Source organism: Phodopus roborovskii, unplaced genomic scaffold (assembly GCF_943737965.1).
Source record: "Phodopus roborovskii unplaced genomic scaffold, PHOROB, whole genome shotgun sequence".
Classification (NCBI taxonomy): Eukaryota; Metazoa; Chordata; class Mammalia; order Rodentia; family Cricetidae; genus Phodopus; species Phodopus roborovskii.
Genome location: NW_026125424.1, coordinates 49,030 through 120,731, shown reverse-complemented (window position 1 = coordinate 120,731; position 71,702 = coordinate 49,030). Strand labels below are relative to the sequence as shown.

Genomic DNA, 71,702 nt, shown 5'->3' with positions numbered 1-71,702 from the left:
TGCAGTAATGATAGCAAACAAGGCCTGTTTGACTTACTAAGCTCTTTGAGTGCCTGATTCTGTAATGAGAAACAAAATCAATAGGGCATCTATAATCACTGGACATCCAGAGTGGGAAGGATCAAGTCTGACAGTCGATGTCACTGAAGTGCCTGGGATAGAAATACTGATGAAATGATGAAATGGTATCGATGCATCCGTGTGGCTGTTTGGACACCCCTGGGGACTGCATCCCTCCCATCCCTCTTCATCTTCACCGATGGATCGGTAGATTAGCAGGGAAAGGAAACTTGTCATCCATTGTCGTCCTGGGGACAGGTAATCTATCCTGGAATGTCAAGAACCTTATAGGTGGCCTTCATGTAGCAGAGGCCCATGGGAGCTTTGAGCGAGGACAGACATCGGCTGGACAGAGTGACCTTGTTGTTTTAGAGGCTGCCATTCTACATTAATGGTTCTCAGGTGGCCAAAAACCATGGGTCCTCAGGAACACCTGGTCCCACTAGATCCATTACTGTTTCTGCAACTGTGTCCTCTCCCCAGATGGGACCTCCAAGCATGGGGACATCTTGCCATTGTTGTAGGAATATTAACCCCAGGTTGAAGTGAGGCTGTAAATAAGCACATTTTCTAGACTCCTGTTAAGTGAGGATCCCCAGTAGGCATGCTTCTGGCCTTGGGGACTGTGCCCAGGTTGTCTTCAGGTTTTCTTGGGAGTAATGTGGAAATCCATGTCTCTGTTTCCCTTAAGGAAGAGTTGCGTCAGTTCAGCTGGTTGTGTTCATTTCCCCCAAGGTTGGGCTGCATACAGAGCTGCAAGCTTGCTGTGTATAGCTGGTTCTGCAGGCTTAGTCCTGACCCTCTCTGTGGCTATTCTCACTCAATTCAAACTCCATTTCTGCAGCTGTGGGGACTGTCATCATGTCAGAACTCATTCTCAGTAAGTTTTGTCGTTTGCTTTCCCATCTGATAGAATATTACAGAATGTTTTCCCTAAGATGGAGAACATTGTCTTCTAGAAAAAGGCCATACAAGGGATCTGGGGTGTTGTTGTTATTCTCTATTGTTACCTTTCCATTTTGTAAACTTGTCTGGACTTGGAGTCTCCTCAGACAGGCCCCAAGGGTAGAAGGATTGGAGCAGCCATGGTGTTCCTTGAGTGTAGACTAGCCAGACGGGATTCAACAGGGAAGGAGCCGAGGAGTATTAGAAAGAGACCTCTGCTGAGCTCCTGTGCTAGAACAGCTCAACTCCATCCTTGGTCAATCCTGTCTAGGCATGTATTGACCTCTTCACCTTCCTCATGGAGAGTCAAGGATTTCAAATAAGATAGCAGGTCCCTCTGAATCTGTGTGTTAGGACAGATGTTCTCTGGGATTGGCTGTAAGGGAAGGCAGAGGGCTTCTGAGAGTGTGGTTGAAGATGTTGAGCCCTGGATTTATAAGTTTGCGCCTGGGTAAATTGACACCAGGATACCAAGGCCTCTGTTACCAGCTGGAGGACTTTGTGATGAGAGGCACATTGCTTTCTCTGAGTATGACTTCTTCAGTGTGTCTACAGGTGAAACACAAATAGCAAGCACCCAATCAGTGTTTGGAAAAAGAACCCAGGGAACCTGTAGCAATGGATATGCTTGTATTCACTTGGTAGACATTGAGTGTAGGAAATTGGCCTCAAGTCCTGAATTAGTGAGTTGTTGGGGAAACTGTTTATATCATTCTTGAACCTCAACATTTTATCTGTTGAGTGAAGACAACTGATGTAAATGTTCACTATGAATGAGACAATACAAGATGGAATGAGATGTGAGAAAATACTAAGGATCATTCTAGCGTGGCATGAGATGATAAGTAGTGTTCTTGGTTAGAAATTGGGTACATAGGTGTTACAAGCGAGCAGTGTCAATAATATGGAGTGTTACACTCATTTATTGATTATCACCAAGTTTACAAGTCACACCAGTCTCCTCAGGCTCACTTCACTGAGCCCTTGAGGTCTCACTTGGAGTCGTAACCATGGGCAACTGCAACTTCTTTGTTCCTTATTACCAATATGCATGTAGGCCAAATCGTAGATCACATGCTACACGTGGTGTATTGATTATGAAAAGGCTACAAACCAGTAAAGGACAATGGAAAGAGTCAATGCTGGTAATGTCCTAAAGAAATTAAAATGATCATAGAGGTGTGGGGGAAAGGGTGTCTAGGCAGCACCAAAGTGGGTGGCACTGATAACAAGAAGGATTGCATTGAGATGAGCCGTGCCTGTCAGTCTGTTTAGCAGAGACTGTGATAAGCACATGAAGTAGTTACTGACAGAGCACTAGGCAGGTGTGTCTGCTTTGACAATCTGCAGGGTTAGAGTTAGGTGTGCCCAGACTCTGCAGGCTTAAGATATGTGCATAGATAAATGGTCACACATCCCACCTTAGAGGTTAGTCTGCAGATGGAGTAACTTCCATGGAGCTGTTCCATATGGGGTGGATGGGACCAGCCTCTGGTCTATGCAGAATGTGGCAGCTGGCTCTCTGCTTCATCAATGGCAGGGGCTGTCTGTGCAGAGGATCCGCCCTCCTCACCTAAGCAGCAGGTGTTGTTCAAAGGAGCCCAGTCCTGTTCTATAGCTACATCTCTTAACAAAGGAGAGGCAGAATGCAGCAGGGTGTTTCTCTTCCCTTTGAGAAGTTTCTTCTTTTGTTTTGTTTTTTGATTTTTGTTGTTTGTTTGTTTTAAATAGACAATACCAGCTTCCCAAGGGGCCTTTCCTCTTTGTGGGGGCTAACATCAGCCACTAAATAGATATCTGGGGTGTCAGAGAGTGTCTCTGGGTGAGATACAGAAGGAAGGGGGCAGAGAGTGATGGGGTACTGACTGTTTTTCAGCAAAGAGCAAAGAAACAGGTATTTAAAGAAATGGCAGTTTGGAAATGTGAGGATTTCTGACCTTGCAGACTGGGGTTCTTCAAGCTCACTGCACTTGTTTGTATTCTAAAAAGATAAAGACTTAAGAGTTGAGGCCCCATGGAAAAGAATTCCCAAAGCAGGGGTCAGATGCCTTCCCTGTGTGCATGTGTGAGGACTTGAATTTGGATTTCTAGAACCAAGTACAGCCAGACCTGGAAGGAAGTGTGTGTCTGCAACCCCTATGCACAGAATTCATGGGAGCTGGGGGGGAGGGACCAGCTAGTCTGGTCTTGGCTCCCCACTTCCTTTCCTTGGCTCTGACCTCTCACCCACTGCCCTGGAGAATTTGAGGCTGGAATTTCCCCAACATGTGCAAGTCTCATTCAGGAAATCTTCCCTGTTCCTTCCCAGCCATTCTGCATCAAAACCAGGGAGGGCAGGTCCCAGACGCAGGGGTTAGCAGATTGTTTTGTACAGGGCCATGGGATTAACTATTTTGAGCTTTTGCAGACTTGTTTCCTTTGTTTGCCTATGCTTTGTTTACTTTGTAATCTTTAAAACTGTTGTGTGTATGCTTGTCAGTGTGTGTGTATGTGTGTGTGTGTGTGTGTGTGTGTGTGTGAGAGAGAGAGAGAGAGAGGGAGAGAGAGAGAAAGAGAAAGAGGGAGAGAGAAGAGAGAAAGGGGGTAGCATTTGATAGTGGGTGTCTTTCTATATTGCTTTCCATCATTTTTTATTGTCTTCACCATCATCATTACATGTGTACATGCATGTGCACACATGTGATCGTATACCCGTGGATGTCACCACTCCCTTCTCATGAGTACTAGGATCAAGGTCAGGTTGTCAGGCTTGCACAGTAAGTGCCTGTAGCTGCTGGGTCCCCTTTCCACCCCAGGCTACGTCATTCTCTTACTCTTTTGTGTTCGTCGGTGTTTGCCTGCCACTTTGTCTGTGTACCATGTGTGTGCAGTGCCCTCAAAGGCCAGAGATCCCCTGGGACTAGAGATGCCATGTGGGTGCTAGGGATGGAACCTGGTTCCTCTGGAAAACAGCCTGCTCTTGGCTGCTGAGCCGTTGTGTTGCCAGCCTAAGTGCGCCATCTGGGGTGCATAACCCCAAGTCTTTAGTAAGAGAGGAGCAACTTCTAGAAGAGGACACAGATGTTCCCAAACCTCTGAAAATAGTAGTGATGCTCCTGAACCCATCCTAGCCAGCTGGGGATGGAAGCAGAGTTCTTCCTGGGGCTTCTGTGTTGCTCTGGGACTCAGACTTTCTCACACACCATCCCTTGCTGTCAACTATTCTTTCAGAGTATATGTAAAACAGTTCTACTTGCCATGGGCTCTGGTTATAATTGTACCTGTGGGGATATCCTGCCCACTTCCCTTACCTGGACTGTCCCCAGTCAGCCACTGGGCAAGGCAGACATCTTCAGGGACAGACTCCTGTATGAAGGTACTTTTCATGTATCTGTTCTTTTATCTTAAGCTAAAGCTTTCAAGAGCAAGCCAAACATGCCCAGAGGCATTCCTGTCTATCACTTGTGTCTTTGAAACAAGTCTATGGTCAATTGGCCATACCCAGGAATGAACTACAGTGAACACACTCAGGAATGTGCTCACCCCTTTATGAATATGTGCAGGTCCCTTGAATAACATCAGCATCCTTCCTTCATTGCCGAGGACATTGCTGTAGAGAAGACTTCCTTCCCCTTGCCCATTGTGTCTGGTTACAGCTTCATCTCCCATCGAAGACAACCTTCCCTGGTGTCGCCTTGTCTTTCTCCCTGGTGGACTCACAGCCTGTGTGTAGTCTACCCAGAATCCCATCCCTTTCTGCTTCTCCAGCAGATGAGCTGCATGATTTTCAAATGTTTATTATTGTTGTCTTCCATATTCCTGGAGTAGTGCCTAGAAGGCTTTAGTCGTTGTCTGCACCCATCCAAGAACACACACCTGTGTAGACATCACTCTAGTGAGACAGTTCCTCCTGACCTAGAACAGTCAACTCGGGGCCAGAAACATCCCTCATCTCCGTGTCCCACATTAAGTAGTTTCTCACTGCTGTGACAAAATACCTACCAGAAGTAACTTAGGTGTTTATTTTGCTTCACAGTAGCATGAGACAGCCAAGTGGTTCTCAACCTGTGGGTCAAGACCCTTGCTCGAGTGGGGTTCAAACAACCCTTTCATGGGAATCACCTCAGGCTATCAGGCGGTTCATAACAGTAGCAAAATTACAGTTATGAAGCAACAACAAAAATAATTTTGTGGTTGGGGGTCACCACAACCTGAGAAACTGTATTGAAGAGTTAGTGTTAGGAAGGTTGAGAACCACTGGTATGGTCCATTGTGGCGAGTAAGCAGGCATGTGAGGGTCTCAGAATTTCTGACAGAGTTCTATCAGGTAGGCAGACCCTGCTCTGTAGCAAAATAACGGCAAGCTTAGCAGCTCTCAGGGCCCTCCCTTGACATATCGTCTCCCTGCCCTTGGCTTCATAATGAGACTTGCCAGGGCAGGTGCTCTGACTAGAGACTGCCAAGAGTTCCCTTCCACTGTGTGGCTCCTGGCCTAGTTGGCTTTGGTAATTCTTCATTCACAATGCTCCAAGCTTCCTAGATGCCTAATGGCCGTTGCTTAATGCCTGGTGATGAGTAACTGAAAGAACTGCATGCATGTGAACATAGCAGGGCTGCTGGGCATAGCGGTGCATACCTGTTGTCCCCGGAGAGATGAGAGGTGAAGAGAAGATCAGGGGTTCAGTGAGTCCCAAGCCGAGATGGGCTGCATGAGAGCCTGTCTCAAACTCCCTCCCTCCCTCTCTTCCTCCCCCTCTCTCCCCCTCCCCAGCTTTGTCTCCCCCCTTCCCTCTGTCTCTATACCTCTTTCTCTCCCTCTCTCTCCCCCCTCTCCATTTCTCTCTCTTCCTCCCTCTCTCTCCTCCCTCTCTCTCCTTTCCCTGCTCTTTCTCTCTGGGGAGGAATTGTGAACTTGTACTTGGAAGACTCGAAGTGTGGAATGTGCAGTTGACTGTGTGACTAGAACACAGATCAGACCATAAGAATAGATCTACTTGACCCTGGCCTGCTAGCTGAGTTTGTCTTCATTTCCTCTCTCTTTGAAAGCCATCCCCCTTTCTATGAGCAGCATAGTCACAGGATCCCGGGCAGGCCTGAGGCTGAGTATTTCACAGCTCTGAGAAAATTTTGGCCTTCCTAGTGACACTTGTTCATGAAGATACAGGCACAGCTCCAGGGTCTCATGGTCACCTGTTCCCAAAGCTGAGGCTAAACTTGAGTTTTTCTGAGTCTTCTTGGAGTCCTCTCTCACCCTGATTACCTCTTCCCTACTCGGCTGCCTCCATTCAGTTCTCTTCACTCATAGGACTGAGGAGCTCCAAATCCTGGAGTTTCCCAGGCTTGTTGCCCTGGCAGCAGGGCTTCTGTTTGTACCCTGAAGGAAACAAGGATTGTGCTTCAGGCCAAGCTGGCCCCAGTCCTGTTGTAGAGCACGCTCACAAACACCAAGTTAAAGGAGCCACAGAAGCTGCAAATGACAGAACATGTCCCTCTGCACCCCACATACGGCTCTTTGTGCAGCCGAGGGTGCCTCAAGTCCCATTACCCAGGCTTTACTGCCATCTGTGTGGTGGAAGTGACAGTGCCCCTTGCCACGTCTGAGGTAACACATCCAGGGCAATTTATCCCCAAACACGTGGAATTGATGCTGAGGTCTTAGTGTGGCTGCTTAGGGAATCTGCAAGCATTTGAAGTTGGGAGAGTCCCTTTGGAAGCAGAGGTGATCCAGGGAACCCCTCCAACATTAAAAATATAATGAGTTTGAAGTGCTGCTCGTTGGTAGCCAAGTTCAATTTTTATCTGAGTACCATAAACGCTGTTTAAGTCTTCCTTAGCGTTTTGTTCCTAGACATGGGTCAGAGAGCTCAGCTACCTTTGGCCTTTTGTGGGAAATAAGCCATGAGATAACAATACCAACCATTAAATTTTTTTTGTTTTATTTTTGAGATTATAATATAATTATGTCATTTCTCTCTTCACCTTTCTTCCTCCAAACCCTCCCATATACCCCCTCCTTGTTCTCTTCAAATTCATGGCCTCTTTTTTCATTGTTTTTAGATGCTTATGTGTTTTATGTATATACATTTTCTTAAATATAACCTGTTCAGTTTATATTATGTTATTTGCATGTATCCCTTCAGAGTCGATCATTGGTGTTGGGGAACCAAGTAGTGTGTTCTTCCTAGGGGAAGATGATTTCTCATGTGCTCAGAATTCCTTGGTTACCCATAGTTCTTCATGTAGGGTTAAGGCCTTGTTGTCATTCCTCTCTCTACTTTGACATGTCTGGTAGTGTTGTCCTTTTCTTGTTGGTGAGAATTTATGGGTATAGGTTCTAACATCACTGGGAGACACAGTCTCACACAAACTCCCTGACCTCTGATCTCTGGCTTTTACAATCCTTTTACCTCCTCTTCTGCAATGATTTTTTGAGCCTTAGGTTCAGGAGTTGATTTATAGATGTATCTGTTGGGACTAGAATCCACAACTCTGAATTTTGATTGGCTGTTTTTTCTTTTTGGTTTTGTTTTGTTTGTAATGATATCTGTTAAAAGAGAAGTTTTTCTTGATGAGGCATGAGGACTACACCCACCCATTAATATATGAACAAATATTTAGAATAAATATGTTGGGAGTTATGTTGATTTAGTAAAGTAGTGGTTATAGGTTCTCCTCCAAGATTCATGACTCCACTAGCCCTGGGTTGTTGGCTAGGATTCCTGTATCAGGCAAGATTTCCCTCTTGAGTGGATCTTAAATCCAGTTAAAGAGTTGTTGGTTACTGCCATGGTATCTGAGCCAGGACTGGACCCTTAAGATTTATGTGTCATACATGCTAGTAGTTGTTGAGGTTTGTAGATGTCACAGCTGAGGAGGAAAGTTGGTTGTTTACCTCCTTTGCAAGCTTGCATGGCACCTTCTGGTACCTTAAAAGCTAGTGCTTAAGGAAGGTGGAGCCTCTGGCCCATTTCTGAAGTGCATGACAACCAAGGACAATAGCAATAGTCTAATGTTTTGGAAGTTTCTTGTATAACCCTGACCAACAACTCAAGAGGGCTTCTGATGCCTGGCATTAGATTGTTGGAGGTAGCATTGTCATTTAAGTTCAGAAAATTACATTTAAACCATCTTGTATATTTATATACAAATTTAAATATATTATAGGGGGTTTCCAGGTAAATAGTTAAGTTAGGATTCATTATGACTTTTCAGACATCCTTACTTGTGTTTTCCATGTTTATCATCATCATTTTTTTCTTCTTTCTTCTCTCTTCTTTCTCCTCCTCCTCCTCCTTCTGTATTTCTTTCTCTCTCTCCTCTCTATTGCTTCATGTATTTTCTTTAGCTTTGATTTGTTGGATATAATTTTTTTAGGCTGTTTATATCATTGAGAAATCAGATGATGGTTTTCCTTCATATGGTACTTGTATTTTTTTTCTCTTGCAGCTTTTAAGAAGAAAAAAGTACTTTCAATACTGTGCTGGCTAGATTTATGTCAAGTTGACGTAGCTAGAGTCATCAGAGAAGAGGGAGCCTCAGTTAAGAACATGCCTCCATAAGATCAGGTTTACGCAAGCCTGTAGAGCATTTTCTTAATTGGTGATTGGTAGGGGAAGGCCCAGCCCATGACAGGTGGTACCATCCCTGGACTGGTGGTCCTGGGTTCTATTGGAAAGTGACTTGAGCAAGCCAGGAGCAAAACAATAAACAGCTCCCTTCTATGGCCTCTGCATCAGCTCCTGACTCCAGGTTCCTGCCCTGCTTTTGTTCCTGTCTTGATTTCCTTTGATGATGAACAGTGCTGTGGAAGTATCAGCCAAATACACTTGCTTTTGGTCTTGGTGTTATATGCAACCCAAACTAGGGAAAATACACTTTCCTTGTGATGTATATGAAGTGTTTTAACATGGAGATGTTCTTTTCTGGTCTTGCCTATTTGATGTTTTTGTGTCCTTCTTGTATCTGTATAGGTGTGTCTTCCCTGTGTTTGGGGAAGTTTTCATCTATGATTCTATTGAAGATCTGTTCTGTATCATTGACTTGGGATTCTTCTCCCTCATCTATACCTAAAATTTGAAGGCTTGGTTTTTTTTTTTTTTTTTTTTTTTTTTTTATGGTGTCCCACATTTCCTGTATATTCCTTCCCCGTGTCTTCTTTTGTTGTTGTTTTAATTCATACCCCTTTCTTATTTGGTCTAGAGTCTCTATTTTATCTTTGAATATACACCCATTTTCTACTTGATTCATTCTACTTTGAAGGCTTCCCTTTGAAATTCCCGATGGGCTATTGGGGTTTCAACTCTACCTTCATTTCAGCTTGAGTCCTCTCCAGTGTTTCAGTCTTTTGATTGAATTCCATTCCCAAGGCTTAGATTGTCTTTGTTATTTTCATCAGCCTTATGGGTTTTTGTTTTGCTTTGTTTTGTTTTTTTCAGGGGGTGGGGGGGCATCACTCAGGCATTAACTTATTTTAAGTTCTTCTTAATTTAATTGAGTTGTTTCTCTCCTCAACCTATAGGGATGCCCTCCCTCTAGCTATGCACCACCTCTGTCTCCAATTAGTCTCTTTCTATTTTGAATATACTAACCCTCACACTTCCTTTACTTTGACCTGGTATCCTTCCTGGAAGGCCTGGCTGTTTTGCAGATGGTTGACAAGATTGGTGAGGATTTGCCAGGATATTTCTGAACCACTATTTGCACGGTGTTCTTCCTACTACAAGACTGGAGTTGTAGGTTTAAGGAGAGGGCCATGAAGCGAAGTGTTACTCTCATCCAACCCAGTCAGGGGTGCACACTGTCACCTTGCCTGACCACTGTGACACCCACAGTGTATCTCTAGCAGACACAGTGTGACATCACCCTGCCATCCCTGCTCTTTGTGCACTTGGGTAGGCAGTTGCTGTGTGCAGCCCACCCCAGAGCCTGAACTGTGCTCCATCTACCCAGGGGAAGTAGCTACAGAGGCCAGCAGAACTTTCTCACATAAGATATGTGTCTTTTCTCTCCCTCTTTTTTATTTTTATTTTATTATTATTTTTTATTTTATTTTAAGACAGGTCTCCCTGTGTAGCCTGGCCTGATCTGGAAGTCACTGGCCTCCTGACTGTCTCCCGAGCAGTGGTGTTGCCAGCATGGGCTACCATGCCTAGTTTGAGCTTTTTGTCAGGTTTCCTTTAGATACTTATATGTTTAGTTATTTGGGGGTGTAGGTGCGAGGGTGTTAGTTACATATTTGGGGGTCAGAGTTCATTCAGCTGTCAGAGCACTCAGAAGTTGACACACTCTCAGCTCTTGGGTGGCTTTGCACATCGCCAGTGAAAGTGGATTGTGTTGAACATGACCTTGCTTTGTGGCAGAGGGGTCTTCCACACTTCTCAGGGTCCCTCTTTGCCTCTGCTAGAATCAGTCATTTATGCTATACGTTCTGGTGTCTTAAACTGGACTTTGTTGGACTGAGGATCTGGGTGTGGCATGCACTTTGGAGTCCCATTCCCTCTGTGTCCTCTCAGCCAGCACACAGGGAGGCAGATGTACACACACCAACCAGTGGGCATACACCAGCAAGCTGCCTGGAAATACTCTCTGTCTCTTCTATAGGAAGCTGAAGACTGGTTCCCACTTAAAGTCCCAGTTCTGTTCTATTACCCTGGGATTTGTAGTCTCTTTGCCTTGCTTATCTTTAGCCTCCTACCAACAGGGGTGCCTTAAAGTCAGTGCAGATGAACAAGTGATGAATGAGACAGATTAGCATGGTTTCTTAAGTGGTCACCTGCTTGTATGCACACATGCAGTGGCCACAGGAGGATACTGGGTGTCCTGATCCATCATTTCCCACCCCATTCCCTCGAGATGGGGTCTTTCACCAAACCCAGAGTTCCTTGTTTTATGACTAGGCTTGTTAGCAGGGAAGCTGAGGTTTCCTTTGGGGGCTGTTAATCTCAGTAATAAGATGATTTAGAAATGGACTCAAGAAGCAAAGGACAGTTTTATTAGAGTTTAAGAGAGGCTGCTGGGGAAAGAGACTGAGAGAAAGCCATGTTAGGCATGGAAAAGAAACAGCTTATTTAAAAAAAAAAAAAAAGGCACCCCCAATAGTGGGCTTTCCTGCTGAACTGAGAAAAGTACCCCCAAAGTATCCAGCCAGGTGGCAGTGTATTGTCTTTTATAGCCGCCCGCCCTTCGTAGGTCACAGGCTTTATGTCGCACATTCTCTATTCACTAGACAATGCCCCTGGAAAACCTATCCCAGGCTGCCTGGGCAGCAAGCCCCAGGAATCTCGTTCTAGTGCTGTAGTAACTGGTCTGTGGGCACAAGCTTTTATGTAGGTGTTGGGGACTCCAGGCTCAGGTCCTTGTCCCTATGCACTGACCCACTGAGCCATCTCCCAGCTCCCATTGTCTCTTATATCTTTGATTATTATAATTATGGACTACATGCCTATGGAAAGCCCAGTCTAGAAGGATGGATCACAACGCTGACCATTGCATAATCTTACTTGAAGGTAAGGATAAAAACTCACAGGTGTCATTGACTTCAAATGCCACACCTAACTCAAAAGAACTGTAGTGAACAACGGTTGGAAATTACTTTGTGTAACTCAGCTCAGTGCCTGGAAGCTTGAGCCACGTGGATGTGAGTGGGGACTCTCACATGAAATGATGCAGACTGGTGATGTACAGACTATATGGTGAGTCCTGGTCACCTAAAAGCTTCTGACAGCACAGCCTACTGGGGCTGCACTCTCGAGGGTCTGACTTAGTAGGTCTGGCTTGGAAATTGCAAACTAACAGGTTGTGTAGTTACCTGTCTTGTTTTAACAAAATACCCGACAAAAGCAACTCAAGGAAGAAAGAGTATATTTTGGCCCACAGTTCAAGGGTATAGCCTATGATGGTGTGGAGGGTATGGCAGCGTCCCATCCAGCCAGGAAGCAGATAGCAAATACTTGTGTGCTAAACTCACTTTCCCCTTTTATCTAGTCAAGATCCTGAGGTCATGGAGTGGTTCTGCCCACAGATAGGATCTTGCTGCCTCCATTAACCCAATTTAGATAGTCATTCACAGGCTTCTTGGGAGCTTGGCCACTAGGATGGTAGGTCCTGTCAAATTGATCTCTCAGGCTCTCGGGTCTGTTTCTGCTACCACTGTTCCAGAGAATGGGAAAGCACCATGGGCCACACTTCTGAGAAGGGAAAGAGATAACTGAGGATTCAGAGATCTCATAATGACTTCTTAGAGCACTGGCCACAGAAGCCGAGCCCGGGGGAAGCTACAGTTTAGAAAAGCATGAGTGGGGATGGCAAGGGGGGCTTGATTGAGAAGAAACAGGGCCAGGCAGGACTCTGCCTAGGGAATGTGACTTGTTTGAGAAGGTCATGAGATAAGGGGAAGATAAACGACACCCTTTTTCCCTCCCTCCCACAACTTTGCTGTGACGATGTTTGGGTGGTAGGGCCTGGGGACCAGTTGGTTCTGACAGGTATGCCCATCAACCATCTGTTAGAATGCTATCTTCCATGGTGGACAGTTTGTCTCTTTAACTCTTCCTTGTCCTTGAGTGCATTCCTCTCCCACAACAGTGCACAGATCTTTGTGTAACTTCAGTTGTGCCTAATAAATATCTTGTCCTATAAACATTTCAAATTTCTTGAATCATGCTTGTAATTGACCTGACACCCTTAAAATAGTTTGTTGTTTCCTAGGACTTGACATTCACATTAGGGAAACAAAGACTTTTTTTTTTTCTTTCTTTTATGGCCCATCCTTTAGCAAATTCCAATTATAAGCTTGCAGCTGTGTAGTGCTTACAAAGTCATATTCAGGGCATCTCGTGTGTGTGAGCAAAAGCTCTGACAGACTCACACAATATAGGCATTTTTTTCCTCCTTATGTCCCGTTGAAGTCGCTATTGGAAGCATGATTTTGTGTGCAGTTCAAGATCTTTATATCTAACAGGAAACAATATAGAAGTGGCACCTCAAATGGGAATCTGATTTGCTTTTGAAGTTGCTTATGGACCAGGGCCAGGGCCCAGGGCAGTGGCAGGCCCAGAGGTAAGAGCAGAGGCTGACCTGTCCCATACCCAGTACAGTGGAAAGACTCATTGTCTAGGGATCGAGTGGAAAGCATTGACAGGCGAGAGAGGAAGTCAAATATTCAGACCCTGCTAGCTGCTCCAAGGGAGACTGTAAACAGGAAGAGGAATGGTGCTGAGGCAGGGGAGGAGAGTCAAGTCTTGGGAACAACTAAGATGGGATAGGGTAGTGGCCTGAGACAGAGGCCTTGGAGGAAGCAGGAAACTGCTTTTTCCCAGGTCAGAGCCTATAGAGGGTATGGGTTTGGGAATTCAGGCCTCTGGGGATTCAGTTGAACTCTCATTGGCTGCATTCCGTAACCCACGTGGGCTGATATGCCATCTTGGGCCGTGTTGTACAGCTAATTGACCAAGCGGGGTTTTGGTGTTTGCTTCTTGCAAAGGCCCCAGCTGTTTGACAAAATGTTCTGCAAGGGCTACTTGTCCCATCCCTTCTCTGCTGTCATCTTTTCTTCCCCTTGCACTCTTAATGGGTTGTTCTTCATGACACATGCTAGTGACTCTTGCTTACCAAGCTGGCATTATCTGTCTTCTCCCTCAGCAGTTCAATATGTTCAGCGACTGTACATGGGTTTTACAAAGAGAAAAGATAGGAGGTTCCTCAGCCTTCCCAAATAGCCTAGTATGTGGCAGAGTATCGAACCCAGGCCCATTTAATTCCTCCTCCGTGAATGCCCTGCTGCAGTGTGTGCAAAATCTGGACCCTGTGTCTATATGGCAATGTCAGCCACAACCTTTCCGCACCTCCACAGTCTGGAACTAAGAAATCAGTTAGCAGAGGCTGCCCCCTGGGGACATTTCCAGGCTTGAGTATGAAACCTACCAGTCCTCAGCTAGAGGGAGTCTTGTCAAGGTTTGGGAACCCTTTAGGACTAGTGACCCTCCTTAATCAAAACACAGTCACTTTGTACAGGGTAAAGTGTAAACTTGGAAATCAAAATTAGAGATTTAAACAGGAAGAGACGCAGAGAGCTATAAAACAAGCAGGTAATCAGCAGACTATAGTTCGTGATCTCTAGACCTCAAGAAAAAAAAAGTTGGCATTTGAATAGTTATAATACATTCAGGGTACATGGATATACTCTACATGAGAGCTCCATAGTCACAGTGTCCTCTTGCACCCCCAAAGGCTGAGAACCCCCAAGACCCTCTTGTGCTGTCAGATTTGGCTGCATTAGCGCATATGTTTAAGTTATCTTAAAGGCTCTGCTTCTTCTGTCTGAAAGTCCTTTTATCTGTGTCTATGAGTCCTTTGTAACAAGTGCAGAGTAAGTTAATTGCAGCCATTGATTGCCCTGGGGAGCTGCTGACACCCATTTTCTGTCCTGAATGCAGGTTGGTGGCCCCTTTTCCTGAATGATTCCAGAGCACTGTGGCCACACCCTTGTCCTTGGGCTCTGCTCCAAAGGTCTGGGCTCCTCATGTGTCTACCATGTTGCCACACCACTGGCCATTGTATCTTACCTGTCTTGTATGTTTGCAACTTTTCTGGCTCCCTTTGAGTCTGAGATACTTTCTCTCTCAAGGGCACCTGGTATCTGATCCAACTAGCAGTTTGTCCTAACTGAATGCTTGCACACAGGCACCCAGTGAGCCTTGACTGAATGTGAAGAAAACCAACTGCAGTACATGGTGGCATCGTGGAATTCTTCTCTTAGAGCAGTGGTTCTCAACCTGTGGGTCATGACCCTTTGGGGGTTGCATGTCAGATATCCTGCATATCAGATATTTATTCAAAACAGTAGCAAATTTTAGTTATACAGTAGCAACCAAGTAATTTTATGGTTGGGGTCACCACAACACAAGAACTAGTATTAAATGGTTGTGGCATTAGGAAGGTTGAGAACCACTGCCTTAGGATAATGAAGCCATGTTGACATGAGATGTCACAGGGATTCCCTCCTTATCCCATCCTTCCATAAAGTGGGATTATCAACCCTTTTGCACCCATGTGCAGACTGAAGCCCACATGGGTTAAGGACCTGCATGCTACTGTTTATGGGTGATGGTTTGAATCCAAACTATACAGGGTTCTGCCCCAGGTAAGGGTTCTGCACCACTGTTAAGCTCTCTCTCTCCCCTGATTGAACTGTGTCAGTCTTTGTAACTGGTGCAGGACTTGGAACCAACCAGGGGATACACCTTTGGGCATGGCATTGATGGTGTTTCCAGGGAGGTTTTGATCAGACCAGAAGATCTGTGGTTAGAAATTCCCTCAGGGGTTGTAGGGGTAGCTCAGCTGTTCAAGGCTAGGCTCATACCCCCCAAAATGTAAATGATCAAAAATGTAAGAAATTCCCTCAGGTATCTTTGAGTCTTTCTGGGATTCTGGAACCATTGTTTGCTGAGAGTGGTGTCATATTTCTTTCCTTTTGCCTTCCTGTATATGTCTTTGTTGTTATGTGTACAGCCCTATTCTGTAAGGAAGATGCTAGTGGACACAGCCCTTGCTGTCTGCTCTCACTTGGGGGATGCAGGGGTTCCTGTCTGACTGCCTCATTCAGAATGGGATTTAGATGAGGAAGGATATGTGTCACACCTCTATATCAGTGTTGATCTTAAGGTGAGACATGACAGATGTTCTCAAGCTTGACAAGCATGATTTCGGAAAGCAGATTATTAGGATTGCAAAGCACATATTTAAGTACCACAGGTACCAGGTGAGTACATGATACTTAAAATTGAGTGGCAAAAGCTGGAAGTGAGAATTAAGATCTCCAAATGCAAGAGTTTGTTTATGCAAACATCAAGGAGTCTCTGGGGGAATCTTTAGACCAGTGTTGACCTGACAGCTTGAAAGGTCCACCTATTCCATCTCCCCACAGTCATCTTGGCTGCCTGACTCATCATGGATGATCAAACAGCCAGCATGGCTAATGCAGCATAGCCTCTATGCAACAGGAAAATACAGATGGGCAGAGGACACCAGCCATAGGTGGCTTGGGGTGACAAATTCCTGCGGTATGGGGAGTGAGTGTCATTGAAAGTCTATTGTACACATGGGACTCCCTCAAGTGAACCTGTCTCCCAAACATCTTTGCTGTCCAGAACTGAACATTCTAGAAAATGGACTTGCTTAAGAAGCACACAGGATTAAGGGTGTTGCTGCTAGCCCACTGGGGAAGCTGCATGACTTATGAGGGCAAGAAGGGCCTTAGAGATGGGCTTCATTGGGTCCCTTCCCTTGGGTGTTTCTCCACCACCAACTGGGCAAGAGTTAAACCCAAGCAGTTGACTACCTTAACCAAAGCCTCACTTTTGCGGTTGCTAAATTTTACCCTTCTAGCAGGAACCCTTATCAAATGCACCTCAGAAGGCTGATGGGAAGGACGGGGCTGTGTGGTCCTTTCTAATTTTGAGGATTAACAATGTAAAGTCACCACCCACAGACCTAAGTGGGGACCTCTGGATAAACCTCCCCAGAGGACATTGTCTCCATCCACAGTCACTTGTTGTCCCCTCCCCAACCTAGTCGCATCATAACCATGTGTGATTCTCACTGTGTTTCTGTGGAAGCCCCAGGAAGGAAGTCTTGAGTGTGTACATTTCTCTCATTTCAGACTGTTCTGCGATGACCACAGCCAGGTACCGGCCCACCTGGGACCTGGCCCTCGACCCGCTGGTGTCCTGCAAGCTGTGCCTTGGGGAGTACCCAGCAGAGCAGATGACAACCATCGCCCAGTGCCAGTGTGTCTTCTGTACCCTGGTTGGTCTCTCAGCTCAAGCACTTGTTCAATAATATTGCTACTCACTTCAGGCACACCAAGCCACACTTGGGCTAAGCATTGTGGGAGCCTACGTGTCTACTCAGACTCACACAAAGGCAGCCAGAGTAGAATCTTTATGTGATAATGACTTGTGGTGCACAAGCCATCACTTAACCAGAATTGTAGAAACCGGTGGCACAATTTAAAAATGCCCAATTAAAACACCCAGCATAGCACACATTCTTCTTGCTATACAAGGGGCTTTTCCATACCTCATTTTCAGCTTAATGATAAGCACACACTTGACATTGTGGCAGAGCTAACCCGAGGACTGTGTGCAGCTACAATATGCCACCACTAGTGCCGTCTTTCCCTGTTGAATGCTGAATGATAGTGTCTAAAACTTGAGGTCAGAGTGTCTTATGCAGTATCCAGAATGATCTGTTCCCAACATGAATATAGAGACTCCTAACTTAAGAGGTTTGGGTTTGGGTCTAACTCAGACTTGAATAATATTTTTTTTCCTGTGTGTGTGTGTGTGTGTGTGTGTGTGTGTGTGCGCGCGTGCGTGCGCGCACTACGTTGGCTGGAAGTGATCATCAGATCTCTGGATCTGGAGTTATGGGCAGTTTAAGTTGCTTGATGTAGGTGCTGAGAATCAAATTTGGGTCCTCTGGAAGAGCAGCGTGTACTCTTAACTGCTGAGCCATCTCCCCACAGCCCCAAACTTATAATGTTTATCTATCGCAAAAGAAAACAGCAACAAAACACTTAACACAAAAAAGAGTAGATTGGAAACTAAGAGAACATTATTTACATGGTTTTTCTGATTTTTTATTCTCAAAGAATAGGAGTGATGGAAACATTGATAGAGTAGGAAAGACTAGGCAATGTTGCTCAGTAGGTGCAAGGTGCAACTGTGACTTGACATTGATGTATGTATTGAGTGGGTTGGAGTGTTGTACTGAGTGTGCAGATGTACTATTTCAGCTTAAGCAAAACAAAGCAATGACAACTGCAAGAATAAACCCAAAGTCCAAAGGACACAATGCATGCTTAATTGATCACCACAATATTTAAGTGCAGGGCTGGGGAGAAGGTTTGGTATGAACAGGTGTTTGACTTGCAAGTGTGAAAACCTGAGTTCAGATCATCAGAGCTCACATAAAACCAAGAACATAACATGAATGTCTATCATCTAAGTGTTCCTACCAGGAGATGGGAGGTGGAGACAGGAAGGCCCCTGGAAACTTGTGGGTCACCTAGCTTGGCTTACACAAAGGAAAAGTGATAAAGACACCTTGTCTGAAGCAAGGTGGAAGATGAGGATCTACATCTGAGGTTGTCTTCTGCATGCACGCACACACACACACACACACATGAATGCACCCACTGCACACTGCACACACACACACATCTACACATACATGGCAACATCAAGTCAGAACCTTAAATATGCTGTTTGTGTTTGTCAGTTACATAATAGCTGGATGGCAAAATAAAACACTGGTTACTTTTAAAGGTATAGAAGTGGGGAGAGAGCTCCTAAGACTGCTCTTTGAAAAGCCCCATTGCTTCTGGATTTGACTGCCATTCTGGCTACAGAGCGTGGGCAACTGCTGTGGAGTTGAGATGAGAACACAGCAGAAAGTCTTTGCTACCTCCCTGCCTGGGTGTCTTCGCTCTCCTGCCCAGGACCTGCACCCTTTCAGATCTAGGAGCCTGAGCCTTAATTAAGCCCATATCTCATTCCCAGTGGTTCTAGGCTGCCTCTTGGAAGGAAGGAGATGTTGTGGTTCATTCTGTATACACTCAATACATAGCTTAGTGCAGGACTCATAATAGCTAATCGATAAAGGCTCAGGACATGCACCTAAGTGATTTGATCTCTCTGAGCTCACATTCAAAGACAAGTGCCTCATTAAAGCCCCGGAAAAAAACTAGCATCAACCCGCTGGAAAGGAAATTGCTTTTGATATTTTCAGGTGGTGGGGAGAGCAGTGTGGGCACCTGGAGACTAGAGGATGATGGAGTGGCTCTCCTCATCTGATTAATGCAGGGTTCAGATCTCAGCCAGTGGATGAGCTAGGACTGGAGCTTGTCAAGTTGTGCTGAAAAGTTAGCTTCCTGCAGAGTGCCTTTCTATTGCCTGAGGGGACATTCCTACAGCTCCCATCAGTCCCCCAACACCTCTCTACTGTGAGGAGTGCTTTTAGACCCACCTACTTCTCTCTAGCCACCTAGAGCTGTCAGAGTCAGAGCATGCACTTTCCTCTTGAAATACTGCTCTTCCTGCCTTCCTGCCTTAGTGCCAAGCCTTCCCTTTCATTGTTGTTTCTGTTTCCATGTCTAGAGAATTCTTGTAAAATAAATAAACAACTCTAACTCATGCCAAGGGCTTCATTTGAACTCAAGGAATATAAGAAACAGCCACTGTTTTCTCAAAGAAGCCAGGCCACAGGTACCAAAGACCAGTGTCATTTTGTGGCAGCTGTGATTTTTTTTCTCTCCTCCAAACTGTCTTCTAAAACTGAGAATGTTGAAGGTAGGTATCTTGTCTATAGCTCTGGGGTGTGAAGCAATAGGGGCACCTGTGTGTTTGCTGAGAAGGGGAGGCATTGTCAACATGCCATTTCAGTTAAACATCATCTCCTCTTCTGGGGTCATTGGGATCACAGCAGTGTGGATAAGCCATGGAGGAGTTAGGACCCCTAACGAGACAGACAGGAAAGCAATACATTTGTGTTACCCTGAAAGAAGGCACCCTGCTTCAAGCAGAGCTGCACAGGGAATAGAAATGTTGGATCCAGAAAAGGAAGATGTTTTCCCATGAGACCCTCTTGATTGCATGGGTCAGGCTGACATCTGTGGCTGGCCATTGTGTAGGGACTGTAAATCACTGCAGAAGGGGCACCCAGCTGTGGTGTCATGAGTTTGCACTCTACCACCAATTGGCTCTTTGTTGGTGATCAGGAGCCTGGCAAGGTTTCAGACTCCCTCCCCTTTCTGGTCTCTGGTCTTCATATCCCGGAATGTGGCTTTTCTTTGATCATCAAGATTCATGGGCTTTGTCTCTTTTCTGTCACTAACTGTTCCTTCTTGCCCCAACCTGTGTCTCTGTGGTGCATGTCAACTGCCCAAGTCCATGGCCTATACCAGGATTGGGCCCTTTTACATTCATCCCAATAGAGTCTCTGAACAGATAGAATGACTTAATGGTTGTTTCATAACCACATGTCCCTAGATGAAGAAGAGGAAGAGGAATGTCACCAGGAATTGATCCAAAAGAATTATTCTTTCCCAGGAGAGACCTAGTCTTAGGTACTGACCCCTGAGTTAGCTAAGGTTGACCCATTGATTGGTTCAGCCAGGGGCCTGGAACCTGTCTTCAATCTCTGGGCTAGTCTTGCTAAACCTCAAGATCAAGCAGGCAGGGAAAGGTTCTGACAGAATGTAGGCTGCAGTGCAGGGAGACAGTTGGAACATTCCTTTGGATATGGAGAATAAATACCCTCCATGTTAGAGACTTCAAAACTCAACCTTAACAGCTGCCTCCTCTCTCCTCAGTCACAAAGTACCTCCATTACTAAACTCTGCCACTGCCTTGGTTTCCCTCTTTGAAGCTTTGTGACTCCTCCATCATCTGGGGTTTAAACTTATTCTTGTTTTCCCCAGGCACTGTGAGTTTGTTTATTGATCTAGCTATCCGTATTGCTGTGAGGAGTCCATTAGTACAGCTGGATTGTGTACCCATTTACTTGTAGGTTTATCAGGGTTTGGAGGAACAAAATCTGTCTTACCATGTGAGGTCAGCCTGCCCTTGTCAGAGAAGATTCTAGCAAATAGTTTCCAAAACGTTATTGAGTGTAGGTACTGTAGTGGTTTGAAAGAAAATGGCCCACCCAAAGGAAGTGGCACCATCACTAGATGAGTTGTGGTCTTACTTGAGTAGGTGTGGTCTTGTTGGAGGACATGGGTCACTATGGAGGCAGGCTTTGAGGTCTCATATGTGCTCAAGCCACTCCCAGTGAGACAGACAACTTCCTGTTGCCTGCAAGCTAAGATATGGGGCACTCAGCTCCTCCTCCAACACTGACTGCCTGCACACCATATATACCACTATGTCCCACCATGATGATAATGGACTAAACCAGAAAATATAAGCCACACCAATTAAATGTTATCCTTTATAAGAGTTGATGTAGTCATGATGTCTCTTTACAGCAATTGGAAATCCTAAGACAGATAGCTTTGTATAGATGCACATCATAGGAAAAATCGATGAGTGTGAACAACCAGAACCAGGGTGTCTTGAGGAATGGAGATAGGGTCCAAGAGCATGCTGGTTAATTACTGTCACCCTCACACTACCTTGTGTGAGACTGAGATGTCCTCTGACCCTGGGCACTAGATGCTCCTCAGACACCAGGTTGTTCATGTCTTGACCAGGATAGTCACCTATTTTGAACTAGTGGGCTGAGTGAGGCTGGGGGGTGGGGTAAGAGTTTTTGTTTTAATAATTAAAGTCATTTTAAAAGGTAAAGTTGGAGGTAAGGAATTATAGGAGGCAAATAGGTCATTATGAAATGTCTCCATGGTGAGAGGCAACACCAGCTCTTTTAAATCTGGTTTGATTTTACCAATAAAGACTCAGGAGCCAGATGCTGGGGTGAAAACCTGCTAGCTCAGTCAGCCTAAGAAAGCAGCCAGCTGACCTCCTTCTGCTGTCATCTCAGAAGGAGACTTTTCTCCTATTCCATCTGAAACAACATCTCTAACTGGATGTCCCTCCCTGATACTTCCTGTGTCTCTCTATCCATCTTCCTGACTCCCTCTTACTCTTTCTGTGTGTGTGTGTGTCTCTGTGTGTGTGTGTGTGTGTGTGTGTGTGTGTGTGTGTGTGTGTGTGTTTTCCTGTCATCTGGTTGCTTGCTCTGCCACTAGACCTTTGGTTGACTTTAATCCTGTTTGCAGTAAACAAGCAGAAAGCTCTTGGATTAAAGAAGTGTGCTAGGGTTGAGTCACACCACGACTAGAAACAGGGTTTTCCATCAATCTTGGGGTACACCATGTGATCAAATCGAGCAACAAGAACCAGGTGCAGCTGATGGTGATGTGCGCTTGGCCAGTGGTAGAGCTTGGTGCCAGAGAGCACACACTGTATTTATGCTGGAGACACAGAGTCACTATTTTGGCAAGAGCACAGGCTAATAAAGAGGTGTAGTTTCCTTCTTATTTTTAAACAGGTAAAGTCTGGGTTATATTTTTATTTCATTAATGTATGGAGACTTTTCTATTTTGGAAGATTGTGAGTGACATCAGGGCCTATGGTCTTGGGGGCTGTGCTCTTTGCCAGAAGAGGTGTGTGGGCAGTTTGCACTAGGTTTCCAGGGCCATCCAAGGTTCTCATGAAACTGTCTGAATAAGGCTGTGCTGTTCAACCATCTCAACTGCAGGGTGCCTGTCTCAGGATCTGCAGCTCAGCTTTCTGCAAGCCTGTGTGGGTAGCTTGCTGCTGTCTCAGGTCAGCTGATACACAGCGTGCTGGTGGCTAGGTTCTGGCTCAACAGTATGCTGGCCTGCACAGCACCAACTCTCCACTGACTGGCACTGTTGGCCAGAAAGATGAATGCTAAGCCATCCTGGCCTTCAGAGAACCTGCCATCTGATGGAGGAGATTTGCTGTTAGCTCTGGAAATACTGGGAGAAGGCCAACTTCCAGCCATTACCTGGAGGAGCATGTCTCTGTAGTTCGCAAGCTGGAGGGTGACATTTCCCATGTCTACCAAGCTTACCCCACACCCTGGGGCAGAAAGCTCCCAGATGAAGGTTCTGGCCATTGTCACAAGAGTGGTTCGTGGTTGATCCAGGATCCAAACCAAACTCTGATTCCAGGGTCCTTGCTCCCAAAATGCTATTCTCAGGGTCCACTGCTTTTGTCCACATCTACTCCTGAGTGGTCTTTGTAAACCAGAGCTTGTGATTAACCTGGGCCACCAGGGTACAAGTGAGCCACAGTGTCTTCTGGGTTCTTGTCCCTGGGGTGCTAGCAGCAAAGCAGGTCTTCAGAGTCAAAGCATTCACAGTTGACTAACTGGAGTTCCAGGGCAGGTTCTGTGGCCCACTATTCCTTGGCAGGAAGCTTCTAGTGCAGTGGGTGTGTCCAGGCCAACCAGCAGAGCTGTCTTTTCAACTCTTTCGAAGAGTTGGAAGCCACAGTGGAAACTGTAATGACTGGAACATTCTGTGGCCACACTCCTGCTCTGCATGCCTGCTTTCCTCAGTCCCCGGAGCCCAACCTTTCACCTCCCAAACCTTCTCTGACACCAGGTGACACTGTACCCTGCTGTCTCAGTTTGTTTTCTGTTGCTGTGATTAAAGCATGGCCAGAAGAGGAAGGGATTTGTTTTGCAGACACAGCCATCTTTGAGGGAACTCTTACAGGACAAGAACTTGAAGCAGTCACTTTGGAGGAGGGACTGCTCACTGGCTTGCTCCTTGGCTCTTGCTGTCTTTCTCACACAGCTCAGGTTCACCTGTCCAGGGAGAGCAACACCCACAGTGGGTTAGGCCTTCCTACATCACTTGGCAATCAAGACAGTCCTTCATTGCCACAGGGCAATCCAATTGAAGCAATTTTCCAGTTGAGGTTGGCTCTTCCCAAGTGGCTCTAGTTTGTGTCAGGTTGACAATAGATGTAGCACACTTCTGTGTTGATTCAGATGTCAATTTAGTAGGTGTAGCCTTTGTTCTGTGAGCATTTTTTGATGTAACAGAGATGCTTCAAAAATGATTGCTTATGCTATAAGAGTGTGTGTGTGTGTGTGTGTGTGTGTGTGTGTGTGTGTGTATGTGTCTGTGGTATGTGAGGGGAATGTGTGTGTATGTAAGTATGTATATGTGTGTGTTGTATGTGGTATGTGGGGGGGGTGGTATATGTGGTTCATGTGTGTGGTGTGTGTTGGTTCTTTTTTGTCATAGTGTTTTGCTCTGGTGAGTGTGTGGATGAGTGTACGTGTGTGTGTGTGTGTGTGTGTGTGTGTGTTTGTGATATTGTTTTGCTCTGGTGTATGTGGGGAAGTATGTGTATGTCTGGTGTGTGTCTCTGTGTGTGTGGTGCATGTGTGCATGTGTGGGAGTATGTATGTGTATGCAAGTATGTATGGGTGTGTGTGGTATGTGGTGTGTATGTATGTGGGGGTGTGTCTGTGTGTGTGGTTATGTTTGTATATGGTATATGGGGTGTGTGTATGTGTGGTGTGTGTATTGGTTTTTTTCTATAGTGATTTGCTCTCTGGTTCAGAATGATCAGTATAAAGTAACAGGAAGTCACTGTGTAGCCAGGGTGGCATTGCACTCATTATCTTCTTGCCTCATCCACCAAAGTACTGGGATTACAGGCCTGAGTCACCAAACCCAGTTTAAGGAGTTAATTGAAGAAGAAAAAGAATGGGAAATCAGACAAAAACAAAACAAACAAACAAACAAATGAAAAACAGCCAACCTTGGAGCTCTGCCCTTGTGCTCTGGGGCTTAGTGCTTCCATTTGTAGAAAGTGGCCTTGGGTGGTGTTTAACTCCCGGGGACCTCACTTTCACTGTGGGGAATGGGAATGGTAACACCTCCTACAGTTATGGTTTTATTTATTGGGCTAACAGAGGCAAAGTGACTGACAACAGTCTGGTATTTGGGAGGCATCTGATTAAAGAAAGATGATAGATATATCAGCGAGTATGTCAATTCCTGTCTGGGAGAATGTTTATTTATTATAACAGAAGTTTCTCTTGTTGCCTGATTTGTGTGTGTGTGTTTGTGTGTGTGTATGTGTGTTCTCATTCTAAGACATCTTTTTGCCATTAGATTGGAAAACAAGGCTTATGAGTCATAGCCCACTTTACATCTGGAAGAGGGCCGTGGCTGGTTTTGATGGATGCAGGAGCAGCCGCTCTGTAGTAAACAAATCAATATTCCCATGACATAAGCACTGTGTGTGCTGCTCAGAAATGCGATCCGTCCGTCTGCTGAGCTTGCTCTTGGGGTTGCAGTCACCCAGCGTGACTCACTGCTCATGGACACAAGCAAGCTTTGAACAGTGTGGTTGTGAGAAGCCCTGAGGACATACATCTCACACCTACCTGGTTTGATTGTTCTGTTTCCCACTGAGAGAGAATGAGGTTGTGTCTTTATATTGGACCCTGGCCAGAGCTGTTGGTTTAAGACATTCTGAGACTTTCCAGACACCAAATTAGACAGATTTAATTATAGACAGTAAAGCAATAATCTTTTTGCTAAGGATTTGGGCTTTTTTATGCCTGTGACTGTAAAAGGCAAACCGCACAGGCAGACAAATGAGACAACAGCCCCTGCTTACTTAGCTGCTATACTAAGATTTGTGACAGGTGTTGATATTCTTTATTTCCTTCTGTCAAGAAAGCCTAGTAAAGCAGACATTCAGATCTTATTGTGTAGAGAACTAGGGGCCAAAAGCATCAAGGGTGTGTCTCCATGGCCTTGGGAGAGGATCCAAGATTGCCTGAGTCTGTCTGATTCCGAAAACTGCAGGGGTTATGCTCCCTTTCCACGTGGCCACCACAGACAAGGCATGCCACTTCCATGCCTGCCACACGTAGAATAGAGCTTCACCACCAAGCCAAGTGTCACCTCATAGCCGGTCAGCAGTGCTGTGTAGGTCGGGGGGTGGGGGTGGCATTGTAACCCTATTTTTCCCTGATTACCTGCCCTCTCTTGTCTTGGGAAAGCCTCCAAGGATGGCAATTGGTTTGTTTCTGATAACTCCACCATCCTGTGTCTCAAACAGAACTCCAAAGCATCTCTTATCTACAGGTAGATGTAGGTGCGCCATGTTCCCAGCCAGATTCCTCATCAGAGCCCCACAGACATATCAAACTAAGGGCCTGTGTTTACAGTGGTGGTTCTCAACCTTCTTGACATTTTAATATAGTACTGGGTTTTCAGGACGCAGTCACCATTGCTACTTCCTTAACTGTAGGTTTCTATTATTATGAATCATCATGTAAATATCTGATATGCAGGATATCTGACTTGCAACCCTTTGAAAGGGTTGTTTGACCTCCAAAGGAGTCATGTGACCCACAGGTTGATAAACACTGTTTTAGAGTCCAGGGCAATATTTTGCACATGATGTCAAGTCTGTGGAAAACAGCATTGGGAAGTTGGCCTTGGCCTCCCTCTCTTCTTCCTTCTTCCCTTTATCTTACCATTTCCCCTCCTTCCTTCCCTTTCCTTCCCCTTCCTTGCCCTGTCCTGTCTGCCAAAGGCTGTTTCTCTCCCTCTGACTCTTACCGTCTTTCTGCCTCTTCTTCTCCAATGATCCCTGGGCCTTGTGAGTAGGGTTGTGATATTGCTGTCCTATTTAGAGCTAAACGCTTTAAAATCCCTTCCTCTGTCCATGTTGTAGGACTTGTATCAGTCACTCTGTCCACTGACGACACCTCTCTGATAAAGGAGGAGAGATGTGCTCCTCTATGGGAATGACGATAAGAACTTAGGAAGTAGTTTAATGTGATGTCTGTTTAGCAGAAGAGTAGGTGTAGGTTCATCCCTAGGGCCTATGACTCATGCAGCTGACAGTACAGAGTATGAGTTTCATCTTAATGGCCACACTGTAAACCCAGTCAGAAAGTGCTTGGTCATCCCTGTAATATTCATACCAGGATCGCACCAATGGGCTTATGTTGCCAGGCCAGTAGTGAAGGTAGCTCTCAGAGTTAATAGCTAGCTGTTTGCTTAACACACCACTTTGTCTTTGGTATTCGGGACGTGCAGGTGTTTACACACTTTTCTTTCTTCCAGTGCCTGAAACAGTATGTTGAGCTCTTAATCAAAGAAGGCCTAGAAACTTCGATTAGCTGCCCAGATGCTGCATGCCCGAAACAGGGCCACCTTCAGGAGAATGAGGCACGTTGGGGTGGGAAGGGGGCGGAAGGACACAACACGAGGTTTGGTTGCCTGTTTGTGGTGGGCTTTGGTTGGTTTAGCAGGATCCTGTTGTGTTGTATGACATTCTAACCCTCTGTGTATCACAATCCTTATGTCTGCTTTTTTTCCCCTTTTTCTTTTTCTTTGCAGATTGAGTGTATGGTTGCAGCTGAAATTATGCAAAGATATAAAAAGCTACAATTTGAAAGAGGTAAGTGGCCTCTGTTGTGGCAGCCAGCTTTGAATCCAACAACAGAAGGTGGGCAACATTGATGGAGCTTTCTTTTGGGAGACATGAGTGTACATCATTTGCTGGGAATGAAAAAAGATGCAACAAGGATGGAAAGCATCAGCGTAAATTGTGCCTCTGAAATAATGTTGGCGGAGTACCCTCTGAGCTGCTTACAGCCTGGCAGCCTGGACTTGTGACCTATTTGGCAGCAGAAGGGACTCAGGAGACACTATTTATATACAGAGATCGGGGCTTCTTGCTGGTTTAAGAAGATTCTTAGTCCCTATTTTCTTTAGCCAGGTTTGGGTCTAAACTCTTAGACTGGCCCTACATTTAAAAGACCTAAAGTTTGGAACTCCTGCAGGTCCCACTGTTGAACGCTGCATCTAGATTCATCCTACCCTGACTCACTACCCCTTGAAGGCTTAGGTAACAGTGCTCATGAGTAACTGAGCCTTGGGCCTCAGTGAGTACCCCAGGCTTGTCATACCACAGTCCACTGTGCTCATACCCATGGCAACTGGGTGACTTGTGTGCTTTCTAACTCTAATGGGGATCTAGCCACATCTCCAGCCTTGAGAGCTAACTAACTTCTCCACTCCTGCTGGGTCCTTCACAGACCACTTCTTTTTAGATCCAATCCTGGAGAAGACAGATAGATAGATGTGTGGAATATACTCAAAAGAGTTGGTAACTTTATTCGGTGACCTCATTGCCAGACACTGAGACATGCCGAATGCCATGTGAGGCCTTTATCTTGCTCTCTGAAGTGCTTTGCGATCATAAAATGGTGTTTGAAGGAACATACAGGTCCCATCTGCTCTGCTCTCAGAGACCCGAGGTCACTGCAAAGAGTAGATGGGAGATAGGGTAGTGCAGGTGGCTTCTGCTGCAGAGCTTCTAGGAGGACACCCCATGAGTGCTCTGACGAGGCAGTGAACACTACTATGACCACATCCCCTCTGCCTAGATACCATGAGCCTGGATCAGAGGCTTGCTGCTGAGCCAGATCACAAGGTGAAGTGCTTATATGGAATGCAAAATGCAGGGCAGGATGCAGTAGTGTCAGAGGGGTGTGGGTGCTACAAGTTTGAGGTTTAAAAAGAAAACAAGAGAAATGCTAGAGATAATCTTTCGTTTACTTAAAAATATAACACACATACACATGTATATAAGTGTGTGTGTGTGTGTGTTCCTCTGTGTGTATATGTATAGATAAATTTAAAAATCAGTGGGGTTGGAGAGATATCTCAGCAGTTGAGAACACTTAAGTTCTTGCACAGGACCTTGCTTTAGTTCTCAGCACACAGGTGGTGACTCATGACCATCTGTAACTCCAGTTCCCAGGTGTCTGATGCCCTTTTCCGACCGCCATGAGCATGGCATGCATATGGTTCACATACCCATGCAGACATACACATAAAAAATTGCATACATGCACAGCACATACAATTAGATTAAATAAAGCTTTTTACAAGATCAACAGGGATTTTTAATTTGTTTTCAATTCTGACTTCAAAATTTGTTTTTTCAGAGTCTGTTTCTTTAAATGACAGGCATCATTTACATTGGGTTAGCTCACCTTAAACCTAATGCCCTGCAACATTAAAGACAGAGCAGGGCGTTATGGAGTTGGCTCATTTGGATCTGAGAACCTCAGACTCCTTTAAACCCAGTTTCATGGGATGTAAACAGAGACTGGGAGTTATTTCAATCACAAGGACATGAACTTTCTTTGACATCAAAATTTAATTCCAATATGAAGTGGGGTAGGTTTTTCAACCAAATAATTTTAAGCTTTCTTTTTTCCCTCTGGCTTCATCTAAAAGATTCTGACTCTTGCATCAGAAATGAATCACCTTAACTTAGGTTAGAAAAATACAGGAAACTGTAACTAGAAAACATCTTAGCAGCCTAACACTGAGTAATGTTTTAAAAGGATTTGGACTTAATACCACAGAAGTGCTGGCCAGATGGAATGTTAGAAGTGGGACGTAAAACACAGCTGCATATTCTAGTCAGCACCTTGGATGAACCTAGAGATGTGATCAGAAAGCTAACTCTGACTTGCTTCATTCCTTCAAAGTTTAGTCCATTGGGGATGCCTTGGAAGGAAACTCATTTAGATGATTTTCTATCATTTTTAGTTACAGAGAAGACCAACGGTGAGTTTAAGCTTCAAACACCTCTTTATTTAGCCATGGTGTGTCTTGACTGACCCAGCAGCCTGGATTTTCATTTTCAATTCTTGACCTCTCCCCAGTGAAGTCTTTGTCTATCTGGAGGCCAGGGAGGGTTCTTGGGTACTGCTTTTGCTTTCTGGAACCTTCTGTCCCGTTGGGCAAACTCTAGCACCTGGGTGAGAAAAGGTTCTAGAGAAAGGTCCATGGAGCACAGCATGCTCCTGCAGCTTCTGAGTGTTTCTTTCCAGTCTGTCTGGAAGTACATGGTATCCCAATTTGATCCTTTTGTTTATTAAAAGAAAAGAAAATCTCAGAGTGATTAATAACACAGCCAGGTCCATTTCCATCCTTAATAAGAACCAGAGTCCTCAGTTTGCAGTGTCTTCCCAACAAGGTTTAACCCACCACCACCACCCTAAGGACCAGGGTACTTAGTGAATCAGTCAACACAGCAGCAGGGAGCACAGGAGGGTGTGTTGGGTGCCAGTCCCTCAGAATGCTTCTGCATACCATTTGTCTTCAAAGAGTAAACCACCCTTGTGAAAATTTGTTGGATTTTTTTCTAATAGATCTCTTGGGTCTCTGCTTCATCAAGGATCCCTAAGAAATGCACATTAACCCCCGTCTCCTGAAGACAAGTCCTGTGGGACTAGTAGGTCTTTGGCAGAGTAGAGTTATGACTGTATTCTTTTGCTTCCCCAGAATGCAGAACCTGCTCCACGTTAACATATCTCATATACATACATGTGTGTATATAGTAGATATAATACACTATATAGGATGCAGCATGGATAATGCGTTATTAATAGACACTGGTGACAGGGAAGCCGAGAGACATATTTATACATTCTAAGAGAAGCACATAAGTGATGTCTGCTCTGAGCTTTATTACTGACTGACCCCTGCTTATATGTACAGCTGGAAGAGCTGAGCAGTGGAAAGAACAATGATCATATTAATAGATTTCAGCTAGGGGTTGGGGCTGCACCGTCGGCCTCACAGCCCAAGAAAGATGCTGTAGTCTGCTCAGAGGCAGATCACTTCCCCTCTGCCTGTAGGGAATCTCTCCATGTGGTAATAGGCAGGGCCATAAAGGCCCTGAGTAAACCAGTCATAGACTTGGAGTTGTTACCATGGAAACCTTTCTTAGGCCTCCCTTCCATGCCACAGCCGAATGGGTCTTCTGTGATAAAGGTACAAGATGGCCTCTCCCACTGTCATCAGAAGTGTGTAAAAAGAAGCCTGTCCCACTGATGTCTAGGGCTTCCAGAACACAGGAGGGTCACCAGGCAGGACACAGAGATTCCCAGGGTCTGAGATAGGAAGCTTACTCCCAGCAAGGTTTAACTACAGCATGATATTAATTAAACAGTAATCCAGAGGCCTGGGTCTATGTCACACATTCAGTATGTTGAGTTCCCATGTCCCCCTTTCCTCAGAACTTCCTTCAGTTCCTATGCAGATAGAGTACATCATATTGGTCTGAGACCAGGCTGGCTCCTGGATCACATGCACAGAGAGAGTCAGAGGCCTGGTAGGTGAATCTGAAGTTGTGTGTTAACAGGGAAGAGCTGCTAGCAGTGAAAATCCTGAGGGTTCTTGAGCTATTGGGAGCTCCCTGGTGATTTCCTCCCAGCATGCACTTGAGAGCTGGGAGGTTGTAGGGACCTCTCAGCATCCCAAGACTGCAAGGCAACCCTTCTCCATGTGCCTCTATTCTGACTCCACACAAATCCACACGTTCAGTGGTCAGGAACCTTCTTCAGACAGCACACATTGACACCCCAGTTGGACAGAAGCTGCTGTTCATTCTCTTGGTGTCAGGGGCATCTCAGAGATTTTACAGTACCGTAATGGAGTCCAATCATTATGTGTGATGCAGGTTCTCAGGTCTGGAGTCCCCCTGTTGTCACATGTACCATCTCTGGCTGTTGCTGTCATATCAAAAGATATATGCTTTTATGCTTTTAATGAACTTACCTTAACAAATAAGGCAAGGAGTTATACTAGATTAAAGGTCAGCTGCCATGGATACTAGACCAACCCATCTCCTACCCCCAGCTACTATAATTTAGGTTTCCTCAGAATCGGGTAGTCTGCTCTTAACCCCAGTAGCAAACCAAGTAGATGTTGCAGAAACCCCCAAATCACATGGTCCCTAGCAATGTAAATAATCCCTACTCTGCCGTTCACAGAGGCTGACGGTCCTCTACTATAGTCGGTAAGGTCATTATTGAGCTTATACCTGAGAGGCTTGCTCCTTCGGGACTGGACAGAATGTCCCTTATTCTTGAGGAACATAGAACCCATGGAAAGACACACACACACACAAGCTGTGTGAGGTCATGAACTCTGCAGCTTCAGACCTTGTGCCTGAGGGTTTATTTGGCTCACAGTTTGAAGTTCTGTAAGCACACCACAGTAGGGAAGGCATGGTGGTAAGAATGTGAGGCTACTGTTTACATTGCATCTGCAGTCAGGAAGCAGAAAGGGATGAATGCCTGTTCTTAGCTTGATTGTTCCTTTTTATTCAGTCCAGGACCCCAGTGCATGGGACTGGTGCTCCCTACAGTTAGAATGAGTCCTCCACTTCAATTGTCCTAATTTAGGAGCTGCCTCATCGATGTGCGCATAGGTTTATGTGCTAGGTGATCAGTCAGTGCTCATCATAGCAGCCCTCTGCACTCTCAGTCGGCTGGGTGTCCCATTGAGTAGAGTTCCCACTTTTTAATCAGGTGAGCCACAACCATGTCTGGCTACCTGGGGTAGGGCCAGGATGCTTGCAAACAAGCACCCTTTTCCTTGCACCTTAGCAAGTTCCTTTTGCACATTTGCCCATCAAAATCTTAATGCTCCCCAGATTGCTTCTCAAGAGCAGCCCAACTACAAAGCTGAGGGCCAGTGGCCCATGCAGCCTCGTGGAGATGGTCCAGCAATCCACTGGCCTGCCATGGTCCCTGTCAGAATGTTAGCCTCCTGTTGGTGTCACCTACCTTATCTGGTGAAAGTTCCAAGTCCACTAGAGAGGAGGGGAAGTGAGATGCTGGGCTGGCTCACCATGGAGGGCAACTCAGGACGAGTTATAAATGCAGGGCTTGGATCAGGATGTGAAGCAAGGAATGCCACCATATCCTGTTTTTAAACTAAACTTCCTGACCAGTCCCATTAAGAAAGGCTTTGCAGTAGCTTGGGCTTAATCTGCAGGGAACGCAAAGTGCTAGTTTTACCCAGGTTTAGACTTGGCAAGAGAATCTGTCTTGGGCATGTGGATCACCCTACTAAAAGACTAACTACGAACAAATTAAGACTCCTAGTTCTGGAAATGCCATCGCAAAAGCCATGGTTCTGTATGCCACCACAGACAGGAAGAAAGGCCATAAGACTAATGCAACATTTTCCTTCCCTCCTTCCTTTGCACCTTCCAACAAGATTTGCAAGTGGCTATGTGTGAACCTGACACTGTGTGGTGAGGGTTGAAGACAAGGCTGTCAGTGGGAACATGGGGGATGGGTCAGACAAGGATCTGGTTATGTCAACACTCAGAGAGACTGGACTGGGTGAGCACTATGGCGGGTGCGGGAGCCCTTGGCATACCAGGTCCGAGGGTGAAAAGCTGAGAGAGGCTTGGGTGGAGTTGGATGAACACAAGGGGAGTAAATTATCAGTTTATCTGGAGTGTGTCTGGCTGGGTCACCTGGATGGCCTCCATTCTGACTGCCTTTGTTGGTGCCACAGAGGGTCTTCTCCATACTCACCCTCTCCAGTGTCTGTGGTATTCTGAACCTGATTTTTATCTTCTGTGTCCTTGTGCTAGAGGTGCTTTTTGACCCTTGCCGGACGTGGTGCCCAGCATCCACCTGCCAAGCCGTGTGCCAACTCCAGGACATAGGGATTCAGACCCCCCAGCTGGTGCAGTGCAAAGCTTGCGACATGGAATTCTGCTCTGCTTGCAAAGCCCGCTGGCACCCTGGCCAAGGCTGCCCTGATACCATGCCAATCACCTTCCTTCCTGGGAGACCAGGTAGGGTACAGCTATGCAGGAGCTGTGGAAGAATGAATGGGCTGGGAGATGAGAGCCATGGGCTGGGGCTATGACTGGCAGAAGGTGTATCTGGAAAGTGTCACCTGAGAGCATGCGACCATAAATCACTGTCCTCAGTACACAGTCTACCTCCTGAGTTTTTCCTACCTATGGTTTATTTGTAAGAACATTTGCCAGGTGCAACACAAGTTTCTGGGAATGTAAAGATATGTAAGAACCTCTGTCTACACCCTCCATGAAATGATAGATGCACTGTGAGATACACACCTAGGTTAATGCTTTGGTACCTGCAATTTTCCCACAGCTAACCTCTGTTGGAGGTGATCTGAAATAAGAGTGTAGGAATAAGTAAAAAAGGTGATAGTGAGTACTGGCAACAAGCAAGATTACTAATAGGTCTATAGGTACCTGAAGCTAAGAGACCCGTATGTATCTCTTTAAAATTGAGTCTATTAGAATATGGCCAAAACACTACTGAATTTCTTCCGTCTTGCTCCTTCCAGTCAAATAGCCCAGCTGTTTGCGTAGGTGAACTTTGTAAATTAATTCCGTGAACGTTAGAATTTAACAAAGTGAACCATAAGAAACTGGTTATAGCAGGGGCATCCCTCCCCATACTGTCATGTTGTTCAGCTTGGTAAAGTGGCCATGCTGCTGAAGAGATTATCATGACTGCCCGCCAGTCCCTGGTTTTCCTTGTTTCCCCATCTTCAGGAAGATGCCCTAGCCATGCTCCACACAGATCCTCTGTCATCTCTCACTTTGTACACTGTCGCCAGACTAGGTCCCTCTCCCACCATGTCCCTTTTCCAGAGCCTTCTTGCTGCCCTTTGTACAGGGTTCTCATCTCTTCTGTTAGGCTTGGTGATGCCATCCTTTGCTTTCCTGCTGCAGTTTGGATGCATGAACCACCATCCAGGACTTGCTATGTTGTAGGTCCCTGTTCCTGTGGCTGATGCTTCTGCCATCAGGGGCTATGCATACATTGGTGTTTGATACTAGCAAAGACCACTGAACTTAAATGCCAGGTTATAGAAGCTTCCAGACTCAAGGAAGAAATGTCCTTGCTATGGAGCTTGATTAAGAGTAATTGGCAGAGGTTGACTTCCAGGAGGGGAGAGCTAAAAGCAAATGAGGCATCTACTCAGGGAAGCAGTCCAGTAGTTTGTCCCTAGGAGTAAACCCTAGTAAGTTTGCTTCTTAGTTGGAATAACAGGAACGAAGGGTACTTTCTAGTGGAATAAAGGAGCCTCCTAGCCCAAGCATTTTCCATACTGCAAACCTTCCTCAGGGGCTGGAGATGAACTCAGTCAGTAGACTGTTTATCTAGCATGCAGTAAGCCCCATGTTCAGTAACCACCCCATGCACACACCAGAGTTGATGGCACATGCTGTAATCCTGGCATTCAGGTGGAATTTGGCACTATCTTCCTGGATTATACTCCATTTTATATTTTGAGGCAGGGTCTCTCAGTTGAACCTAGAGCTCATTAACCAGTGAGACTAAGCAAGCCAGCTTGCCTGGGGATACTCTGTCCTTACCTGTCTCTAGGGCTGAGGTTACAGACAGATGCCACACCAACCCAGTTTTTACATGGGTTCTTGGGATCCAAACTCTAGTCCTTGTGCTTCCAGGGCAAACACCCTTCCACTGAGGCACCTTTCCAGAATTTCTATCAGTGGACAAAACAGAACCTAATTCATGTATCTCATGACACTTAGTAAACCAGAGGACATGATCATGAGGAATTTTCTCTGATAATCATCAGACAGGCTGCACCCCTGGAATGTATGGTATCTTCTCTTGGCCTTTATCATTTTTCTTCCAGATATTTTATTTAAGAGAATAGCCATCTTAAAGAACAAACAGACAAAAAATAAAACTGATATGGATGTCTTCCTTAGCCATGCCTAAATACCTGTTTTACTTTTGAAACATTAATTAACAGTATTAACTTCTTGCTACTTTTCACCAGTTGCTGTCTTAGCATGACCAAGGCAACTCTTAAAAAGGAAAGCATCTATGGGGGCTGGCTTATAGCTTCAGCAGGTTAGTCCATGATTACCATGGTGGAAAGCAGACCTGCATAGTGCTGGAATGGTAGCTGAGAGCTTTACATCTTAATTTGTAGGTGGGAAGGTTGGGGAGGGAGACACTGGGCATGGTGTGAGCTTTTGAAACCTTAAAGCCTAACCCCATATGTCCTCCAAGAAGGCTGCACCTACTCCAAAAAGGCCATGTCCTAATCTGTCTAATCCTATTCAAACACTCCTCTGGTGACTAAGCATTCAAATGTATGAGCCTATGGCAGCCATTCTCATCCAAACCACAACAGCTACTTGGCACAAGCAGGATACTTTCCTGGGCTCACACTGAAAACTAAGGCTTGTAGAGATGTCCTATAGCTGGTTTGTGGAGGAGCTAGCATCTGCCACCAGACCTAAAGCTATAATAACCATTGTACATCCATCCTAGGTCTTCAGGGAAATGTAAACAGTCCAGGTAGATCTTTGGAAGCAATTGTGTATCTTTGTGTGTGTATGCTTATGACTTCTTTTCCTGACAAGACCAAAGTGCATAAAATGTATTATCTGCTCTTTGGAAAATGCACACCTTTCTGAAGCCCCAACACCATTTCCCAGGCTCTCTCTGGTACAAAGCTTCACACTATATATTAGTTTTTCTATAGAAATATAAAGTTAGATATGTGTTGGTGTTGCCTTTTCTTTGTGTTTTGTTTTTACCTTAGTCAGGCAGCTCTGCTCTGTTTTGGCTGTTTGTTTTCTGGGGTGTTTGTTTCTTTGTCTTTAGTAACAAGAGGTCTGGGATCCCTGCTATAGGGAGGTGCTCCTAGCACAGCCCTACTGCTGGGTCTCTCTTGATCCTCATTGCAGAACTCTCACACCGTGTCTCCCACAGCTCTGCTTTCAAGATGGAGGAGGGTGATGCGCCCATCAAGCGCTGCCCCAAGTGCAGGGTGTACATCGAGCGGGATGAGGGCTGTGCACAGATGATGTGTAAGAACTGCAAGCATGCCTTCTGCTGGTACTGCCTGGAGTCTCTGGATGTGAGTACTGCACAGCCTCACATGGGAGCCATGAGCAACATGGCATGGCAGCCATGAACCCCGGGGTCCAGATATGTGGGAGAGGAAACTGGGGGCACTTACCCTGGGGGAAGCTGGAGGCCATGCTGGTGACAGAAGGAAGTAGCAGCAGGGTTCTGTGTTTATAGGAATCTTGGTTCCCTGGGGTGAAGCTTGGCCACACTAGCTGGGTATAAAAGCTTAGGGCAGGCTTTGGGTTCAGCTTTCTGTTGAAAAGTGTTGGGGGTCTCTGAAAAAACACCAGAGCTGGCAGAGTCAACCTCCATGTGTGGCAAGAAGGAAATATGGTTCAGCATGACTGCATAGCTGCTGCTGGTTCAAACTGCATAGCTGGTGCTGGTTCAGACATCTAGAGTCTTACCCCAGGCAGTTTATTTTAGTCATATTTAAGCACACTGCAATTTGGGGAAAACACTTCCTGGTGTAACACAATCCTGTGTGCACAAGGAGCCACAATCACAGTGAAGCTCTTCTCTGAGCACAAGTGTCACTTCTTCTGTGGAGATGGGACCTAAGGATGGGGTACATGTAATTTAAGAAAAGTGGTTCGCGAGAGAAAGACACCGTAAGATAGGGTTCAAGCAGAGGGGTTATTTATTAGGGAAAGTGATCATAAAAAGGGGAAAGGGATGGGGGGTGAGGGTGAGGAGACTGGCAGGAGAGAGGAAAAGAGGAGGGGAGAGACGGAGAGAAAGAGAGAGAGGAAGAGGATGGGAGGTGGTCAGGGCCCTTTTAAAAGGGAACATAGTGAATATGCACAGGTGGTGCTCTTAGTAGCTGCAGCTAATGGCATGTATTGTCAGGACCTCAAGGGCAGGCCAGTACAGATGGCTGAATGCTAAGACATGTGTTATCTTAAGGGCCTTGGAAGAAGCTGGGATGGTCTCGGTCATGCAGATAGCTCACATCTTTTTGTTCCCAACAAAAGAAGAGGTGCTTTGTGTCTTAGAGTCTCAGTCTTTAGGGCCAAATCTGATGAGACTGTATGTTATGATAGGGTATCACAGACTGGGTGACAAATAGCAGACATCCGTTTCTCACAGTTCAGGTGCTGGAGAGCTAGACTATGACAGCTGCCAGGTGGGGTCCTGATGAAGGCTCCTTTCTGGTCCTCCTCCCAGGGCCATGTTGGAAAGAGCAAGCTCAGGTCTCCCCACAAAGATGCTATTCTTGTCAGGGACACATCCTCATGTTCTATCTCATCTAAACTTGGTCACGCCCAGAGGCCCACCTCCTGACACCACCAAAACAGGACTTGGAAGTTCGATGAATTCCAGAATTTGGGTGTGTTAGAAAGCACACTCAGTAGAACAGCAGGTAAAATGAAAGTACACACAGTAAACCAATAAGTCATGCTAGGTGTCTGGAAAGGTCTGTGCCTCATCTACATGGAAGAGAAATACATATTCCCTTTGCTGACCGCCAAAATAGAAGTTTCTAGCTTAATCTAGCAATCATCTCCAGTTCACTCTCTAGGTCAAGTCGCTGCTGTTGCTGTTATTGCTGCTAGAGCAGCTTCTGACAGCCCCCCTCTCTAGTTTCCTCTCTGTTGCTGTGATAAAATACTTTGATCAAAAGCAATTCAGGAAAGATTTTTCCTTTTCTTAACTTTTTTGTGTTTTAAATTTTACAGGGAAGTCAGGGCAGGTACTTGAAGGATCTGTGGGAAAATGCTACTCGCTGCCTCACTCCCAGCCTGGCTAGCTGATACAGGCTAGGATCACCTGCCTAGGGAATGGTGCTGCCCACAGTGGGCTACACTCTGCCACATCAATTAACAATCAAGAAAGTGCCCCATGGACAGGCCCACAAGTCACTCTGATTGGGCAAACCTCAATCAGAAGTCCCTCCCTCAGGTAACTCTAGGCTATGTCAAGCTGACAGTTGGAGCTGAGCAGGAGGACAACTATCCACAATGATATTAGGACTTTGGTTTTGGAAGAGTTTGATTATTTGATTATGTATACTTTAAAAGACTGTCCTTAAAATAGTGCTTTAAAATCTCTTGTTAAAGATCTCCTGAGCAAATTGGGAGCAGGGTTGGGGGGAGAGGAGAGGGAGTTAGGAAAAAGAGAAGGGGGAGAAGAGGAGGGAAGAGGAGGACATGAGGGAACAGGAAGATTGAGTCAGGGGAAGAATAAAGATGAGCAAGAAAAGAGACACCATAATAGAGGGGAGCCATTGTAGGTTTTAAGAGAAATCTGCCACTAGGGAAATGTCCAGAGATCTACAAGGATGACCCCAACTAACAATCTAAGCAATAGTGGAGAGGCTACCTTAAATGTCCTTCCCAGATAATGACATTGAGGACCACCTTATATGCCATCCTAGAACCTTCATCTAGTCACTGATGGAAACAGAAGCAGACACCCACAGCTAAACACCGAGCTGAACTCCTGGAATCCAGCTGCAAAGAGGGAGGAGTGATGAGCAAAGGGGTCAAGACCAGGCTGGAGAAACCCATAGAAACAGCTGTCCTGAACAACAGGGAGCTCATGGACTCCAGTCTGATAGCTGGGAAACCAGCATAGCACTAACCCAGATGACCTCAATGTGGGTGTTAGTTAGGAGGACTGGGCAGTCTATGAGGTCTCTACTAGTGGATCAGTATTTATCCCTAGTATACAAATTGACTTTGGGAGCCCATTCCACATAGAGGGATACTCTCTCAGCCTAGACTCATGGGGGAGGGCCTGGGCCCTGCTCCAAATATGACAGACTTTGAAGACTCCCCATAGAAGGCCTCGCCCTCCTTGGGGAGCAGAAAGGGGATGGGATAGGGATTGAGGTGGACAGAGGAGGAGGGGAGGGAAAGGGAACTGGGATTGACATGTAAAACAAAGTTGTTTCAAATTTAAATAAAGAAAAAATCACTTGTTAAGCATTGTAGTCAGCAATAGTTCAAGTGGCTTGAACTGCACATCCTGACTGGTCTATTTATATCTGCTCTGGATGCATTGATGGCTAATTTTAGTGGGAAACCATGGTAAGCTTAAGAGCTTCATTCACAGACTTAAACATCACAGTGAAATCATGTCTTTAAGACCCACTGGCTATCATTTTCTGGCATCAGCTTGACTGAATTTAAAGCAAACAAACAAACAAAAACCTCCGAGGACATTAGAGACACAAATATTTGTATGTATGTGTGAACATGTGCGTTGTGGAGTGCATTTTTGTTGTATGTGTGTGCATGTGTATGTGGTGTGTGTGTGTGTGTGTGTGTGTGAGAGAGAGAGAGAGAGAGGAGAGAGAGAGAGAGAGAGAGAGAGAGAGAGAGAGAGAGTGAAAGGGCACTTTCAGAGAAGATTAACTGACAGGGAAGTCCCTCCTTCACAGACTTAGTCTTTCAAGTGCCAGCATGAGGTTTAGGTTGAAATAGAGGACAAGAGATAAGACATCGTAGCAGCCTTGGCCAAGGTGTGCCCCCCCCACCCCCATCGTTGTCTTAGCTCCAGTCTCTGCTTTGAGGCAGCCTGACAAGTTGTCAGGAAGTTGTGAACTCTTCCTGAGAGACATCCCTCCCCCAGTCCGGAAACAGGATTCAGCCTATTTCTTTTTCTATTTTGAGGCTCTTGGTGAAAGTTCATTATTTTTCAATAGTCTTATAGCCAAAGGGATTGGGTGTGACACCTCTGCCAGTGTGGTCGCAGAATCTGTGGAGTGAGGCCAAGAGTCTTCACCTGCCACCAACTTTCTGGAAGGTTTGGATAACCAATCAGTACCCACTTTCAAGGATGGAGAGTAGTAAAGATTTCCCGTGACTGATGCCACGTGGCTTGGTGTGTGTTTTAAAAGAGGAGTTCAGAGCCTTTTAGACAGCCACAAGACAAGATGCTGTGATAGGCAGATTTGGCAAAATGAGACAAGTGCACTTCTGCTATTCTCCCATTAACATCAGTGTGGAGGAAAGGGCAATGAGGAGTCCAGGAGGAGTCTCACAGCTGACAGAAGTGGCCAGGTGGGGCTAGAAGAGACTGTGCTCACCTGTCCAGGGGTGGTGAGACGGCTGCTGAACGTCTGCCTCCAGTGGTCATTGCCTGCAATTGCATCATAAAAGCCAGGGTTTAAGTCTGCACTGCCCCCTGAGGGACAGTGTGGCTTTGCTATCCCCTAGCTCCAGCAGAGTTGACCTGAGGAGCCAGAAATTGGTGGGTGGTTTCCTCATTTTCCCTGGTTTTCTTGTCCTTTCAGTCACATTGGACCTTATGATAATTTGCTCTTTTACTTAAGGAGAAACTTCCTGTTGGTGGCCTTGGTTAAATGAGCAAAGGGTATTGACATGCTGGTACCGTTTCCTACCCATTTCCTGTTGGTGATGGGCAGGCAGGGCCTCCTGATCCCCGATATCAGTGGTGCTGATACATATCCAGGTGCCCTGAGTGGTCAGATTTCTCAGATGTAACCACCACGGTGAGCACTCAGCCCAGGGACCTGACAGTCTGGAAGTGACTGTACTGAGTGTGAGGGGAGGCCACGTAGAGAGAGACATGGAACAGACAGTTCTGTGCACTGGGAAACAGAGAGAACTTGTGGGTAGAGGGTAGTTGCTGGACTGGTTCTCAAATAAAGGGAAACCTTGCAAAATGTTTCTGAAAATCTGAACTGAGGGAGGACTGGCCTGGTAGGAGCTGGCCTGGTCTCGTGGGAACTGACACAGGCAGGCCCAGAGAAAACCCGATCTCCCTCTTCAGTCCCCTGTGTTGGTACAGGCTCCAGAGATGCCACTATACTCTGGCTTAACACTGAAATCTGGCCCCACGATCCCCTCTGTGGGATGAGGCTAACAGTTTTCCTCTGGCTGCTCTGTGGAAAGGGCTGGTGGCCCAGAGGAACAGCACCCAGGTTTCAGCACATTGACCTCACTGTTATTCTTGCCTGTGTCCACATACTGCTGTATCTGGAATATAAAACATACTGACAGCCATAATCCAACATTCACCGTAGACCTTTATCTGCCCTTCACAGGATGACTTCCTCCTGATACATTATGACAAGGGGCCTTGTCGCAACAAGTTGGGCCACTCCCGGGCATCAGTGATCTGGCATCGGACACAGGTAAGAGGTTGCTTACCTGAATTTTGATCTCAAAAGGTGTGTGTGTGTGTGTGTGTGTGTGTGTGTGTGTGTGTGTGTTCTAGAAGACTTTCTAGTGATGCTGATGGTCCTGGCCCAGTGTTCGAATATGTATACATTTGGTGCCTAGCATCAGACTTGCTACTTAGCTGTGACTTTGGTCATGACCAGGCCTGCCTGGTGACCACACTGTTACTATTGGTCCTTGATGAAGAGCTGTCTAGAGCTGTCCTGAGAGAGGCAAGCAAGTTGCTAACAGAAAAGGATGAGGGGAAAGTAATGGAATATCGCTGTTGTCTACAAAGTCTATAAATGGCTTTTGGGTCAACTGATTCAGCAGTGGTGAATTATATATTAAGTGGTATTTGTCCCCTGTGTGCCAGCCACATGTGTAAGACATTCTTCTATGGAGCCTGCCTTCTGTTAGGTGCAAAGGGTAGACATGATGAACCGACAGACCCACCATGACATACAGCAGCTGTGAATGAGGGGTGCGGAAGGGGACTTAGATGACATGTGTGGGAAGATTCCTTGTGTCTTAGTGCTAGTTCTGAGTGTCAAGAAGTAGACCCATGTATGTGGGGGAAAGGAGAGAGGACAGGGCAGGTGGGTTGCTTGAATTGTGGAAGGGTGAATCCATGTGGGTAATGAGACAGGGGCTATGAGTTTAATCTAGGATTTTAGCAAGGCCGCATCTCTAAGGGTTTTGTGGGACCTAGCAGACATGGATTTTATTTACACTCAAGTGGGGAACTACAAAGGTGTTAGGAGTGGAGTTTGCAATACTCCCTAGTTGCAGGGGAAGAGGCTTCTTTCCTAGGAGTCCTCTGAGGTCACTGTGCCGGTCCATCTAAAGACAGAGACCCACTCTCTGCACATTAGCCTAGAGCTGGGAGTGGGTCTCACTGTAACTGCACTTCCCTAGCACTATTAGTTCCATGTTGATGGGGATGGAAACCCACAATTATGAGTGTCTGCAGCAAGGCTGAGGGTATCTCCTGTAAAGTGTTACTTGGGAGCAGGCAGTGCTCGTAGCCCACCAACCCTGGAAACAGGCCAGGCAGACTTCCCATTGCCACAGATGGGGCCACTGCTGAGAACTTCGTAAGAGCTGGGATTCCAGGAATTTATCTATCTGTGGCAGTCATGATTGACCTCAAGTCTAGCATGCTGTGACTGTAGTGTTTGTGGGTGTTGTCCTCAGTATAAAGTATGTTTATTTTGTGGGTTCCTGCTTTCTTACACTTCTTTGTTATTAAGTGGTAGCCTAGTTCTTGCAGATTTGGGGGTGCTCTACTCCTTGGAGACATTGCAGCAAGCTTTTTATCAGTTTTCTAAACATAAAGTATCACGCACTACATTTTACTCAGTGCCCCCTTGTCATATGCTCCATTATAACACATCTGCATGCTATGTATTTTTTTTAAACGCCCTTATCTTTTCAAGGCTTTGCACAGTTTACCTTGTCTTGAGATTATCCACGTGGGCACGCGCCCCCACACATACATGTGCGTGCACGTACACGCGCGCGCGCGCACACACACACACACACACTCACATGCTCATACATGTCTACTCTGGTTGACAAGGTCTTCTTTTGAGATAAACAGGAGTAGAAGGTGGTGGTATCTGGCTGGCTCTGCTGCTAACTGCACAGGAAGACATCTTATGAGCTACAAGTTGAGTCTCGGTTGATGATGGCAGAGACATGACTGGTGACCTCCTATCTCTGTTATTCTTCTGTCCAAAAGGATGAAGACCCTCTCTAAGCCCTCTCCACACTACTTCCTGTGTCTCTGTCCTCAGTCCTCCAAGACCTCTATGGTTAATTTTGGTCAGCTTGTTCCTGCCCCGCCTTGTGATTCAAAGTAAACATTATTGTCAGTCTCAGGGGTGACAGAATGCAATCAAAACACATGTCAGTGCTCACTGAGTGAAATGGTTTTGTTTTTATGTCACTTGCTTTTGTGCTTTTTTTCTCCTTCTGGTGATTTTGGCATCCACTAATGACCAACAGTCAGTGGCTTGGTAGGTCAGCTTACCAAACAGCATGCAAATACATCCATGGCAGTCGAGGAGCTGAGATGGTGCCTTATTGTGCAGAGTGTGAGCATGTGCTCATGAGTTTGATTGGAGGACGGGGCTCCTTCAAGGCTGGCAGTCAGTCACCTGCTTGCTGCTGCTCAGCTGGGAGCTCCAGATGACCTCAGGTGACCACTGTGCTCTTAGGGGCCAAAAATATAAGTATGCATGTGAGCTTTTAAAAATATATTTTTAAACATCATTTGCATACTTGGGTCCGCGTGTGTGCAGATGAGTGCAGATATAAAATGGAAATGTCAGATCCAGTAGAGCTGGAATCACAGGCATTTGTTTCTGGCCTTCTCAGCACCAGTGCTGGGAACCCATCTCAGGGCCTCTGTAGGGGCAGTGTGCAGTCCTACAGGCTGAACCTTCTCTCGAGCTCCTAGAGTCTTCATTTGATTTTAACACATCACCTGACCTACTCAGTGCCGTCCCACCACCAATATTATGTTTATCAAATGAGCATCCATCCTGGCTGAGGCTCAGCATCCTCACTGCCTCATTTTATCCCTGCAGTGTGATGTCTTTTATCAAATGTGATCTTATTTATAAATGTGGGTGTGTACATGCTTGCATGCATTGTGGTGTATCTAAATGTGTGTAGTTTGTTTCAAGGAAAAGTCCCAGTGAAGGGATTCTTTCCTTCACAACTGTTCGATGCTTTATTTGATAATTTCAGAGTTGAGAAAACAGACTTGGGAAGTCATGTATTTATCAACTGTTTGATGCTTTCATTTGACAATTGCAGAGTTGAGAAAACAGACTTGGGAAGTCATGTATTTATCATCTCTAGCACTAGGTGGCAGTCTAATTCCACATTCAGCTTTCAGAATTCAGAAGGAAGACTGGGGCTGATCTAAGTAAGGCTAGGGAAAAGACTGTGTTCATTTGAAACAGCCCCACTGGCTGATGTAAGCATCAGTTGGTCTTTATCTGCCAGTTATACCTAGAAAGAGGATGACACATGCTTTTAATCCCAGCTCTAGGGAGGCAGAAGCAGGTTGATCTCTGTGAGTTCAAGGACAGCATCATCTACAGAGAGAGTTCCAGGCAGCCAGGGCTACACAGAAACCCTGTCTTGAAAAACAAAATAGTGATAATACATAACAGTCCATGTTTGGTTTTAAACTCCAGAAAGGCAAGGGTAGCTCAATATAATGTCTAATGTCCCATGTCCCTGTCATTCTTATTCCAACATTTGAGGGTTCTTGTGCTTGCCCTCTTATACACTAAACCATCTGGGTATCTTTGTCATATCAGCCATTTTCTGTCCTCTAGCCAAAGGTAGGGCTCTATTTCTTGGATGATCTTTACCTGGAACTGAACCCACTTTCTGTGAGGTGTATTATTTAGCCTTTGATGAAATCATATTCTTTCCATTAGACAGTGTTCTTCTGGGGTGTCCTGATCTCAGATGTGTTTGTATTTGTAATAGCTAGCTATGGTCTAACTAATGATGGTATCTCAGGAGAAATCAGCAATTGGCTGAATGCACAGAAAAATGGATGGGGTTGGGGTTGTGAAGGGAGAAGAGGAAGGAAGGGAGGGAGAACAATGAGAAAGGAATATAAGTAGTTGAGACAATGGCTGGTTGGATAGATGGCAGGAGAGGGGTGTACATGGGTGACTGTCAAAGAATTAGATAGTTGAATGAGTGTGGATGGTGGATGGATACATGCATGGATCAGTGGATGGTTGGATGCTTATAAGTGGATGAATGAATGCATAGATGATGGGTAGTTGAATAGATGAATTTGTATGATGGATAGTTATATGGGCAGGCAAACTGTATGATGGGCCTATGGATGGATGGATAGATTATGATTGGAAGTATGGATGGAATGGTGGGTGGTGGTGTGGTTTAAACTTGGGCTGTGGAACTGTTCATCCTCACCTTTCCTCTTTGTTTCCTTTCAAGGTGGTGGGAATTTTTGCTGGATTTGGGCTCCTGCTCTTAGTGGCGTCCCCTTTCTTGCTCCTGGCCACACCCTTTGTCCTTTGCTGCAAATGTAAGTGCAGTAAAGGGGACGATGACCCACTGCCCACCTAGAGGACTGCGTGATGCTGGAACAGACGCTGCCTCGGGACATGTGGTTCCCCTACCCCTCACCAACCCCTTTATCACTAAGCATGTTTCTTGCCTTATGTGCCCCATTGAGCTGCAGAGATTTCAGGGATGACCTTGGCAAGTGGGCAGAGGCTTTGGGTGTGGCCTCCGGGGTGTGGGGGAGGCAGAGTGCAAGTGGGTGGGGCTCATCCCAGAGTCCTTCTGTGTCTGCAGACCTGGCCTGAGGTGGCATCAGCTGCACCTGAGGCAGTTTTATCCCCCCTGGTCATAGACTGGAAATGTTCCATGGGAGCTTACAAGACCCACTCAGACAAAGGGACACCTTGGCTTCAAGATGGCACCAAGTTGTCAGGAGAAGTCTTCAAGATTTAGAACTCTCTTCAGCCAGCACCTGATTATTATCTGACTTGAGAAAATCTCTCTGTTTGTGACAACTGTTTTTACTCCTAAAGGCATTTAGTAAAATCCTTTTTTAGAAGGCTTTTTTTTTTTTTCTTGTCAACTGAATAGTGAAAATCAACAAGGTGCGTATAAACCATCCTATGCCTTTTTTGAAATGTGCATTTTATGGAGTTATAGACAAATGACTTTTGTGGCCTGATCATTTTTTCAGGAGCTACAGAAAGCCTTATGCACACTTTGTGTTCTTCTTGGAACCTGCTGTAATTACTTTTTGAATGCTGTGAGCTGTGTACTGTTACCCACATGGGCCCCCTGTTGCATTTCTCTGAAGATACCAACACATTTAAGGGATGGTCTCTGGCTTTACATCCCCTCCCTCCCTAACCCCTTCTCCAGTCAGCTCACAGGGCTCATTCCTTCTGTCCCCCTTCTCCCAGGTGGTGGCAAATGCCTTTGAATGTTTTCACACCACATGTTTTACTCGGAGAATGACTCAGCTTTGCCTCCTTGCCCTACTCTTCAGGTAGGCGGAGAGGAGAGTTCAAGTCATCCATCCCTGGGAAACTCTTGGAAATTGGGTGGGAACTCTCTGAAGTCTTTGCATTGTTCAAATGCTTTGGGTAATTTGAAAAATCATGTGACTCACAGGACACAGGCCCAACCCTGTAGTTAACCAGTTTGTTCTTGCTAGGGGAAAAAAGGGAGAGAAAGAATGAAAGGAAGGAGGGAAGGAGGGAGGGAAGGACCCTCTGTTTCACTTAATTAGGCTGCTGTGGGGAGTTTGTGAATCACTCTTTCAGGGGGCTGTGCGTTTCCATGTCAACAGAGTGCAAGATAATAAGACCAATTGACTCTGAAAATGGGAGAGAGTGTTTTCTTTTAGAATTGACTTTCAGAGCCCAGCATGCTTCCCTGGAGCAGGGTGGAGATGTAGAGGTTTGCAGTGGGGAAGGTTGAAGGCTTACTTAAGCATCCTACAAAGGAGTAAAGCAAACCCTGAGTCCTGTCATCTCAGCCACATTGTCTTTGTGTGACTGCATTTCTGGGTGATGTCAAGTCCTAGCAGACACTGCCTGCCCAGAAATCACTTTGTTTTCTTAATTTTCAATTGACAGTGAATGAGGTAAAATAACTACTGGCTTCTTGCCTTCTGGTATTGATTTTCTTTATTAAGAGAAAGCCATTTAGAAGCTCAGTCCACGTCAAAACCATACTCAGAAAGTCCTTGGGGGGGTTGAAACTTAAAAGTTCACTTATCAATGTGAACTCTGGGACCTTCATTTGAGCCTCTGTTGCAAAGGTGGACTGGATTTTCTGGAAAGGGATGACAACTTTATGTGAGTCGGTGACTGAAGTTGAGACCCCAAGCCCACACTTTGTATGTGAAACTGTTTGACCACCACCCTTTTAAAACGCCCATCAGAGGTGGCAACCATCCTGGGCCCTGTTTCCGGGGTGCACAGGCAGACGTTACACCACCATGATCCTTCCCACCTTGCCTTGATCAGTCACTGCTGTCTGTTTCATTGTTCAATGGCATTTGTCCTTGTGGTAGTAGTGGCAGCCTTCCGGGGGCCTGTGTTCCCAGACTGCAGCTCAGGCTCTCTTTTCGAAGATTGAGACTTTTGAAGGTTCACACACCTCTGTAACCCATGTCTGCCCTGAGCCTTTGTGTCAAGCACACTTACTCAGTTGGATTTAGTAATTAAAAAGCTAACTTGTCCCTTCCCTCTAGAAACACCAGCAAGATCACACTGAAATATAGAAACTTGCATTGTCCCCTGTGGGAGTCCTTTTAGTAGAGACCACGACACCCCTTTATTGTGGGCCTCCAGCTTGAACTGTGTGAGATGTGAAATACGCATGGGATAGTGTAGATGGCCCTCAGATGCAACTGGTCTTGCTGTCAGTCCCGAGTTGCCTGAAGTGTTCTGTGCTCAGTAGCAGAACTATTTCTGTTGCTCAGTGTGGTTTGCCAGAACTGAAAAGGGAGTCTCCTGAGACAGGCCATGTTCCTGATGGAAGGTGAGTTCAGTCCTGGGCTTGTGGAAAAGACTCTTAGTGACAGGCTGTGGGGCTATCTAGTAGGGTCCATGGAGGACCCGCTCTCCAGTGGGTTATCCGAGGCCATTGCATGGCTGGCCATGCCACAGTCTTACTGGGTATGCTTACCCTTGCCAAGCTCAGCGCTGCAGCCCGTGGCTTCATATACTCCCCAGGGTGACACCTTCAGAGGCTAAGGCAGGATAGGTGTTCATGGCAAGCAGGGAGCCAGCTCCTTGCTGGGGCAAATATTTGGATCCCATGACTTGTAGCCTGCCTTACCACCTGGGAGTAGCTCAGACTATGGAACCAACACCTTTCCCACATTGACACTTATCTTGAGGAGAACAAATCTTCTCTACAGTGTAGTGTTCCATAAAACAGGTGTGAGACACTGGCCAAGCTCCCCAGTAAACACAACCCCCTGGGAGGAAGGATTCTTAATCTTGAACATCTGACTTCCAGATGAACTTATCTTTTCCACTAGAGTTACAAAAGGGAAAGATTATTTTACGAAATAGAAGTATTTCCCTTGGTTGCCTTTAAAAATTAGAGAATTGGAGAGAATGAGGGAGGGCTTATTTTATATACTTCCCAGATTCCCACAGATTAATAAACATACCAGTGAATATGTATATGTAAATCACAGTGAAATCATACAGGGAAACTATTTTGCATGTGTACAATTTCACAAAGGTTTCCTTAAAAAAAAAAAAAAAAAACCAAAGCTTGTTTCTCCCTCAAATTGAACCCAAACCCTTATGAAGGTCAGTGAGGCAAAGAGATTGTGACTGGCTTTTGCCAAAAACCTCAACCAGGAGGGAAGGGCTTATGTTCAGTCATTTGCTCCTTGACTAGGAGAGCCCAATCCTTTGGTAGTTGAAACTCCATGGTCTCTAGCCCTCCTGGCTTGTATAATCCTGTCTTCCAAGATCCCAGGGCCCTCCAGTTAGGTGTAGCTGTGTGCCACGTGCCTGACTTTTCTTTTATACTTTGCTTACTTTGCCTCGGGTGTATTTTAATCTTGTATAAAAAAAACAAGCATGTGTTAGTCATGCCTGCGTGCACACGTATGCATTCTGTATTTGACGAGTGGTGGTAAGACCAAATAAGCAAGCAAGCAAGCAAGCAAGCAAACAAACAAAAACAAAAACAAAAAAAAAAAAAAAAAAAAAAAAGAGAGAGAGAGAGAAAATTGAGTTTGTGGTTTTGAAATGTGAGTACACTGTACCACTAGCACTGTGATGTATAAGAGCTGTGTGAATGCCTTTTCATGTTGTGATTTGTACTTTAGAGTCCTATGGAAACGTTCAATTTATAATTTCAATACATATTTTAAATGTATTGTGTCTTATGTAGTCTGTCTCCCCTTTCAAAAGGATTCCTTTTTAAAGATATTTTGGCTGGAATACAGGTGAATTTTTGTAAATCCTGCCTGGCTCTATCTTTTGTAGCTGCTTCGTTGACTGGCCTGAAGACTGGATGACTAGGGCAGCTGGAGAAGGGAGGGGAAGAGGAGGGGGGACAAGAAGGGGAGAGAGGGGATTTTGCCACTTGGAGCACAGCATCTGAATTCTGAGACCGTGTTCATCGCCATGACAACATGCCTGACAGAAACCACTTGGGGACTTATTTTGGCTCATGGTTGGAGAGGATACCAGTCCAGTCCGTTACAGCGGAGAATGGAGGGCAGAGTCCATGATGGCGAGAGTATGCGGCTGAGACTCTTTACATCTCAGCCAAGTAGGAAGCAAGAGAGGGAGCTGCTGGCATTCTTGATTTTCTGCCCCCCACCCCTCTTTACATTCATTCTCTGGTCTCAGCTTTGTCAGGATTTCTCAGTGCTCTAACAAAATTCTCAACAAAAGAAACAGGGTGGGAAAGGGTTTCTTTTAACTCATAGTTTGGGGGCATGACAGCAGGAGTGTGGGGCAGCTGGTCACATGGTACCCCCCCACAGTCAGCAAGTGGGGTTGGGGTTGGAAGTGAGGGGGGACAAATGCTGATGCTCCTCTTGCTTCTTCCAAAAATTTGGCTCGTGCCCCATCTGTAAGATGGCATTGCCCACGTTCAAGGTGAATCCTCCCTTTTCAGTTAAATCCTGATAGAAACATCCTCATAGATACACCCAGAGGTCTGTTTCCGTGGTGATTCAATGAAGTTTGACCATCACACCAGCTTATGAGATCATGTCTCCCACATGGATCTTTTCCCTGAGTCTATGGAAGTGTCTTCATAGACACACTCAAAGGTGTGCTTCCCTAATGACTGAAGTGTTTCTTGATCCACAAGCTGACAATGGAGATTAAGAGTTACAGACTGCAGTGGATGGGAAGTCCAAATGCAAATATCTTGGAACCTCCGGAGGGCGGTACAGAAGGCTCATGTGTATCTCTTTGTTTCCTCTTGGTAGTTGTATCTGGTAGCCCTTGGTCTTCTCCAGCAGGCACATATATCACCATTTTCTGCCTCCATTTTCATGTGGTGTCTCCCACCCCCACCCCACTGCCTGCCTGTGATCAACATTTATGTCCACACTGAGACTCTCAACTTCATCATCAGAGAGACCCTGTTTGCTGATAAGATCATACATTCATGGGTTCCTGGAGTCCATCTTTTGTCATGTCTTAAGGGAATATAATTCTGCCTGTAACTGGCAGCACGGTGCACAGAATACTACACCTGCAAGTCACATCAGGAGTGCATTGATTGAACAAGGCTGGTGGGCCAATGAGCTTCTGGGCCCACTTATCTCTGTCTCATAACACTAGGCTATAACACATGCCCCTGTGTCTAGTCTTTACTTGGGTGTAGGGCATCTGAACTCAGGTACAATGGGTACTTATATACTGAACCATGTCTCCAGCCCGCAGGTAATATATTCTAAACTGCTGTTTACAGTAGACGAGGAACTCGGGGTTAGGCTGGTGGACTCCCTTCCATGAGAGACGCTGGGGACTTGTCTTGCAGAGTCCACCCAGCTCACAGATCCTCAGTTGTAACTCATCTGGGATCCACAAAAGGACAAAAACCCAATTGTGTTTCGCTATTTGAGGAGAACCTTTCAGGGCCCAGAGAATGCCATTGCCCAGAGCAGAATGCACTCCTCTGCAGAACTCCTAAGGCATTGTTAGTGCACAATGGATGGTAAATAATCACCGAATGTTTTTATTAACGACAAAGGAGCAATCAGAGCCGTAATGAAACTTGCAGATGGGACTAAACTGGGAGTTATAACAAATACCAATTAGGAGACACAGACAATGATAAGAGACCCCCCCACCCCACCCCAGAGGGAAAGTTACAACAAAGCAAGTTTCCGTTTTTTGCAAAATAACCACAAATGCACCTGCAGAGGATGCATACTGTGGGGAAAGCCCAGAGTGCTTAGAGGGAGACAGTCCTGGGCACAGCATTTCTATGAGAGGCATGAGTCAACAGTGCGATTGATGTTAAACGTGGTGTGTCACCTGTGTTCCTCACTGAAGAATCAGTATACTGATTGGGATGTACTGGGAAGCTATGCAGGACTTCTGACCATTCGGGTCCCCCTCTTTTTTGTGGGTGCACTGTGGGCTTCCTGGATTGCCTTGCAGCTCCTCGCCTCTGCTTCTAGGATCTTCTCAATGCTCTGCTTCTGCTGAAAGCCCTTGAAGATGTACTTGTGTGATTGAATCACATTCTTCCCATCCAAATAGGCGCACTTACCCACTTACTGTTCAGTATGACTTGCAGCCCACGGGGGAAGATCAAATGAAGTGGGAAGTAGTGTCTGTCCCCTAGGAGAGGGTGGAACAGGAGGGCAGTGTGGGGCCACATTTCTGGCTCACCCTGATATGTTGCCTGGCCTCTGTGCTCTTGTCCCCCAAGTATACAATAGTTTTCTATTTTCTCTTCATGAGAATTCAATCGGGGTCTGGCAAAGCCTTGCCGACCCCCTCCAAGTCCTTTTGCCTCATATATATTCTCACAGGTGCAGGAAAGAAAAGGCTCATGAAATGTATAAAAATAGGGTTCCTGTTTTAGGTTTGGTTGGTTTAGGAGGGGTGGTTGGAGTGGCCGCACTTATGGTGGTGGGACCTTACATCTGAGAGCCCCTATATCTTGGGTACACCAAGAACCAGAACCAGAACCAGTTATCACCCATCCTCACAGTGACTCCTTCTCTTCAGACAAGTCCCCATCTTCTAAAGATTCCAGGACCTCCCAGAACAGCCCAGTACCTGGGACCAAGTGTTTAAGCACACCGGTGGGATTCGTTTTATGTGCAAAGCCGAGGGATAATGAATGTTTTGCCCTTAGGGTAAAGGCTGTGTAAGGAGAAAGTCCCATCTGCATTGTGGGGACTTGAGTGAAACCTAAGGATTCCTAATACTTGTGGGGAACTTAAATTCTGTCTGCCGTCCATCCACTGGGTAAGCCTGAAACCTCTCTGCCAGGACTTCAGCAGTCACTTCAGTTGGATGGAAAGATGAAATCTGAAGATATTTTCTCATAGACATCTGCCCAGGGCTAAGGATTAAGAAGGGATCTGTGAGTAGACACCCTGCCTTCAGAGGACAGACACAGCATCGGAGCAAACGCTGCGCGAGGCGGTGCTCCCACCACTCTCCTCAAGCTTGTTCGCGTCAATATTATTTTGCCTGGTGCATGCCTCTAGGTTGGTTTATGATTGCCAGTGTCAGCAGGAAACCCTGATGGGAGCTTAGCTTCCCACCAGGCTTCAGTTGAATGTGTATGAATAGCCCACAGTAACTGCTTCTATTGTCCCTGGAAGGCTTGTATTATGTAGAGAGCAATTAATCATTTTCTGAGGAAACCCGGGGGAGCCAAGCACACGGTGAGGTTGATGATGGCTTTTTCTTCCAAGATGAACAAAATAAAAACCCCAGCCAAGGTTTTCCTGAAGACGGGCTTATCTCCCGCATCGATGGGCAACATTTCTTTGCCAAGGTGGAATTCCATTACCAAACAGTGAGCTTACGAATGCAGCTGAAGGTTGGCACCCCTGCTGCCAGGATCCGTGGACGCTTGGCACAGCTAGGCACATCTGCTCTGTGGAGCCCATGATCCAGACCCAATGTTGGGGCCTACAGCTTCTTCTTGCATCTCCTCTGCTGAAGGTATCATTGTTCTCCGGATCATCCAAGAATGAGGGACAGTGCTAGAATTTGGGTGGTTGCTAGAAAGGCGTGGTCGGTGTTAGTGCCATGTGTACTGCGTGCATTTGATCTACCTGACAGGGAGAGCTTAGCAAATATCACTTGTATCTCAAAGATGTATATATTTTATGCATATGAGTATGTCCCACATGTTTGTATATGCACCATGTGCATGCCTGCTGCCCCTGGAGGCAAGAAAAAGGCATTGGATCCCCTAGAACTGGGGTTGCAGATGGTTGTAAGCTACCATGTAGGTACTGGGAACTGAACCTGGGTCTTCTCCAAGAGCAACAAGTGCTTTTAACCAGTGTGCCACCTCTCCGTGCCCATCAAATGTCCCCCGTATTTTAATAGAGTGTATGATAGCCATTGTTTCCCATCTTACTCTGATGTATATAAAGAGGCAGAAGAAAGGTACCAGATAGCACTAATAAGTAAGGTATCACTCCAAAATTCAAGTTGATAAGCATCTTTTGTCACCCGCAGTTCAGTGCATCAATTGTCACCCTGGGGGTGGTGGTGACTGGAAAACACATCTGCCCCATGGTCTTAGGAACACCCAACCGTAAATTTATTTTTCTTGCTTCCTCATAATTGTAGTCTTGCTCCTGAGACTCTTGGAGATGCTTGTTTTCTGATGTCTGTAACCCACAGGCTGAGGACTGCTGTTCTAGTGGTGCCTGTGAGAGAGGGGACCTCTGAGCTGGACCATTCTGTGTACAGAAAAAGGGGTAATTGGGGGGAAATTCAAAGCTGTCATGGCTACCTCTCAGGGAACAGCAAGAATAGCAAAAAGCAGGGAAAGGCTTGCCAGATTTAAGGAAGCATGGTGTGTGTGTGTGTGTGTGTGTGTGTGTGTGTGTGTGTGTGTGTGTGTGTGTGGGCAGTGGTGGGGTGGGGATTTGGGGGTGGGGGGTGTTGCAAGCCAGAACAGCGTGGGGACTTAGATACCCCTTTGCCACAGGTAGTTGTAGCTGGCTATGGGGCAGATAAGAGAAATGACTCCTGAGGAACAAAAACCTATGTCACACTTTTCTGAGGGATGCTGATTTTGGGCTTTTATTTATCCGCTAGCAATCCGGTTGACCTAGAGTCCAGCCCAGGCTCAGCCCAGGCTGTCACTTACAACATTGTCAAGGCCACTGCCATTTGTGGGCTCCACTTTAACCTGACAGTAACCGGGGGAATTCTACCCATGAGACAGATGACTGACATGAAGGCAATGGCAGGTGATGGCTGTTGAGCTAGTGAGGAACCGGGGGACTCTTCTGGACCTGAGCCTCCATGTGACCTGAGCTGTTTGTCCCTTCCTCAGGGCAGAGACTCTAGGAATAGCAGAGATTGGCAAGTAATTCTAGATGTGGGCTCGCATTTCATATTTTAATTCTTCCTCTTTCTGTTCTTATTGATGGCAGTGTCTTATTTTTATCTTTTTGTATCAAAATAAATCTCTGAACCGATCAAGAGTTAAGGAGCAGCATGGTAGTAGTAGTGGGTTGTCTACACTTTGTATCCTCATAGAAGCTGCTATGAAGTCCTGATGCAAAGACCGTGGGAAGGATGAGGGCCGTATATCAGTCCCAGATGTGTCAGAAAGCAGTCACACCGATGTCTTCAGGGTACATGAGGAAAAAACAAACAAACAAAGAAGAAATAGGCAGGGTATTTTCAGTCTCAGTAAAGTCACTGTGTCTGTGAGAGGGAGGGCATAGAAGCCTGTAGTAGCCCAAGAATACAGACAGAAGACTGAGTTGTGTTAGGTTTATGCACATACTGTCGTCAAGAGGATGGAGTGAGGAGGGATGGGGAGGACTCACATAGAAGAGGAAGGGCCAGGCGCCTGTGCCTCAGTATCTCTGCTCCATGGGAACAAGGAACTCTATGCTAGGTGAAGTCACCTCCCCAAGCTCTTCTCATCCTCCCGCAGACTGAGGGCTGTTAGAGGTCTGCCAGATTCCTGTGTGCCCTGTGGTTCATCAGTGAGCGCCATGAGTCATCTTCCTAACACTGCACTCTGAAGTAGGAGTGAGCTGACTACCAGGCAGAGATAGAGAAGCTAAGAAGGCAGCAGCAGGAGGAAGGGTGCAGGAAGGCAGCAGCAGGTGTGTGTGAGAGGGAGCAGAAGGAGGTATGCAAGGGGGTGGGGCTCAGGGCAGGAGGACAACACTGATGGGCAACCAGAGGAGGGGGCTCGGGATTCCCAGAATTCCAGAGTGGTGGATGATGACACCATGAGTGGAAAATAAAACACTGGAAAGGAAGTTCTGGACTCTCGTCTAATGCCACAGTGGATGCCTCTGTGGGGACAGGTTGAAAGCATCCATTATCTCCCCATCATCTCTCATGTTAAGGAATTTGTTGATGATGTTGTCAAACTCATCTTCATGGAAGAGGCTAAAGGCCAGAGACTGGTCTATGAGAAATGGCTAAGAGCACACATTCTGTATTCAAATGGTTGAATGATGAATGAAGGAAGTAGATGGATGCAGAGAGGAATCTGTTTTGTTTTGTTTTGTTTGTTTCTTTTGCAACAACAGCAGTAAAATGAAATAGCCCTAAATACACTATAAGTTTATGTGCTAAATAACCAGGGGCAGGAGTTATTTAGTGTGTTTGTGTGTGTGTATTGGGGTTTGGGAGTGGGAGTTGTTTAGGAGGAGGGAGATCTCCCACAATGACCAGAGGAGCAGATAGCCCAGTGATTGACAAAGAAGGAAAAGATTCTATAGGAAAGGCAAAGAGTTCCAGGCCCTGACTTCTTGTTCACGGAAGCAGAGGAAAGAGGAATATACGTGGTGTGCAAAATTTTTTTAAATAACTAAATAGATCACTGCCAGCATGCAGTGATTCATTATCGCCAGCAGGTGGCAAACAAGCACTGTGTTTCAACAGTTTCTGGGCCTTGATTTGTTTTGTGACTGTTTTCAGTCAGTTTTTTGCTCTTTTTTATTTATTTGCTTTTGTTTTCTTCTTTATGGTATGAGATGTGGATGTTATGTCTGTCCTCATCTATTCCACCTTACACCCACAGAGTTCATTTCCAACTTCTTGCAGGATATTTTATCTATCTGAAAGAATGTCGGGTGGGACTGGTGATGGGACTAGGGAGCCTTTGCACTCCTGAGGCCTGTGCCGGGGAAACAGAAGATCAGAGCCAGTCTGGACAGCTGAGCAGGACCCTGGATCAAAACCAAAGTTAAAAGAGGCCCGAAGCTAGAGCCCACTTTGAGTGCTTGCCTAATGTGGACAAACACACAAACCAAAAGTGCACACATACTGTGGGGAGAGAATGTATTCAGCCAGGCTTCCTCTTGACAAAAAAAAAAAAAAAAAAAAAAAAAAAAAAAAAAAATCAGGTGTGCTTCCCTGGACAACTGGACAACCTTTTGCAAGTCTCTCTGCAGGTCGTGAGGCCAGCACCCCAGAGCACCCCACCCCGTGACACAGTGTCCCCCATGTTGTATGATGATGGTTGGTGACACCACCATTACCCTGTTAAAGCCTGGGCATTTCCAGTTAAGGGTTCTCCACTCTTTGTCCTTGGAAAACAGGCCCAGTTTTGACAAGTTTATTCTGTCTGCATGTAGAATGTCATCAATTTCCTCACAGATCCAAGTCCTCCCCCGCCCCCCACCCACACATTCTTCTCTGATCACCGTGGAAAGTCATTTTCTCACTAGTGTGTCTGTTCCTGGCAGCCCCAGTGCCTTCATGGGACAGGTGAGGTCGATATACCTGCAAAACACTTGGAATGAGTGCAGGCCTGTGCAAAGCTCAGCAAGTTTCAGGAGGCTGGAGATGGCTGGAGCCATCTGACCCCTGTATGGTCCAGTGAAGCATGGATGTTTACTCATGGACAACCAGGGTCCAGTGTAGGAAAGGTTAGAATCAAATGTTACTGGAAGAAGAGGATGTGCTTTTGGAAGCCACAATAACTATGGATTTAAAAAAAAAAAATACAGAATGGACTTTTACAGGAGCTATGGTGACATATCTGTCCCCTACATCACAATTGCAGCAAAGGTCACTGACATCAACATGGCCCACAGTGGCAGCCTGGCCCATGAACATCAGCGTGGCCTCAGACCAAGGACTTCAGAGGTAACTCTGTTCAGGAACATCAAAGTGGTTCCAGGATGCTGTAGGAACACAGGCGCCTACATGTATCTCAGGCTTCAAAATGGCCTGGGATATATAGCAGACCACAGTCACCAAAGTGTCCTCCAGGGACAGCATGGCCCATGGAGGCCTTTCAAGGAGGTCCAATCCAGAAAATGACATCCCGTCATTGCTCAGAACTAGGGCATTATGTTTAGGGACTGAGTGGGAGTGCAATCTCCAGGATCTGCACACCACCCTGTTGGCCGTCCTGGGCAATGAGAAGTTTCTCTGTCCACCAGCTTTCCATGCAAATACTCATTGCAATGAGTCATTGGCCTGGTTCAACGATTCTGGTTTGTGGAGCACCGTAAGTACTGGACCATGCCGAGACTGCTCAGAGTTGGGGGTGAGGTTGCAGCTTTGCAGGGCACCTGGGGGCAGGTCCTGTGTGAGGTCCTGGCTGCTGCACATCTCCCACCCTCCAAGTCCCACCATTTCAAGGTCGTCAGACTCAATCTTTGTGCTTCTTGCCTGTGGGCAGCGCTGCTGCTCCTTGCACTGTCTCCCAGCAGAGCAAGCAGCTGGGAGCGGCTCTATAGTGCGTGCTGGCTGGCAGGCCTAGGACCGGTCCCATGTGGTCATGGCATGTTTCTGAGGGAGCTCCAGGTCATTGTGCTCTGTCATATGTAGGGTAAAAAGGGCCAAGGAAAGAACACCCTGACCCTGACTTGACCCCAAGACCAGTGCATGAAATCACACCAATCCCTGAGCTTGCCACAGAATCAGGCCACGAAACCCTACCAATCCCAAGCTACCTAGGAAGATCCACCCCCTAGCCCCCAAGAAACCCTATATAAGCTCTGTATTTTGTTCCATTTGATCTTGATTCTCATCCTAAAGGCAGCCATCCTCCTGGATTTTGTGACTTTCACAAGAGCGAAAGAGGGAACAGCTGTAAGGACTTCTCTGGCATAGAGTGGAGCTGTAATAACTTCTAAGGAGTGAAACAAAACTGTATCCTCTGCCTGAACAGAGCCGTTACACTTACATTGAGGAGCCCTTACCCACAGCCTCCAGCAGAGCTGTAACATTTGGGGGCAAGCAGAGCTATACAGCCCATACCTGACTTTGTGGTACTCCTTGGCTCCAGACTGCCAGGGTACCCTTCCATCTGATCTTCAATACTTACACTCTGTCCTTGGTCGGTTCCAGCTGCACCTCTCTGGGCCCACCAGGACAACTGCCAAGCCCGTAGACTGCAGCTGAACCATAACCTCGTGAAAGGCCAACAGCACAGGAACCATGATAGTTCCATGCTGGTGATGAGCCAGCTGGTGGGCACAGGGCATGTTCTGCTCAGCAACAGCATGTCTTTGCAGGAGCTGCAGGCTGCCACACCTGTCCTCGGTGCTGGCCTCTAGCAGGCGAGATGGCTGTGCCTTCACTAGCCTCCATCTCCCCCAGGGCAAGCAGTGCTGGCCCCAGCTGTGGCAGCCATTGCATCCAGCGGAGACCTATTTCTGTGGGAGTTCCGGGGATCAGCACAGCTCCCGGTCACCCGGGCCAGCAGCCCCATTGCTCATCAAGAACCACTATTGTGCTTGCAGCCTCAGGGCTGAGAGGCAGCCGTGGGCAGCTGTGGAGGGTACAGATTCATCTCTCTCTGCCAGAGGCTCCGTCCTGCCATCTTCCCTTCTAATTTCAGGAGTCCACAGTTTAAAAGTATCTTCCCATAGATTTGCCTTTGGTTTTCTTTCTTTTTTAGTTCTTCTTAGTTATCCTGGAGCTACTTCAAGCCCTTCAGACACCCTTCCCCCCCACCCCCCATCACCCCTCGGAACTTCCCAGACTCTTCTGAGCTCTAAGGCAGGCTGGCCACTGCTGCTACCTTTGTTTCCTCCAAGAAATGTAATTATTTTTCAGTGAAGGTGACACAGCTTCCTATGCTTTTCTTTGTTGACTTGGTTCTGATGTCTTGCACCATTGTCAAGTTCCTCGGCCTCCGATTTCTACTTTTCTTTTTTTTTAACCCTTTGCTCTACTCCACTGGTATGTAATGCACCCCCACCTTGCCCACCCCATCGCCCGCACTATATGCCACTATGAGAACATGTGTGACAGCTAGTGCACGAGGGGAAGGAGAGCATGAAAGGGCCCTCTTGAAGTAGGGGCATGAGAGACAGACAGACAGAACAGGCGAGAAGAGAGACAAGAGACAAGAAAGGCAAGAGAGAGAACTCTATCTGGCATCCACCTGTGGCGTAGCTGATGGTGGAAAGACACCTGGAGGCAGGTGATGGCATGACTGCCTCAGAGGACAAGGCAGGTTGTCGCCATCCAGGGAGCTAACAATTGGGGTTCACTCTTGAGGAGTTTATTTGGACCTGACCTATTTTGAGCACTTTCACATTGCTGGGGTCAGTGTTGGATAATACATGAGCTGTTTTCTTCTACATCTTGTATTATGATCTTAAGTCCAGCCCATCTTTAACCTTTCAATATTCCTGGAGGTCTACAGGCACTGCTAATTAGATCAGCATTTCATTATAATTACCACCTAATTGTTATAGTCACTTAATGCTTAAGAACCAGCTCTTGGGTCCATTCTCAGGTTCCATTCCTACCTGTTGAAATAAACAAGGATGACCATTTTTGGTTCATTCATCCATTCATTTTCCTTAATTTAATTCATTTTCCTTAATTTAATTTAACTTTTTTAAATATCTTGAGTTGAACATATATTACTTGCTTCTGGAATTAATTAAAAGCCCAATGTGCCTGGGAAAACCTGTGAGGGATTTTTGTTTAGTTAGAACATTTGAAATGGGGAAAATCCACTTCTGATCCAAATCTTTGAGGAAGACATGCTGACACACTTTCTTTTTCTTTCTTTCTTTCTTCCTTCCTTCCTTCCTTCCTTCCTTTCTTTCTTCCTTCCTTTCTTATTTGGATTTTATTTATTTAGTACAGTGTTCTGTCTGCAAGTATGCCTGTATGACAGAAGAGGGCACCAGATCTCATTACAGATGGTTGTGAGCCCTCATGTGATTGCTGGGAATTGAACTCAGTACCTCTGGAAGAGTAGTCAGCACTCTTAACCTCTGACTCCATCTCTCCAGCCCAGGGAAGACACACCCTTAACTCAGATCTTTTGAGATGTTCAAAACCACTCTAACCTGGATCACACCTTCTGCTGGCAGGCTATATGAAGGACGTAGGGAGAAGGAAGATTGCTCTCTCTTTGCTTGCTTGCTCTCAGTCTTGTTAGAAAGTCAATTTCTTCTCAGGCATTAGAGCCACTGGGATTCTGGCATGTACTGAATACCAGCTGTGACATCCAGCCTGAACTACCCTGGATTCTTAGATTTCCCATTCACAGGCAGCCATTGTTCGGCTAGTTGGATCACAGCTTGTAAGTCCTTCCAATGAGCCCCCTTTCTATATGCAGAGAGAGAGATTCACTCTATAGGTGCTGTTACTCTAGAGAGCCCTGACTAATACAATTAAATAGGATTTGGACATTTCAGTGAATAATACACCCACAGGCTCATGTTTGAAACCCTGTCTCTAGTTGGTGGCACAGTTGAGGAAGGTCACAGAACTTTTAGGACCTGAAGCCTTGCAGGAGGAAGTGCAAGCATTAGTGGTGGCCTTTGAATTTATAGCTCCACCCACTTCCTGTTCGTTCCTTCAGTTCCTTGGTGTGTCTTCAAAGTGTGATTAACCAGTTTCCTGCTCCAGCCACCATTCTGCAGGAACAGTAAGTCCATATATGAACTTTTGTTCTTTTATGTTGCTTCTGCTGCAGCATTCAGTCACAGTAACAGAAAAGACACCAGGTGTTTGCATTTACACTCTCTTACTAAAGTAACAAGGAAGGGAGTCCCCCCCCCCCAGTTCTTACACTTAGATTTTATTCGTCGTGGCGTCTCATAATTTCGTTGTGAGTTTTGTCTAGATACTGTGCAGTATCAGAATGGAGATTTTGTTATCCACTTTCTGACCAAAGAAGTGTTAAGTGGAAGACTCTTAAAATTTCTCATGAGAGTTTTTGAAGGTTCCTTTTGCTTTATAATTTGGTATCATAGTTCTGTATGCCATGGCTATATACTCTGTGTAGTTAATAGAGTTTTTCCTGTGGTTTAACTTAAAGTCAGGTTTCAGGGCTGCATTTTGATGTGATGTCCATTTTTGTGTCACTGAGTCAGGCGTGTATCAGCTAGCTAAGACCCTAGTTTTAATTATGCCACTTAGGTTTCCTATGTTGTGTTAGTAGTATATTGTCTGCTTTTGTTTCCTATAAATTGAGGAGTGAATTAATATTCTGCCACAGGAGTGTTTCTGTTTATCCATATAGGAGTTTTACTTCTTCTTTATACATGTAGGGGTTTGAGGAGCGCAAAGCTTAGGTATGATCTGGTTTGTGCTGCAAGCTTGGCTCTGTCCCAAGTTCACCCACAGTGTGTTTGAACTGACGTTCTGTGTTCTTCCATGGAAAGTGAATTGATGGTCCCTGAATTCTAGACGCTTGGTACAGATTAGGAACATGGTTGGCAAAATGCCAGGTCCCCAAATGATACCAAGATGGTGTTCAACTTCTAAGAGCCGATGAACCCATTCTTGTAAGTATCCTGGGCTCCTCCGGAACATCATGGTCAGGGTCCCCAGAGATCTTCTGACATCTACAAAGACAGCTTTCTGATCTCTGTGGAAGTTATGTGTATAACTGGTTCTACCACAGCTTCAATGTGTCCACATCTCCATCACCCTTCCTGTTGTCCTGCTGCAGCCTGGGAGTCTTTATCACTCCTGGCCACTGATACACCCAGTGGACTTCCTGCTTAGTTTCTGTGTCGATACTGGCATTGTGACCACCCTCAGGGCTTCTGTCACCAGTGAGCCTGGGATGTTCAGGACTGCCAGGCTAGACCTCAGTCCTGGCTTCACTTGCTTCCTGACCTGCAGGTGAAGGCATCACTGCTCTGAAGCAGCCTCCCAGATGCCAAAGGAGTTGAGTAACATGAAGATAGTGAGCCTCCACAGACAGTTTAAGGCACTAGAAACTAGTTTTTCTATTTTCAGGATTAGTATATCCTTTAAAGCCCAGGCACTTCACATCATAAAATGCTGGTTTCTTTTTGTTTCAGGATTGGAGCAGGACATGCAGAGATGATGTTAGCACCTGATTCCCACATCCTAGAGAGGAAAGTGGGGGCTAGAGGTCAGGAGCCAGGGCCCACCTGCATATGGACTACTTGTGACGTTTGCAGCCTTATGTCTGAGTTAATGATCTGCATTCACAGATCATCTTCTAGCTCAGGCTCCAGGACCCACTGTATCTAACCTAAGGCAGGGCAAAGTAGCAGCTCACAGAGGGATGGGACTGTGGGCCAATACAAGGCTTTCTCTGTGGGAGGAATTTTGAGGATCTCTGTTAGCTCTGGGGCTTTGGGAGGCACTGACAAGCTGTTATTTCTCAAGGAATTATACATCCAGAGAATCTTCTTAGCTCTCAAGTCACAGGACCAAGGTATTCCTAAGTCTGTGCCATCTGAGGCCAAGGGGAGGCTGAAATGTGACCACAGCTGGCTGGCAAGCTTTGGTTCAGCGGTGTGCTCTATGCATTTTCATTGCTGATGTATATTTTAAATACATGCAAAAATGTTTAAAATTGAATGTGCACAGTGCCTGCTCCCCACCCCCCTATGTTGTATGCTATTATTAGTTCAGGTCATATCCTTGCCATAATCAGGATGCTTGAGAAATATTGTCCTTCCCTGTCTGGGCTTCATCATGACGGATGGAGTCCAGAACTGCACCTGTGTGTAGGAGGTGAATCAAACAGCTCAGTGGGAGCTTGAAGGAGTCATTAGGATTGAAGTTTGGGCTATTTATATTTATGGGCAAACACACCCATGTAGATCCAGAATGTCATGCCCCACAATACTGAGTGTGATCCTCAGGCCAAGTTTAGAGCTGTTATATGATGGACAGAAGGCCCTACCCTGGGTGACTGGTTTTCTAGAGCCAGGAAGGGTGACATGTGCTCAGATGCCATGGTGGGTCTAGTCAAAGGACATGAGTGACCTCATTTTAGAGAAATAGTTTTAGTTTGAGTGTGAGATATCCTGCACACGTTCATGTGATTGAGCCCTTGGTCCCCAGCTGGTGTGTTCTTTAGGAGGCTGTGGAACCTGAGGGAGGTGGACAGGCTTAGAGGTTTACAGCCTAGCCCATTTTCCAAATAATATCCCTCCTCTCTCAATTTAACTTGGTGCCACAGACACCAGCCATCATGGAGTCATCTGCCATCATGCTTTCTGTCTTAGTTTGCTGTGAAGAGACGCCATGACCATGACTCTTATAAAGGAAACATTTAATTATGGTGGCTCATTTAAAGTTCAGAGGTTCAGTCTGTCATAGCAGGGAGCATGGCAGCATATGGCAGGCATGGTACTGAAGAAATAGCCAAGTATCCTGCATCTTGCAGGCAGCGGGAAGTCAACTACTTGTCACACTGAGTGAAGCTTGGGGAAAAGATGACAAAGCCCACTCCTACAGTAACACTCTTCCAAAAGAAGCTGTGGCCCATACTAAAGGTGTGCCCCCAGCCTCAGAGTCTGGATTATGGGCACACATATGTCATCTACTCTCCTCCAAAAAGATCACACGTCCTCCAACAAGGTCACACCTCTAAATAGTGCTAGTCCCTGTGAGCTTATGGGAACAAAATACATTCAAGCTGCCACACCTTCTCCACCACAATGAACTGTATACCCTGAAATCAGAAACAAAAAACAAAACAAACAAAACAACAACAAAGAACATCCCCCCCCCCCCACACACACACAAAACCTTATCCTTTAAATTGCATCTAGTGACAATATCTGGAGAGAAGGAACTTTTGTAGCACCATATCTGGCCAGGTGGCTTGTTCTAAGTCCCTGCAGTCACAAGCATTATGATGGGTAGCAAAGGAACCAGAAGCAAATCGACAGAGTGAATCAGCAGGAGGGAGGCACAGGCCTTGCTAGTTAGTGCCCATGTGTGCATTACTAAACCCTGGTATAAGGAGTTCCAGCTTGTTGCTGCTGGTCAGGAACTATGTGTGAGATATCCTGCACATGTTCATGGGATCAGTCTGGACCAAGACCAGAGGCCACATGGTAGGGAGAGGGCTGATGTCCTCAGAAGGACTATCTTCCCTCTGAGTCTGAACATTATCTGCTTACAGCCTGATTCAGCTGAAGGCAGCTGTGCCACCCAAGCTGCTCAATTAGAAGTCTCTTGCATGGCTCAGAGGCACTGCTGCCTTGTCCCAGGACCAGAACACCTGAGCACGGGGAAGAATCCATCTGGGTAACTGTCATGAAGTGGATAGTAACCCAAGAGGGGACCCCAGAGAGGCAAGGTCTCATGCAATGGGAACAGGTTAGGGGGTGGCCACAGATGAAGACACAATTCTTGTTTGTTTTTTAAGTCTCAGGGTTTGCCTGCTGCAAAAATGGTATTTGGGACACCTAAAGAAATGAGTTAGTTGATAAGAGTGCTTGCTATACAGGCACAAACACCTGAGTCCAGTTCTTCAGCACCCACATGATGAGTGGAGACAGGTGGACACTACAGGCTTGCTGGCCAGCAAGGCCAGCCAGAGTCCATTGTGTCCAGTAAACTATCCTGTCACAAGGGTATTTAGAGGAGAGTTATAGAGTGGGAGACCTTATGTCCTCTGGTGCATGTGTGTATGCATGCATGCGCACATGGCATTTGTGCATGTGCGCACACAGGTGGAAACAAAGCAAAGGGGTCCTTTTAAACTACAGAGCAACATATCAGTTTTTGTTTGAAGCTCTGCTTATAAACATCCAGGCCATCCTGTTTAGCTGTTATGGAAGAGGAAATGGACATTCAACATAAATGGCTTTCCAGGGTGTGGGGCAGCTCACGAGTGGAACACAGACATGAATGGTTTCATGAATCATGTTCTTTATTCTCTCGGTCCCCCTGTGCCAGTGTTCTTATCTTAGTTGGGCTCCCCAAGGTCACAGAGAGGTTAGTTTCTTTTGAAAGTCACCCATGGAACTTCTGTCCAAACATTGCCAGCAGGCAGCTCAGAGCCACGTGTGTGTGCTTGACACAGGTGTGCATCTGTGAGAGTGATGTTTACCTGTGCAAACACCGGATCTGACTTAAGGCAACCAGCAACCATTCTCATCGATCATAGCCAAACACCCAGAGGATACCTAGCTGGGTTCTAACACATGCAAGGGAGGAGGTCAGCCTCTGAAGCATGATGGGACATAATTCTTTTCCATTAAGACCTAGAAACATCTGTTCTCCACAGCCCATTTAAAGGCCACACTTTATTAGGTATTGGTTAATGATCACAGAGTCATTTGCCTTTAAAAGCAGGTTCTCTTCTCTGCACATAGAGCTGGTGGTTGGAGCCAATGGGTGAATAAAGGAGTCTCCACATAAAATGTGGGTGTCCCCAAAGGATCTCTAGAGCAGAAGCAGTAGAGTATCTAGTGGAGAGTTCCCTCTTTGTCCTATCTTTGAGCCTCCCTCTTAGGATGCCCTCCTGGGACATAGAAACAAGTGCCCCCTGGAGTGAGTCTACTGAAAGCAGGCAGTTCTTCTATGGTCTCAATACTTCTGCATCCTGGTAGAAGTAATCACTTGCCCATTGTTGCTGGAACAGTGCGAACTTTAGTAGCTGCTGCCTGATTCTATAAGGAACAGCAAACTCCAACAAATTAAGCATGGCTGGGCAGGATCTGCAGTCAAGGGCTGCCCGTGGTGGCAAGCCATTGGTCTGGAGACTGGGGACTCCCTTTAGTGAGCTGTGCAGCACTTTCCCAAGTATGCTAGAATTGTGAGGGCTTCCACATTCAGGTATGCCACAATTTTACTAGAAGTCTGAGACAAACTTCTCAGAATTCACAGGTTGAGTGCATGGCTTGGTAGCAGGACAAGTGCCAAGTGTATATAAAAGGCCCGGTCCGATGCCCAGTGCCATCACTGGCAACAATGAAAACATCACATGTTAAGATTCTTTGATCTTGATTTGTTCCAACTATGGAAATGTTGAATGAGCTCCTTCTAAAATCCCAATGCCCTGAGCAGAACATGATGGGAAGTCAAGCTTAAAACACTTTTAGAATTTTAACAAGTTTCAAAAACTTTTGAGCTCATCCAAACTAGACTCTAGCCATCAAAGTGTGGCTCTGGAGTAAACGTGGATGGCAGGAGTCGCATCTTCAAATGAAGGGCATACAACTCTCTTGTTCAGTGGTTCTCCACTTCCACTACACATAGAGCACATAGAGCTTTCCTTCTTTTTGTTTTTCTTAGCAATTCACTTTTTCTTTTCAACTTAAGTGTGTATTTTTGTATGTAGGTATGTGCACATGAGTTCAGGGGCCCATAGAGGCCAGAGGCATCAGCTCCCTTAGACCAGAGTTACAGGTATTGCAAGTCACCTGACACAGGTGGTGGGATCCAAACTCAGTTCCTTGGAAAGAGCAATAAGTGTTCTTAATCATTTAACCATCTCTCTGGTCCCCATTGAGCTGTCTGCACACAAGGCCAAAGCAATATTGCAGAGACTGAGACACAGAGTTGAACTGAAAGGTATTCACTTCTTGGCTCCTAAAGATGAAAATACCTGGCCATTATGGAGAAGCCATTGCTGCAGTGCTTTGAGAAAACAACAGGTGTGTCACATTAGAGAAACATTTTTGACTCCATTCTGAAGTGGCCAAGTTATTTTTCAATAGCTTGGTTTGTCTATAGAATGTTATTTTTAGATCCAACATCCAACAACATAAAACTCCTTGAACACAGGAGGATGAGACAGTTGACCTCCGTGAAAGATATTCTTGATTTATTGAATGCAATGGGTGAATGGCTGGTTCTAATCCAGGACAAATGAAGAGAAACTGATTGCTTAACAATGGCCTCCATCACAGTTGACGTGCATCTCAACCCTGGCAGGTGCACAGAGAACCCTAGCTTCAGATCAGCATGTTTGAATCAGACCACATTCTGACCACTCCTGAGGTTGATCTGCTGTCATATGAGAATGTCCAACAACTAGCTCTGTGTCAACACTTATATACCTGGCTCAGTGTTCCAAGCTTTGCAACAGAAATATCTACAACTCATTGTGGAGATATCATATATTCATTTTGTAAATAAGAGAACACTGGTTTATTAGTTATTTTGTCTTCCAGGGTATCATGGCTCTGTTTTGGTCAAGGGGACCCTCTTGTTTGTCTCTGACATTATTTCTACAAGCACCCACACTCAATACAGTCGTCTTATTGGAAGAGGGAGATTCATGTAAGTCAATAAATGACGATCAAACACTAAAGAGTACCAACCTCCTCTCCAAGACAGACCAGACTTCCTAGTGCACAGCTAACTGCACCACCCATGCCTGGATGAGGCTCTTTCTCCCATTAGACTCAAACACCAGGCATTGAGGAAGCAGCAGAAATTGAGAATTCTTCCTCTAAAGTATATCAGAACTTTTCATCTGCAGGGAATTGGTTTCAGGATCTTCTGTGATATCACAATCTAATGACACCTAAGTCTCTTGATAAAACCAGGTGGTATTTACACCTAAGTCTATGCCCATGCATGCTTTAAACCCTCTCCTAGATGCATGCCATGAAATAACTGCGCTATGTGTGGTGTGACACTGGGGACAACGTGAGATGTAAGTCAGACATGTTCGGCACAGATGCATGTTTTGTGAATGTTTCCCATTTGAGTTGCACAAGTCTCATGGGTACTGAGGGCAGACTGTGTTAACAGTACCCGATTCCTGATTCCTCTTAGATATCCAACCAAAACCACAAGATCACGTAACAATTTCAATGTCTCAGTCTGATCCCCAAAATTCATTTTCTAATTTTTTATGTTTGTGCAGGGGCTTGAGTATGTGGATGTGTGTGTGTGTGTGTGTGTGTGTGTGTGTGTGTGTGTGTGTGTGTGAGAGAGAGAGAGAGAGAGAGAGAGAGGTGCTAGAGAATAACTGTGGGTGTTTCCTCAGTCACCACACTTCTTTATGGGGTTCAGGGTTTCTTTCACTGGCTTGGAAATTGCAGAGCTAACCTAGCTGAGCAGTGAGAGGTGAGATACAGAGCTCCAGAGCTTCTTCTGTCTCCTCCTCCTCTGGGCAGTAAAACACTTAACTACCATGCCAGGCCTTTCTATGGGATTTGGTAACTGGAATCAGGTTTGTCTTTGTGTTTGCATCTGTAGAACTCTGACTAAGCCTTGTGCCATCTCTTCTCCTTCCTCTTAAAGAACTGCATTGATCTGTTCTCTCACCGCCCCTTCTTTGAGTAGTTAACCAAGGCAAGCCTATGGCCATGTCCATAAGAACAGGTAGGGGCCACGAGAAAGAAGCACATCTCACTCTTAGTGTGCAGCAACGGCAAGAGGAACATCTGTATCACATGTGTAGACATAATGGAGGGTATGCTATGGTTCCAGCCCTACCTTAAGCTGTATGCCAACAACTCTTTGGACATTAGGCCTTCAGTTTTCCTCCACATACAATGAGAGGTAGAGGTGAGAATCATGGGGGAGGCGGAGAAAGCAAAGGGGTGTGACAGTCTGTAACTTCATCTGAGATTTTACAGTCTGCACAAGGAGTAAGTGATGGAGAAAGCCCATAGAACCTCTATTAAGCATGGGGACACAATGGTTGATGGTACCTCTGGAAGGGCTCAAGTTTATAGCCATCTCCACATACAGGCCTGTCCCTTGCTGGTGAGAGACATGCCATTATGTTTACAGGCAATGGATGCCCAGATCTCCTGACTGTGAGGCTCAAAGAGCTGTTGGTGATTAGATAAGCCTGAATCAATGTGCTGTGTGCCTGGTTCCCAGGGGTCGCTGCAATGTCAGCTATGTCTTCCACTCCTCATAGTCCACAGGGGTAGGAGACTCTGAGCACTGGACAGCCCTAAGGACATCTTCACAACGGTGGCCTTCAGGTCCAAACATCTGGTTTCTAGACAGCTGTAGCCAAAAGGCTTTCTCTCTTGGCTAATGGCTGAGGATTAACTAGGTGTATGTTGGCTTTAAGAAAGAAAGAAAAAAAGAAAAAAAAAAGAAGCAAACAGTTGGATCATTCCTGCTTTGTGTTTTTGGCTGGCTGCTTCCTGCTTCATAAATCTGGAGAGGGATGTGAGGGAGTCAGTGAGCTGCTGCTCCCTGTGTCCCAAGCCTGGCTGTGTTGGGGTGGGGGAAGGCGACCACAGTACCTCTCTGGACCAGCTGCCATATCCATCTGCAGCTGGGCCTCTCCATGATCTATGGCCAGAGCACTGCGCCCAGAGCCTTTATTGCAGCTTCACAGCAGCTGGTGTGAATGGGAGTGGAAAAATAAACCCGTCTCTTCCCAGGCATTAGGAAAAATGCTCCCTAACACAAATAAACAAACACTCACCTTGCCTCTGCTGCTGAGGGCCAAGATCATCCATGTGTTGCCGTGAGACCCTGGCTTGTAGTTTGTTTTTTACCTCTAAAGCTGATGCATCAAGGTTAGATTAGCATCCATGGCCCACAAGAGGTGAGAGAAAGTCCCTAGAAAGGGCTGGCCTTGAGTTAAGAGAAGCATCATTACTTTCACAGAGACTGGATCTCAGTTTGAGAATTGCTCTTTAAAATGACAGATGGCAAAAGCTATTACTTAGCTGTTGACAGTACAGCACTTTATGAGACCAGTGAGGAAGCCAGGCAGCGTTTGAAAGGACAGAGAGCCTGTGCACCATGCAGCCAGTCCTTGTTTAGGCTTACAGACAGCAAGCCACGGAACAGCCTAGGATGCCTCAGTCACCAGCAGCAAGGATGATGATCGGAGATGTGCTGCACATCTGAGGCAAGCATACACTTAGCTCCTTCTGCAAGGTTTCCCAGTAGATACTGACCAATGACCACAGGTTCAGTAGTGGGTTGGAACTCCCATCGAGGACAATAGACCTAGCTCTCTGTGTGCAATGGTGCTCTCAGCATTAGGGCAAATACTTAGAGGGAACACAGCAGCAGTGGGAGTCATGGAACAGGATCGTGAAAGACCCAAACATCCCACAATAACACATGAGGGTGTGACTGAAGTCACTAAATCATTGTAGCTTGATACGAGTTATTTTCTCCATGAAGCCTTTTCTAACCCCTTGCCCAAGTGATGATTTCTGCTCCTAGGCGCTAGTATTTTAATTCATCTCCATTTGGTATTTCCTAGGGGGTTTAAAATATATCCTTTAGATCCTTAAGGGCAGCAACAGCAATCCTTACATCTCATATATACTTGACCAGGCAGTGTTACACTTGCCTTCTTTGTCTAAATAAACAGTTCTCAGCTGAGTTCCTGATGAGTACTGGGTGCCTTTTATGACTATGCTGGCCTGGTGAGCAGAGTGGCAGTCAGACAGAATGTCCATGCTTCTGTGTGGTCTGCATCTGCACAGGTCTTTCTCCCAACACAGTCCAGATTCCAGTGGAGAGGGAGGAGGCAGCTACTAGTAAGGACTGTGCTAATGTGGATCCAGAGGACAAACACTGTCCCTGTTGAGTGGACCCTGTCTGATAACTTCAAACACAATAGCCATGCCCCTGAGTGTCTTAATTTTGTTATCACAGGTGAAGAATATCCCCCTCCATGATAAGTGGCTTTAATTATTCAGCTTGTAATCAACTTAAGTCTGGAAATTCTAGATATAAGTGATATAGGAAGCTTTACATTGTATTCCATGTTGATGAACGCATTGAAGTCCACACCATCCCTCTTGGGGTGTGAGTCATGGACTAGTGTATTCATGCTATGGTCATTGCCTGCTTGTCAGTCACAGGGCCAGCATCTTAGTGATCACATTGGCTATTAGGTGTCATCAGTACTGAGTTCAGATGCCCTTTGCTTTACTAAATAAAGAGCTTCAGGCACACAGGTGTGGTGCTATCAAACTTATTACAGTGCACTTTCATAATTATTGATTTTGTTACAGTTGATAATCTCATGCTGTATTTTGCTTATAAGGTAAACTTTGTCATAGGTTTGTGTATATAAGAAAAAACAGAGCATATGAACTTGGGGTTGGTGTTGTTCGTGGCATCCCCTAGAGGGTCTTGGAACACATCCCCTTTGGATGAGAGTTGGTGACTCTAGATCAGTGCTTCTCACCTTGTGGGTTTCGAACACTTTGGGAATCGAATCACCTAAGACCATCAGAAAACAGATATTAACATCATGATTCATAACAGTAGCAAAATTACAGTTATGAAGTAGGTATGAAAGTAATTTTATGGTTGTGGGTCACCACAACATGAGGAACTGTATCAAAGGGTTAGATAATTAGGAAGGTTAAGATCACTTCTCTAAGGCCTTGGAATCTTTGCATTTTCATCCCTACTTTACAGCATCCCTCACAAAAATACA

General features: G+C 45.9%; 1 protein-coding gene across 1 annotated transcript; it reads left to right on the top strand.

Moving 5' to 3' along the window:
- The first annotated feature begins 11,414 nt into the window (after positions 1 to 11,414).
- On the top strand, positions 11,415 to 45,807 carry LOC127215297 (E3 ubiquitin-protein ligase RNF144A). The gene is made up of 8 exons (XM_051175667.1): positions 11,415 to 11,489; positions 16,643 to 16,788; positions 26,624 to 26,728; positions 26,900 to 26,960; positions 32,979 to 33,185; positions 36,102 to 36,274; positions 41,282 to 41,371; positions 45,393 to 45,807. Exons 1-8 carry the CDS (start codon positions 11,450 to 11,452, stop codon positions 45,522 to 45,524), a joined length of 954 nt encoding a protein of 317 aa, XP_051031624.1. The 5' UTR covers positions 11,415 to 11,449; the 3' UTR covers positions 45,525 to 45,807.
- Positions 45,808 to 71,702: the final 25,895 nt, after the last annotated feature.

What these genes read in the sequence shown, in the direction of transcription:
- LOC127215297 (XM_051175667.1), top strand. Translation starts at nt 11,450, where the DNA reads ATGGATCACAACGCTGACCATTGCATAATCTTACTTGAAG. An exon ending in GCCACCTTCAGGAGAATGAG is followed by an intron (nt 26,729 to 26,899) that starts GCACGTTGGGGT and finishes TTTTCTTTGCAG; the next exon opens with ATTGAGTGTATGGTTGCAGC. An exon ending in ACTGCCTGGAGTCTCTGGAT is followed by an intron (nt 36,275 to 41,281) that starts GTGAGTACTGCA and finishes TGCCCTTCACAG; the next exon opens with GATGACTTCCTCCTGATACA.